The sequence below is a fragment of the Rhamphochromis sp. 'chilingali' genome (assembly GCF_963969265.1).
Source record: "Rhamphochromis sp. 'chilingali' genome assembly, chromosome: 1".
Taxonomy (NCBI): domain Eukaryota; kingdom Metazoa; phylum Chordata; class Actinopteri; order Cichliformes; family Cichlidae; genus Rhamphochromis; species Rhamphochromis sp. 'chilingali'.
Window position 1 is genome coordinate 55,805,874 of NC_137929.1, and position 71,663 is coordinate 55,877,536.

Here is a 71,663-nt window from a genome sequence, read left to right on the forward strand (position 1 = left end):
AAACTTTATGAACTGTCAGCAGCAGAATACACACATACAGCAGACAGCAGAGCAATCGTATAAAAAGAATTGTAGAAACAGAGATAAAAATATAAAAGGAAAGTCATATTAACAGTAATGTTAGTGGGATATTAACAGGTATTATAGCTGCACAGGTATGCAAATGTACGTTGTGGTGTACAAAAAGTGACGGTTTGCAGTGAGGTGTGTTTACTGTGGTTCAGTATTTGTGGATCTGACCATGTGGTTGAATTAAAGAGTCTGACATCAGCAGGAAGGAACGGCCTCCTGTTGAAACTGCTCCAAGGAGGTTGGAGTCATCGCCAGGTTTCTGTCACCAAAAATAAATGAAATAAAGTTCATGTGAGGTTAAAAGTTTAATTAAGACTAAAAGTTTTGACTGCAGCATTCTGAGGGTCCTGTATGGATGTTACTGAGGTTGTGGGAATGTTCCTTGATAACCGGGTAACAGTTAAAATATCTGAAACAAAAGTTTTTTTCACATGTTTCTGCTACACTGATATTTTACCTTTTTCTTAACGTGACCGAGTTGGTTAAATTTAGTGGTGGGATGAGAACTGAACAGTAAGTATGAAAGTTTCCTGAAAGAACAAAACTTTTACTTATTCTGATGCACAAAATCAACTGATTTTAGTGAGAGGCAGCAGTTCTGACAGCTTTTTGCACTGTGGCTGCTGAAAGTCGGGGTTTTGTTAGCAGTCGACTGTCCTCAGTTTGTTTTCTCGCTCCTTTGTTTATTTTGGTTCTTTCAGTTTACTTTCTTGTTTAAAGACATGACTCACTGTGTGCACTAGCATTCATATAGATAGGCTGCTGCTGCAAGCCCCACAGCAGGGTGGACTAAACCATTTTTTTTTATCTGTAAGGGGTGAAATGGCATCACACCTACTGTTATCACGGCTAGTTAGGAATCAAAGTTTAGTCACCTGACTGATTTATTCATGAAATTTAAATATGACACTAATTACTAAAAAAACAAAAAAAATGCAAACTAAAAAAAAAAATGTTTCAGGTTTGGATAGACCCCTCCCACCTCAGGGGCCCTGGGTAGTCCTACTCTTCCTCCACCGCTTCCGCGCCCCTGCTTGCGTTGACACGATCACGGAAGACGCACGGATATTTAAACAACATTAAATGTTAATGTTTTTAATAAAGTACAACTCAGATAATCTCACGTCCAGGATCTATCGTTAAGGAAGTTTAAAGTTTTTTTTTTAAAGCTGAAGAAGGAAAAGTCCGAACACGGAAATGAGAGCTGGCAGGTCTGCGTGTCTCTGCTGGAGTTTACTGTCTGTCTGCGTCCTGCTGGTCTCTGCAGGTGAGACTCAAGCTGTTTTAAAGCAACATGAAGTATGAGAGTTCACTTTATATTACTCTGAAAAGTCCGTAATACTGAGCCTATAATATCTGTGTCATTAGTGTCTGTTTAACCTGTGCTGTGGAAACTCAGCACGCAACCCGATTTATTTGCAGTTCTTCTGAAATACGCACGGCGGGGTGCTGCGCTCAGTTCCCAACAATTTCTTTTCACTAACACGACAAGGTCCGGAGAAATGATGTTGCTCTGCGCTGTCACTGAGGGAGGAGTTTAAGGTGTGCAGGAGGAGGTGGAGACTATATGGACTGCATGTTTCCAAGTGATTCATGTATTTTAAAAAACAGCTTTTACTATAACCTATAATTTCCTATAACCTGCATAAAACTAGACCCGTTTTGGATAATTAATTGCAAAAGTTATGCATTTTTACCACCACCAACAGTTTATTTTGTTCCCCTTTCTTGGAACATTATGTTATAGCCTACAACAGGATTTTACCACAGAGTAATGCTGTGCAATACTACATATTCTTGTATTCATCCAATATCAAGTAAATAGCAGTATAGCTTTTAAGTCATAAAGGCAGATTATGTTGGGGTGAGCAGTGTGTTGTGATTTATGGGCTCAGTCATCCTCAAATTGAAAATTCTGAACACATTTTCAATCTGATACCAATATCATCACTGTACTGATATTTGCATGGATCTGCCCACCTCTATAGGAAGGGTTCAGAGGCCGATGTGCTCCTAATACCTGTCCCAAGACCAGATAGCTCAATGCAGGTGAGCTGAGTTCTATCAGGGGTGGTACAGGGACATTTCCCGGTGGCCTTGGGATCATTTTTGCCAGCCATGGACTTCAGCTGTGCAGGAAAGCATTGACAGGGCTCTGACAATCCACACATGTGGTGTGGCTGTGTTAGGCTCACTTAAAGACTGTTTGCTGTTACCAATGCATTTGTAGTTATAGGGGACTGTAACACTGTCATGAGAACTCCCTCTGTTCCATTTATCCACAGTGTTCCCGCAGAGACGGAGACCTGCTGATCTTTGAAGGATTATGAAGAATCTCCAAACAGTTTAATAGTAAAACGGCACCGAAAACAAGAAAATAAACAATTTAGATTTAAAGATAGATCATAAAAGGACTTAAGGGGCTCATAAGATTATAAAGTTACCTGAGCTGCCGTGTGAAACACATGAAAATCCCACGCCGAGTGGTCTCTTAGCTCCTTACTCTGATTGGCTGCTATACTTTGATCCCATTAAACTCTCTGCTCTGAATTATTTCTTCTTTCAGACCGCAAAATCATCACAGCGGATAGTGGACAGACTGCCACTCTGCCGTGTCGAGGTCCAAACAGCGACATCATAGGTGTGGAGTGGAGCAGAGCTGACCTGAAGACACAATATGTCCTTTTGTACCGAGACGAGCAGCTCGATCCAACAAACCAGCATCCGAATTTTAAGGACCGGGTGGATCTGCAGGACAGACAGATGACGGATGGAGACGTGTCTCTGATTCTGAAGGATGTGAAAACTGAGGACACAGGAACATATGAGTGTCGTTTGTTAGATGGGAAGTCCATCAGCAGCATCTATCTGAGAGTTGTTGCTCCAGGTGAGTGAGTAGAGTTGAGTGTGTGTGTGATCAGAGGTGAAGCTGCTTCCTGGTTGTTGATGTTTGTTTGTAAAGATGTTGTTGATGAGACTTTGTAGAAAGCAGCTGGTCTGAGTGATGTGATCAGAGTGCAGTAGATAATGTCTGACAGCAGTTTGATTCTGTTCTGTTCTTCACTCATCACCTACCTGACAGCTGACACCTCACACCTGTTTCTCACCTGCAGGTCAGACAGGAGGACAGAGTGGAGATGGAGTGAACGAGGATGGATTTGTTGGACTGAGAGCTGGTCTGCCTCTTCCTGTGATGTTCATCATCGCTGGTGTATTTTTAATTTACCGAAAACATAAAAAACGCAGGCGTCACGGTTTGTACTATCATGTGTGAACTGAAACTCTTTGTTGCACTACATGAAGCAGGAAAATGGTGGAGCGGTTTACAGTGGAGATGTGGCCATTACTTTTATTTATTTTTTGCACAGAAGGACAACAGAGCAATGCTAAACTGCAGTATCCTGCTAACAGAACTTTGGCTCTTTGCAACCATTTGCACAGACAGCATGCTAACGCTAAGTAAGCCAATAACACAGAGTGTTGCTGAAAGTGGGTGTATGCTGACCCCAGCCCAGCAGCCAGAGTCTGAACTTGAACAGGTAACAAAGGCAGAGATGATCAGTCAGACTTGAAATTGGTGTTTCTACCTGTCCGTGTTTCTATAGTAGAGCAGCTGTGGTGATCACTTTGAAGTCATCTTTGCTTTGTGTTGAAACCTGAATAATAAAAGAAAGATCATACGTGTGTCCTCATTAGGACAGGGATTTTTGTTGATGTGTGGGACTCGGTGTAATGACACCAAAGCTGGTTATAAGACACAAACACAAGAATCAAACTGAGCTGTTAGAGTTCATGACAGAAACTGAGTAATTTGTCATCACATGAAGTGTTTTAGGTTCACAGATTATATCAAGTAATTAATAGACATGGAACTATTTTTTTCTTCTCTCCATTAAGTGTTTTCTCTTAAAGGTGAAGCTAGTTTTCCTCTCTATGAATTATAATGTAAAATGTCCTGTTTTTACAGTTTTGTAAACAAAGCTTTATATTTTATACGCTAATGCTAACAAAAACTGTTTCATTTGTGAATGTGAAGATATCCTGTAAGTTGTCAGATTAATGTAGCTATTACAGTAAAATGACTCTTTGCACAGATAAAGCTTTACCTCCATGTGTGAGTGATCGAAGCAGATGCTGTATAGACATATTTGTATTCACTGAAATTCACAAGAACGTCTCGTGTGAAGTTCACATTTAAAAACAGGGTCTAAACGGTAAAGATGATTTGGTAGACAGAGGTGGATGGATTGATGGATATTTTTTATACATCCAAATAAGAAAAAATGATTATAATTAAGGATTAAACTATATCACTGTACATTCGTGCTACTGGAAGGATTCATTAAATAGGATAACATCAAGTGAAACGCTACATGTATAAAGGCTACCTTACACCACAAAGCCATGCTCTAAAAAGCTTTCACAGATTTAACACTGTGAAGCTGGGAATAAAGTTTCTATTTTTAGAGTATGTTTGGCACCATGTTGTGCAAGTACCGCATGTGATGTTACTGGGTTGGTTGGCTAATAGACTTCTATTCGTTTATGTTAGCTAACTAGTGACAGATCAGATTACTTGGTGTAAAGTGAGAAGCAGTAAAAGGGTGTCACTTTTGTGAACCACCAGTGTACCTGACTCAAACTGGCTCTCCTCCTCACTCTTAAAACAGGTGGATTTTCATGCTTCAGTTCAGCTAGCCGATGTTGAAGAATCACTTGCTGCTAAAGAGACAGAGGTGTAAATTAACCTTTACACATGTAATGTTTCATGTCCACTTTAAATACAATGCAGGGATTTAGTGTAACACATGGGATACGTCCAAGTGAACACATTTACGTTAATTACTTACATAAAAGTCTTCTTAGCTTACAAAGTTTTTCTATCAGGCTGTAAAGATGTCGTTATGTAAACTTTAACAGATTGACAGGTGACAGGATATGATGTATGCTGCTGTAGTGAAACTGGAATGGGGTTTAAAACTTGTGATTTTAACACAGATAATTTATGCACTTTTTAATTTTATGATGTTTAAGACTTTGAAAAAGTATTTTCATGAAGTCAGAGCTCCTATCTTGAGAGCACAGGGTTAGCTTAATGTGACATCAGAGGCTGAGGAGGAGGAGAAGCTTCCACTTTATCTTTGTGGTAAAAGTTTCACTGTGTTTAAAGACATGAATAAAAACTGTGTTAAATCAATGTTTCTGTGCTGACTGTGTTGTTTTCTGGTAGAAGGAAGTTTCAGGAGGAAAAGGTTTTAAAACTCAGAGAAGCTGTGCTGAGCTTTCTGTTCCTTCCAGGCAGACGCAGATCAGGGTGTGATCAGTTAAGTAAAGACGGCTAATGCCCAGGAGTGCAGGGTGCTGTCCTCAGACATGCAGTTTTACTAACGCACAGACATGAAAAACGGAGAGAGTATAGAGCGCTCTTCCAGCAAAAGGTCAAAGGTCAGTAAATGCAACATAAAATCCAAAGCAAAGAATTACTCGGACATAGAAATGGTGATTAGTGATCAGACGTCTGAATCTGGGACTTTTACTGTGAAAGGGTTTTAAAAAACTGCTAATTAATAACCAGACAATACAGACCAAAGAGAATTGAGGGAAACATTTACAGGCTGGATTATAAAAAAATCAAACAATAATCAAACATCTTATTTGGTCTCTTATGACAGAAAAACGCTGAGCTCAGGCATTTAAAGAAGACATTAAGATTAGAGGCATGTTGCCTCACACACTGACCACATATTGGTCTTTTTGTAGAAAGTATTTGTTATTAGTATCATGTAGTCCATCCCAAGCTTCTCATTGACTCTTGAAACAAAAGGCAGTAAACTCTTGCTGTGTCCTCTATACTAGACTACAGGTGGACACAGCTGTAGTCTAAAGGGGAAAAGTCTTTCAGGTCACATCAGGGAAAGAGGCTATCCTAGATCATAGAATATTAAACAGATTCAAAGTCTAATCAGAATTCCTGATGGGTGTAAAGGAGTAGCTTCTTGAAGCAGCCAGCAGGTGGCAGCAGATCACCTCTTCAGTATCCTTAGAGAGCAATTTAGGATGTAAAATTGGATTCAGAATCCAGCATTTCTCCATGAGTCAGTGAAATAGAGACAAAGATGGTTAAAAACTACAACACAGAGCAGAGAAGTGAGTGCAGAAACAAAGAAAATAGAAGATTGTTTAACACAGACAGGCGACTAAGACAGAAACAGATGTGTAACTGCCCATATGGAAAAGAAATAGATAAAAAAAAATTATAAAAGACTTGCATAAGATGTGGCCTACTTCATACAGTGAATCATATAAGGCTTATATGATTTACTCATGAAAGTGGCCACTTTCTCATTACTTTCATATATTGTTTTAATAAGTATCCAAGTATACAAGTTTCATTTATATAATTTTTCAAGGGATCTTATATCTGTTTTCACTCTTGTATGCTTTTCATACAAGTTTCACACAAGACAGATACAAACAGATATCTCCAAGCTCATAACCATGCTGCACTCAGTGAGCCCATTCTGAGAAGTCGCGCCTCGTCCCATCGTTTCAATCCCAGCGGGCAGCGTTGTGGGGGTTTGAACAGCCGGTTCCGCTCTCTTAATTCTCCGATAAGCCAGGGCCAAGCCAGCTCCGATCAGCAAGAACCCTGTTATCATGGTCCTGAATAGGTAGATATCTTCAGCGTCCTCAATCGACAGTCCCGCCAGGCACATGATCCTCCATGTCTGCCACCCGTCCATCGTGTATCCGGCAGGGAAAGTCCAGGCACTTGGGGTCTCCCGAGCCCAGACTTCTCGTTGAGAAAAGGGTGTCAATAGCATTCAGAGACCAGTTGATCAAATCCATAATTCTCTTTAGGTTTTAGAAACAGACTGTGAGAGAGTGTTCCAGGGAAAGTAATGCAGACAAGACAAGGACACAAGAGGCCAAGCAGGGAAGATAAGGGAGAGGAGAGGAGAAAAGTGTGTGACCGCCTTCGCCGAGAGCCAAATGAGAAATATAAGATTTATATATACCTTTTCCATATGGGTGTGTCATCTGTCCATAACTCTGGTTTTCAGAGCTAGCCTAAAGCTGCTCTCAGAAACACGGAAAACACACAGTGACAAAGGCTTAACTCAGGGTGAACACACCCAGAAATGATTAACAGCATAATCAAGGAACAAAAAGTCGGAGCTTAAATTAGACTCACAGTTTTTTAAACATGCTTTATCTGTGTCTGTAGCTCAGACTGACATTTGAACCAGAAGAATGACACATTAGAACATTTACTCAGCTCGCCATCAGTCTTTGTTCAAACAGCAGGGACCAAACTAGGTGCAGAAACGCATTAATGAGGTGTGTCTGGAGGAAATGTACAGATATTTATTTTACCTCTCCAAAAGTTGATTCTGTTCATCTGTACGTAGCGTTTTGTGGGAGAAACGTTTCGTCACTCATCCAAGTGACTTCTTCAGTCTCAGCTGACTGCAGGTTTCCCCAAATCAGTGGGTTTTGGTCAGTGGTTGTTGATCAATGGTCATGAGAATTTGCACAGTAAAGATTAAGGAACTGACCTCCCAGCTCATTGTCCCTTCAGTGGGCTGGTTTCAGTCATTATGCAAATGTACTGTTTATAAGATTTGGGGAAACCTGCCGTCAGCTGAGACTGAAGAAGTCACTTGGATGAGTGATGAAATGTTTGTCCCACAAAACGCTACGTCCAGATGAACAGAATCAACTTTTGGGGATTTACTTGCCAGGATGATTGAGCATGCATCAAGTTATTTGTCTGTGAAGGTTCTCAGTCATCCAGGTCATCGTAGTCAAAGGAGCTTGCAAAGAAAAGCGTCTGGACTAAGTTCTAAGGTCAAACCTTGTCTCAGGCGATTAGAGGATCATCAGGGGGTCCTTTTGTCCCTCTGTGGGGGGTCACTCCCACTAGGTTTATATCTGGGACTCTCCACCATTTGACCTTAGAACTGAAGAAGCTTCTCGGATGAGAGGTGAAACGTCTTCAAGTAACTTAAAGAAGTCCAGACGCTTTTCTTTGAAAGCTCCTTTGATATCAAGTTATTTATTTTACATTTATCATTTAATTATTCATATAAATAAATATGGAAACCAGCAAAACTGATTATTGACATGGTTCACTATTTATTTAATTCTCTGGAGTACAGGTGTGCAGAACATTTTTATGTATCTTCTTTGGATGTCATCACAGGAGAATTCAGCTCAGGCCTGTGCATGGAGGCAGCAGTACATTTCTGCCTGCCGGTGGTCTTTATGCTTTACGTGCTCTCTGTCTCACTGGATTAACACCTGGCTCACTGTTTGCTGAGAAAGGCCGGACAGTAAATAATCAGGAGATGCAATGGTGGGTCAACTTTGAATAAAGATAATTATCTGAGTCTGCTAGAAAATGTTTTCTCTACAACTTTATTAGAACTACTTTAGCTTTTACCAACTTTTCTTACTGCAGGTTTTTATGTTATTGCCAGAAAAACTGGATGAGCTCTGGAAAGATTTCCGTGAAATCTTTTTCAGGTTTCAGGTTTCCATAGTGTGGTTTAAGGTGGTTTGAGAATGAGCAGAATAACCTGACATGCATGTGTCTGGGCTGTCGGAGTACCTGACAGAATCCATGATCCACACTGGTCGTCCAACAATCCTGCTATCAGGGAACATTTCCACAACAAGTTCTAGTGATGCTCTCAAAGAAGGAAGTTCCAACTAATGTTTCTGTAAAATGTTATTTCATAAAATGTCCCCACAGTGGACACGACAACAGTGAAAAGAAATCTCCATTATGGGACATTATATCAATCAGTGAATCAATCAGTCAGGCCTTTATTTGTCACATGCAATGTTACACAAACCTGCGTTGAAAATACATACATTGCACAAACATCACATTGGGAAGACAGGTCGGAAGCAGAAATAAATGTAATGGTTTGTACAATAATTAGTGACAGAGCTGCAGTGATGCACACAGACAGTACATGATGACCTCCTCCTCTGAGCAGGAATATTTACTGGTTATCTACAGAAAAAAATTTGAGAGATGAACATCTGAGTCCATTTATTCAGATAATCTCCACATCAGAGATGGAGAGGACAAAGTTACTGAGACTCACAGAGACACAACAGAGCTCTGATTCAGAAGTGATACTCTGTAGTGACATCGGTGATGACATCATAATGATCATCCAGTCCCTGATCAGGCTGAGAGGGCAGGATTGAGACACGAATGTTATTTCCTGCAAAAATGTAAGAAGTGTTTCAGCTGTTAATTTATAGAGAATTCTGCATATTGATTAATCAGAGAACGATTCAAAGTGTTACCTTTAGTTCTCTGTCGACATAAAGACACGACAAGGAGAGTGGAGACAAAGTATGGACAGAACACCACCAGGTGGATAACTACAAGCTCAGGTGAAAATAAGTCAGGATGCAGAGTTGATGGAGTGGGAGGTGGTGTAGAGGTGGGTGGTGGTGTGGTAGTAGGTTTTTCTGCAGACAGAATCCCACCTGTTCAGGTGAATATGTGGATGGAATAAGAGGTGAAATCAGAGTGAAGCTCCTCACCTGTGACAGTGATCCAGCTGGATGGAGACTCTCCATGACCGCTGATGTCACACTTGTAGAGGCCTTCATCAGACCTGGAAACATGCTGGATGGTCATGTGACCTGTAGGCTGCTTCCTGATGAGGGAGCCATCTTTATAGAAAGCAGCTGGGAGGTTGGAGGGAGTGGTCTTTGTTTTACAGAGCAGAGTGACGTCATCTCCCTCCATCACAGGGAGGACAGGACTCTGCAGGATCACTGATCCACCTCAACACAGAGACAAACTACAGCATTTCATCCATTTACACACAGCTTCATCAACACTAACTCCACACACTCAGCTTACCAGTGACTGTCAGGTTAACCATGTTACTGATGGGACCCTCTCTGGACTCACACCAGTAAACTCCACTGTCCCACGTGAAGATGTAGCTGATGTTACATGAAGAACCAGCACCTTCTCCCCACCCATCTCCACACTGAGTCCTCTGTTGTTTGCTGTTGTTTCTCCTCAGAGTCCATCCAGCAGAGCTGTCGTCCTCCTCACAGCTCAGAGACACAAAGTTGCCTGTAAAGAACTGAGAGCTGCTGGGACTCACAGTCAGACGAGCTGAAAACATATAGAACTACAGTGTCAGTGCAGTCTTATACAACCACTTAAGTCCTCATACCAGATGTCATTGTATGGTCAATAAATCAGTTGTTTCTTGCATTAGACTAATTGCCAACAAGCAATTTTTGGTGTGTTTGATCTAAATAAGACATGACAACATTTAGACTGAACAAGAGTAACTCTGACATGTTCTTAATAAATGTGTCCCACAGTCTCCTGAGAGAGTGAGTCAGGTTTACAGTGTGACAGAAGAAGGTTACTGACCTTGGTTTGTGGTGCAGCTCAGCAGTGAGATCAGAACTAAAGAGAAATTAAACTCAGGTTAGTTCAGAGTTTCACATTCAACAAGACAGCAGAGGCATGAAAAACACAGAGTGAGCTTACAGAGCAGACACAGCAGAGACGTTTCCTCCATCCTGCTGCTCAATGACATCACACCAGCTCTGAGATCAGCTCATGGTTACACTGAGTAAAACCCTCCTCTTCCTCTTTCTCTGTCTCTGGGTCTTAGACTTGTGGTTAGAAAAAACCTTGTGTGAAAAAGCTTTGTGTGTTTATTTCTCTGCTTCCTTGAAACCAAAGTTTTACACGTTTCAACTGAATATTGAATAAGAATTAAAAGCAACAAAATCTACAACTGACATTTGACCCTGAATGCAACACCAGTACCTGTATGATGTCTTCGCTGACTGTCCGACCTCTTTTAATGGATGTTTTCTCAGCTCTTTGAAATAATTATATTGACTGCATTAAAGTAATTATTGATTTAATTAATAATATCGCAGATTGAGCCAAACAAACTGTGTCTTCCTGTAGTTGACTGCACGTTAACTGTGCAAACTTCAGTTGTTTTGTGCTTCTCTCTGTTCCAACCACTGACTTGTGGTCCGAAAGACTAAATAACTTGAATGGCTGCACAACATCAGACTACACGTCACGCCCTGGTTAATGTTTGTGAAGGTCTGAGGAGACGTGCTGCATACAGCGAGCTGTGTTCATGTACCTGCAGTGACAACACAAGATCACAAATCTTGTGTTTCTCCTCAGAATCTGCCAGTTAAGTTAATACATTATTATTCCTACATTCAGTCATCACTCTATATTTAATCATCAAAACATTTATGTTACGTACAATATAGTTTTTCAGTTATCAGCACAAAGGTCAGACAACATTAAATGTGCTTTGCTGCAGCGCTCACGTGATCTCAGCTCATCAAGAAGGAAACCCAAAATCACAGAACAGAGCATCAGGATTATGATTCTAGTTTGTGTTCATATGAAGGATTTTTCAGTGTGTCATTTGATGACAGTTACAACACAACACATCTCTGTGTGTAATTAGTTCTACAGTAAATAAGTAAAGTAATCCTTTATACTAACACTGCTACTCATACAGTCTTTGTTGAAGGTTCATCATAAAGTTAGTGATCTGTCAAGCTTTGGTTGGTCTTTTAAAGCTGTACAAACAAACAAATATGTGCAGAATTAACTGAAAGAAGATGATCCTTATCATACTGATATTTCATAACTGTCAGATTAGAGATGCATGAAGTATCTGAGCAATAAATTTGAACACATTCTGGTCCTGCTTCCTCATTGGCTGCAGTAATAATGACTTCAGACTGTCACATGATGACGTTACTGACTTCGGTTTGTGTTGCAGCTCAGCAGTGAGATCAGAACTAAAGAGAAATGAGTGTCAGATTAGTTTAGAGTTTGTGGTGTTTAATGAAGTGGTCAGAGAGCAGAGCCAGGAACATCTCCGTGAGCTGATTGTAAGGAAATAATGAAGCAAAGCCAGAGCAGGAAGTAGGGACATTGTTGAATTCAAAGATATGAAGAAGATTCATGTTACAGACAAACATCAATGAAATCGAACTACAGACATGACTGGGGCAGAAAATCAGCCCTGGCTTATTTTAGCCAGGGCTGATTTTATGTCCCGTTTCACAAGCCTCGGGCTTGTGAAATGGGACAGTCTAGCCTCCGCTGGGCTGCCCAGGTTGCCTAGCAACCATAATACTAACAGCTGGAAACGTTTCATACAGCTTTGTTTGACAGACAAGAAGGAGAGAATCTTTTGTTCATTTGTTTGTTTGTTTGTTTCTACATGAGCGTTGATCATTCTCTGTAAGATTAAGCTCAGCTATTGAACGGCGTATATTTCAAAGTAAAGGCTTTAAAACCAAGTTAGTACAAACGTCACTAATGTCACATAACTTTGCCGATATGTGGCCAACAGTAATGTTTAATGTTCCTCGTTATTAAACATTTGCACATAAAGAAGTAACATAATATTCAGTACTTACTTTTAAAAGTGTACTCTTCGGGCGCCCCTCATCCGCCATTTTTTTTCCGGCAAAATTATCCACACCCACCGCCGCGCTATGCATTCTGGGATATGTTGGGCAATGAAGTCTACACCGCCACATCCTTAAAATTCAGGGAAATGAAGGATGCATTTCAGGGCCGCATTTCGAGCAGCCTTCGAAGTGGCACAGCCTTCGTCGCGTCGCTGTGACGTAATCGGGCTTAAAATGCGGCCTTTAAGGCTGCAGACCCTGAATTGGGATACAGCCTATTGCTGTACAATGCCATCTGCCATCTTAGTTGAATTGGTCACATGACTGCATCATATGACTAAAATGTGTCATCATTTTCGAAAGCCTCGGTTTTTCCAGTCCGCACTGCAACGTGAAAACGCTATTTTCAAATTTATCTGCGTTTTCAAAAAGCTCACATTTCCTTGACCAAAAACATCGTCTCAGTGTGGACGGACGAAGGCCAAAATGGAGAGAAAAAGATGCATTTTCAAACAAAGTCGGATTAGTGTGGACGTAGACTTATTGGGACTGCTTTCCCTCCTCCTCCACTTCTTCTCACAGTTACAGCCTCCTGTGACTGTGATGAGTCGTTACTGGTTGTTGCTGGTATGACTGTTGACAGTGCAGCAGCAGCCCTGACAACTAATATGTGATAAGAGTCTTTCTTCCTCTTTCTGCACTGTTACATGTCAGAGCATCAGTGTGCTTTTCTCTGAGGATACAAGTGTTAAACCCACAAACGTGACCCAACTAAACACTGGGTGAAAAGCTGACACAAACGCTGAAAAAATAACACTTTAATGTGTGAAGTCCTTCACCTGAATCTCAAAACATTAGAAATGGCTTTGTAACCATAATAAATGTGTCTCAGTCTCCTAGAACTAAAGATCATGTTTCCTCCGACCTGCTGCTTCCTGATAATCAGACCAACACTGAGATAAGTTCACAGTCACATCTAGTAAAACCTTCCTCCTCCAGCCTGTGACTGTGGCTTTCTCTCCCTCAAGCATTATGAGCAACTTTCATTAATTGACTGAAAAAAGTGGAAAAATAAAGTGTTAAAGATTCAAACTGAAACAGTAACGATTAACAACAACTGATATCAGGACCTGAAGGCAACATGAGCATCTGTGTGATGCTTTCATTGACCCTCCGACCTCCTGTAAGGAGGGTTTGAAGCTCTTTTTACACAAAGAAAATAAAATTCAACTATTTAATATATTATTGATAGTACATTCAATGATTTTTTTCAGACCTTTTGCAGATTGTTAGATACCAGCTGTGTCTTTCTGTAGCTGAATGTAGGTCAACTGTGAGGTCTGAGTTGGAGGTGAGCTTTAGCTTCTCTCTGTTTCAACCACTGACTTGTGGTCAGAAAGATAGTAAATAAATGTTTGGCTGCACAACATCAGACTGAAAGAAACACTAAAGATGTGAATCAGAGTACTTTATTGATCCTTGTAGGGGAAATGTTGTGGGTTACAGAGCTTCAGTACAAACAGTAACAAAAACAGACAATACAAGAAGTAAAAAATAGCACAATATATACAATATATACAATATATATATATATATATATATTGTATATATATATATATATATATATATATATATATATATATATAGAGAGAGAGAGAGAGAGAGAGAGAGCATGTGCAAAAAGGGTGTAGCTATCGCAGTGTTTACAGTGTGTTAGATGGAGGAGTTGTACAGGGAGATGGCCACAGGCAGGAATGATTTCCTGTGTCGTTCAGTGGTGCTTTTCGGTAATCTCAGTCTCTCACTGAACGAGCTCCTGTGACTGACCAGCATGTCATGGAGTGGGTGGGAGGTGTTATCCAACATTGTCTTTATCTTGGACAACATCCTCCTATCCGACACCACCTTGAGGGAGTCCAGCTCCATCCCCACAACATTGCTGGCCTTACGGATCAGTTTATTAAGTCTGTTGGCATCTGCGACCCTCAGCCTGCTCCCCCAGCATGCAACAGCATAGAGGATCGCACTGGCCACAACAGACTCATAGAAAATCCTCAGCATTTTCTGGCAGATGTTGAAGGACCTCAGTCGCCTCAAAAAATAGAGACGACTCTGGCCCTTCCTGTAAAGTGCTGTGGTGTTTTTAGCCCAGTCCAGTTTATTGTCAATGTGTACTCCAAGGTATTTATAGTCCTCCACAATGTCAACACTGACCCCCTGGATTGAAACAGGGGTCAAGTGTTTCCTGGTCTTCCTGAAGTCCACGATCAGTTCCTTGGTCTTTGCCACGTTGAGCTGCAGATGATTCTGCTCACACCACGTGACAAAGGAGTCGACCACAGCCCGGTACTCTGTCTCATCATCCCTGCTGATGCATCCAACCACCGCAGAGTCATCAGAAAACTTCTGAAGATGGAGGTCTCTGTGCAGTGGCTGAAGTCTGTGGTGTAGAGGGTGAAGAGGAAGGGGGACAGTTCTTTGTGGTGCTCCTGTGTTGCTGATTAACTTGTCAGACACACACTGTGGGAGACGTACATATTCAGAATCAGAATCAGAATCAGAAGACTTCATTTATCCCCAAGGGGCAATTAACAAACAACAGAGCAGCATAATGTTGAAGGACAAATAATAAATATACAGTATATACACTTTTAAAATGACACAGCTTTAAAAGTAAAGTGACTGAAAGGTGAATAAATAACTGTAAGTGACTAAAAGTGAATAAAGTGTCGGTAGTATAAGAAGACTGTAGTTTATATTGTGGTCTTCCTGTCAGGTAATCAACAATCCAGGACACCAGAGAAGCATCCACCTGCATCGCTGTTAGCTTATCACCCAGGAGGGTCGGCCTGATGGTGTTGAAAGCACTGGAAGTCAAAAAAAATATGACCCTCACAGTGCTCGCGGCTGGTCCAGGTGGGTGTAGACACGATTGAGCAGATAGATGATGGCGTCCTCTGTTCTGAGACGCAGAGAAGCTGAGCTGAGCTGCTATCAGATCACTTCTGCTCTCACACTAACAGAGTTTTTGTAAATCCTCTACGTGTTTACTCTCCATGTCGTCAGAACTCTAATCTCACTAAAATCCAACTGAATGTGTTGCACAGAAACCACATCACACAAGCTGAGCTGTGTTGATGTAACTGCAGTGAAAACACAGAGTCAGTATTTATCTCCACATAATGTTCAAAAGAAACAGTGTTAAATGGGTCTCTAAATATCTGAAATAAAATGTTCATTAATCAGTGATTTGATAACAAATTATTTGTTATCAAATCAAATGTGATTTACATGTGGTGGTCCTGAAACATTGACCTTGACCTACTTAGAAATGTCTGACAGCCATGAACAGTAAAAATTAGGATTTCAGTCCTGCTTCGATTTGATTTGTACTTTCACTCATATTTCTATGGATGTAGCATGTTGCAGCTAATGCGTGCTCCACCCTGTTGCACACATTTGGTCACTTATGACAACAACAACAACAACAAGAAACACTGCTGTGAAATAATTGAAGCTACAAACTAAATGATCCAAAATCAGTCGATCTTTCATACTGTCTGTGGGTCTTATGAGCCAGGCTGTGACAATGTGCGGGCTCACCTGGGATTCAGACCCAGGACCTCTCATTTCATATGAGGCTATGACAAAAAGAGTTGGGACAAAGAGGGCAGGGGGCCATCACAGCACAAACCACATGAGCTGTACGTACAGATACTAAAGAGTGACACGGACAACTGGAGCAGTTTGAAATGTTGCACAGGATGTGGCTTTAATAACAAAAAAGCACCAACAAGAAAGAGTCAATTTCAAGGCTCACTGAAAAATTCACAGTTTGTGTTGATCCAGGAAGAGGTGAAAAGACAAAAACTGCATTAGTCCCGTCTGAGTCATGTGATCATGTGTTTACAGTCAGGCACCAAAACGCTATGACAGCATCTGTGTGTGACGGGTAGATTTTATTCCGGTCAGAACCATCAGGACACCAGCTACTCCAGTGAGGTGATCAGGTAGGATGTGGAAACATGAAATACCAAAATAAAACAGGAAGTAGCGTGACTTTGTCTTTTTCTCTGATATTTGACCTGAAAATGTCTTTCATGTAAAAATAAGCTGAAAACGTCTTTCAGTGACAGAGAGCTGCAGTGATGCACACACACAGTACATGATGATCTCCTCCTGTGAGCAGGAATATTTACTGTTTATCTACATAAAAATATCCAGAGATGATCATCAGAGTCCATTTATCCAAATAATCTCAACATCAGAGATGAAAAGGACAAAGTTAGTGAGACTCACAGAGACACAACAGAGCTCTGATTCAGAAGTGATACTCTGTGGTGACATCAGTGATTACATCATCATGCTCATTATCCAATCCCTGGTCAGGAAGAGTGGGCTTGGTTGAATCACTGATGCCAATTCCTGAAAAAAACAAAACAAATGTAGAATATCTATCGGCTGTTTATTCATGAAGAGACAGGATTTAATCATCAGCACATTCATTGATCAGTGAATGATTCAGTGTTACCTCTGGCTCTGCATTGATATAAAGACATCATGATGAGAGTGGAGATGATATATGGAGAGAAAACCACCAGGTGGAGGACTATTCTGAATACAAGCTGTAGAGAGGAGTCAGCGGTCAGATCTGGAGCGGTGGGAATAGTTGTAGTGGTGGGTGGAGGTGTGGTTGTAGGTTTGTCTGCAGAGAGAATCCCACCTGTTCAGGTGAATATGTGGATGAAATAAGAGGTGAAATCAGAGTGAAGCTCCTCACCTGTGACAGTGATCCAGCTGGATGGAGACTCTCCATGACCGCTGATGTCACACTTGTAGAGGCCTTCATCAGACCTGGAAACATGCTGGATGGTCATGTGACCTGTAGGCTGCTTCCTGATGAGGGAGCCATCTTTATAGAAAGCAGCTGGGAGGTTGGAGGGAGTGGTCTTTGTTTTGCAGAGCAGAGTGACGTCATCTCCCTCCATCACAGGGAGGACAGGACTCTGCAGGATCACTGATCCACCTCAACACAGAGACAAACTACAGCATTTCATCCATTTACACACAGCTTCATCAACACTAACTCCACACACTCAGCTTACCAGTGACTGTCAGCTTAACCATGTTACTGATGGGACCCTCTCTGGACTCACACCAGTAAACCCCACTATCCTGTGGATCAGTGTAGCTGATGTTACAGGAAGAAATTATTGAACCAGACCATTTTCCCCACCCATCTCCACACTGAGTCCTCTGTCGTTTGCTTGTGTTTCTCCTCAGAGTCCATCCAGCAGAGCTGTCGTCCTCCTCACAGCTCAGAGACACAAAGTCTCCTTCAAAGAACTGAGAGCTGCTGGGACTCACAGTCAGACGAGCTGTGAGGAAGAAGAGGAGACACATACATTACATTGTTATCAGACATATTTTACACTGACTGAATTCACATTGTGAGTTGTTTTCTGCTGACTTTCAGTGATGGGAAATTATCACTTTCATTCTTGTACCTCACATTTATATGACATCTAATCATTTAGACTGATATAATAACATGATTAGATACACCGACAATGACTGAGGAGGAGTCTGTCTGCAGTTAGCTGCACCATGTTCTTAATAAATGTGTCCCACAGTCTCCTGAGAGAGTGAGTCAGGTTTACAGAGTGACAGAAGAAGGTTACTGACCTTGGTTTGTGGTGCAGCTCAGCAGTGAGATCAGAACTAAAGAGAAATTAAACTCAGGTTAGTTCAGAGTTTCACATTCAACAAGACAGCAGACGCATGAAAAACACAGAGTGAGCTTACAGAGCAGACACAGCAGAGACGTTTCCTCCATCCTGCTGCTCAATGACATCACACCAGCTCTGAGATCAGTTCATGGTTACACTGAGTAAAACCCTCCTCTTCCTCTTTCTCTGTCTCTGGGTCTTAGACTTGTGGTTAGAAAAAAACCTTGTGTGAAAAAGCTTTGTGTGTTTATTTCTCTGCTTCCTTGAAACCAAAGTTTTACACGTTTCAACTGAATATTGAATAAGAATTAAAAGCAACAATATCTACAACTGACATTTGACCCTGAATGCAACACCAGTACCTGAGTCACTGAGTATCTCACCTCCTTGGAGGGAAAGTTACGCAGCTCTTTCTTGACAATTACATTTTAAATATATCGACTATGCTAATGTAATGTGTCTTCCTGTAGTTGACTGCACGTTAACTGTGCAAACTTTAGTTGGTTTTGTGCTTCTCTCTGTTCCAACCACTGACTTGTGGTCAAAAAGAGTAAACACATTGAGTGGCTGCAAAACATCAGACTACACATCATGCTCTAGTTAACATTTAGAAAGGTGTAAAGCAGACATGTGTTGGATACAGATAGTTGTGTTCATGTACCTACAGTGAAAACACAGAGTCAAACATTATCTACCAATAATGTTTATAGGAGACGCTGTGACATGAACGAAAAGGGCTAAAAATTCACTGATTTGTTGACATTCAAAGGACAATGCCTAAAAATCACAGAGGTAACAGAAAACATGGACACTACCTGACGTAAACTTACAGATATCAGATGTAAAGCACAGATGGAGAGGATCATCATCAGCATACTGTCAGTGTCTATATCTGAAAATAAAGATTTTTAACAACTCAGTGATTTGTTGACTTTCTGCCTAAAAACAAAAAATAGAGACAGTAAAAAACACGGACATTTACTTACTTTGAGTCACATGTTTGTGAAATCCTCTACACATTTAGCAATCCAAGTACAGACATGGATTTTAGTGCACACACAAAATGACATTTACAGACACACATGCATTTGCTGCAACAATATCCACATAGAATCCTCTTTCACATGAGTTGGACAATGAAAGGAAAGTTCCATGTGCAAATTACAGAGAAAGCTGTAAGATGTCAGCATTAGCAAATCGTACATTTTAACATTAGCTTTTTAAAATTGTATTTTAATCCTCAATGTTCTCAGAGGTTTGTGCTCAGTCAGGAAGATAAGAAGCGATTAATGAATCCACTCTCAGTCACATGATGTTATTTTTACCATCTACTGGACACTATTTAAAGTAACATGTCAGTATCTGTGAGGGAAAGTGCATGATGCATATCCTCATCTGAGCAGGATGATCTCATCTGAGCAACCAGATTGTCCATTGATTTCAATCACAAAACAGGAAAAACTATAATAAAACAGTCCTTATCAATAACTCTTTTATGTGTTCCTCAAATATCACTGCAGGTTTCATTTGGAGATAAACTGGATGCTACTGTCAATAATTAGTTACAGAGTTGCTGTCGTACACATACAGTAATGATGATAGAAATCTTCCTCTATGAAAGAATATTTGGTTTTTAATTTAGATAAAATGATCCAAAGATGAACATCAGACTCAATTTATTCTAATAATCTCCACAACAGAGATGGAGAGGACAAAGTTAGTGAGACGCCAACATCATCATGCGTATCATTCAATCCCTGCTCAGAGTGAGCAGATAGGATCAAGGTATAAAGATTGTTTAGTAACGAGTCCATTAGCTGAGCTATGCCAGAAAGCAGTTAGTGAACACCAGAGTGGTGTAAATCATGTCCTCTCTGTCATCCTCTACACGAGTCCTCAGGGTCCATTTCTTGTTCAAAACACTCTGCTGTACATTATGATTCAAATAAAGACTCCAAGGTAGAGCCAATTAACAAATAGTGAATATTTACTAAGGGTTACGTTGCAAAGATCCAACTAACTCCAAAGGTTAAATAAAAAAAAGAATCAGCAAACCAAAGTCCAGGTAGTTTCAGGAAACACCAGGAGTCTAATCAGCTCATCAGAAAAGAGGACAAAACAGGAAATACCAAAATAAAACAGAATGTACCAAAACATGTTCCTTTAACACCTGATCTAAAAACATCTGCAGGTTTCATTTAGAAATAAGTTGGATTATTTGTACAAAACAGTAGTTACAGAGCTGCAGTGGTAAACACACAAACAAACCAGGAGATTTAAGCTAGAATACAAAACAAAATATGACAAGAATTAAAGCATGACTTAAATTTCAAGTTAAAAAGTACTGGAGCAAAGACCCAGGCCTGAGAACAGTCCATGGACCTGAGAAGGAAGGAGAGGGACTGAGGAAATATCCAGAGGAAACATTATCTATATAGCAGATGTTTGGTGTTTTTTCTCCAACATCAGATCTGAAAGCATCTGCAAGTTTGAATTTTTAGAAATAATCTGAATGCTTTGAAGAATCCCTTAGTTACAGAGCTCCAGTAAGACACACAGTATATGATGAAAATCCGCCTCTTAGGATCAATCTATTTGATCTTCCCCTGCCAGTGGCAGACGCCCTCAGACATCGCTGCGTTGGTGGTTCTGTGTGTCCGGGGGTGGGCGTCCAGGTACACACCGGCTCACTCCTGGTGGCTGCTTGTCGGGGCCTGGAGCCTGGGGCTCGCTCGGGCCTCTTCGGGGGTCGGGTGTCCTCGGCCTCTCAGCCTGGGGCTCGGTCACTCTGGCACAGCTGACTGCAACCCAGCTTTGCCAGACGGGCACGTCACTGCAACCCCCCCTGGCTTCTGCACTGCTGAGTGAGCCCTCAGCTGGGACTCTCCTCAGCTCTTACTGGGACGGTGGCGCGGCTGCCCCTCTGTTGGTCTTCCTTGGTCTCTTGTGTTCTGAGGGCCTCTGGATGTCTGGAGTTTTGATCTCCTCCATACCTGCTTCATGCCCTGGAGGACGGGGCTGTGGCCCCCCCACACTCCCTAGCAGATCATTACATGAAGGAACCTTTTAAATACAAGCGCGTCCATGCTCACAGGTGTACACACGGGTGATCACACCCACAAACTACACCCTTTTTGGCTCCTACCTCAAAGCACACTGTGTTCTGTTGATCTTATGTGCTGCACAATAATGTTTAATATTTAGTATTTACTGTTATATTCACATAGATCATCACGATGATGTTGTTTATTATATTGTTCTCTTTTTTGCTTGTTTTCTCTTTTTTCTCTCTCAACAGGTGATCCAGGTGATTGATATATGTATTTTTTGTCTGTTTTGTTGGTTTATGTTTTTTGCCCTCTATGACAGTTCCTCTTTCCTGCTGTTTTCCTTTCTCCCTTTTCCTTTCCCAGTCAAGTCTGTCCTGTATTTAGCAAGTGAAAATAGAATAAAATAAACAATAAAAGGTGAATTCAATAGACCATTACGGCAAGGCTGGGATGGTCCATTTGGTAAAGTAAATCCGTTGGGCATCTTTCTTTGCCTTTAGACAATAATTCTGATGGCAAAAGAGCCAAACGGGACAGGCAAAAAAAAAAAAAAGAAAAAAAAAAGATCAATTTATTTGTTTAGCTAGATGAAAATATCCCGAGATGAACATCAGAGTCCATTTATTCAGATGACACAACAGAAGTTTGTTTCAGAAACGATGCTCTGTGGTGACATCAGTAATTACATCCTCATGTTCATCATCGAATCCCTGCTCAGGATGAGTGGGCAGGTTCAAGATGCAAAGTTTGTTCCCTGCACATACAAAATATGAAAATGTATCAGATGTGAACCAATGAAGAGTTCAGATGAAAAGAATATAATCATCAGCATATTAAGGGATTGATTCAGTGTTACCTTTGGTTCTGTGTCGATATAAAGACATCATGAGGAGAGTGGAGATAAAGTATGGGCAAAACACCAGCAGGTGGAGGACCACTCTGAATGCAAGCTGGAGGGAGCTGCAGTCAGTGGGTAGTGCTGAGGTGGTGGATGAAGGTGTGGTTGTATGTTTGCCTGCAGAGAGAATCCCACCTGTTCAGGTGAATATGTGGATGAAATCAGAGCTGAAATCAGAGTGAAGCTCCTCACCTGTGACAGTGATCCAGCTGGATGGAGACTCTCCATGGCCGCTGATGTCACACTTGTAGAGGCCTTCATCAGACCTGGAAACATGCTGGATGGTCATGTGACCTGTAGGCTGCTTCCTGATGAGGGAGCCATCTTTATAGAAAGCAGCTGGGAGGTTGGAGGGAGTGGTCTTTGTTTTACAGAGCAGAGTGACGTCATCTCCCTCCATCACAGGGAGGACAGGACTCTGCAGGATCACTGATCCACCTCAACACAGAGACAAACTACAGCATTTCATCCATTTACACACAGCTTCATCAACACTAACTCCACACACTCAGCTTACCAGTGACTGTCAGGTTAACCATGTTACTGATGGGACCCTCTCTGGACTCACACCAGTAAACTCCACTGTCCAATGGGAACACAGTGATGTTACATGAAGAACCAGCACCTTCTCCCCACACATCTCCACACTGAGTCCTCTGTTGTTTGCTTGTGTTTCTCCTCAGAGTCCATCCAGCAGAGCTGTCGTCCTCCTCACAGCTCAGAGACACAAAGTCTGTTTCAAAGAACTGAGAGCTGCTGGGACTCACAGTCAGACGAGCTGTGGGAGAATTTAGTGTATTTTAACTAAAATTAATTGACCTGCTGACTTTTCCAGTTCATTAATGGGATGACAGGAAGACTTTACCATAAGCATACATTAAGGTATTTACGTTGCATTTGTATCTAATTAGTAATTTAATGAATTATTATTCTTAAGAACACTACTGCAAACAACCAACACCATCTAGATAACAATCACAGGAATATTTCAGGGTTTTTTTAAGCATCACATTTATTTAACTTCACCTCAGCTTATTAAAAGTCACAACAAAAATCACAGCGTGATCTCCAAGTCTGCATAAGTCTACACTAACATGTCATCATCTATGTTTTTTCATCATGATTTTATGCTGACAGTTGCAACACAACATATCTCTGTGTGTAATTAGTTACTTTTTAAAGGCAGTAAATGGGCTTTTTAAATAATGAACTGTTAGTCTCACAGCCTTCGTGAAATGTTCATAAAATTAATGATCTGTCAGGTTAGTTCATCTTTTTTATCTGTAAAAATGGATGAATAAATACAGAAATGAGAAAAAAATGTGACTCTCATTGTATTAATATTTCATAACTGTCAGATTACAGATGCATGAAGTAGTCGAGGACTAAATTCAAACACATTGTGGTCCTGATTCATCATTGGCTGCAGTAACAACTAACAATGTTAATGACTTTAAACTGCGTGACAGCGCCATATGATGAACTTACTGACCTTGGTTTGTGGTCCAGCTCAGCAGTGAGATCACAACTAAAGAGAAATTAAACTCAGGTTAGTTCAGAGTTTGTGGTGTTTAATGAAGTGATCAGAGAGCAGCGCAGACACAACATCTCTGTGAGCTGATTGTAAGGAAAGACTGAAGCAGAATCAGAGCAGGAAGGAGGAAGATTGTTGGATTCAAACACGTGAAGAAGATTCATATTACAGACAAACGTCACTGAAAACAAACTACAGAGTGTTTTATGAGCTTTTTAAAGATTTCATCATCTGAATCTTCCAGAAATACACAGAGTGAACTTACAGAGCAGCCACAACAGAGATGTTTCCTCCATTTAAATCCTCAAACTTCTGTTAGATGAAGTTGATCCTTTTCTTCAGGGCGATGGAGGAGTTTTCTTTGAAGCTGTCAGAGACGAGGACGATGTTAAACACAAAGTTTGATCTTCTTGTTAGTGACAGCAGGTCAGCTGAGACTTGTTGCTGCTTTTCTGTTCTGATGTCAGAGAGACATAAACTGTGTGGCTGCGACTGCACCTTACATCACCAACAACACACTGACTTTAGTTCAGCTCAAGCATCATAAACTGGTTTCAGTGCAACTAAAACCTGCACGAGCCTAAAACAAGAAGCAATGAACCAATTATCACATCTACTTTAACATGTGCAGTCTGAGTCCTAACGTAACAATAATGTTCACATGATCTCAGATCTATAAATGGTGTCTGCTCCCTGACATCAATCCTAAGAAGTAACTGAGATCAGCAGCAGTTTGACAGCCAGTAAACGCGTCTCTCTGCTTCTTCTTCTTCATTATGTCACAGGGTCAGTGTGCGTTTCTCCACCAGGAAGCAATTTTATATGAGAGTTAACCCCACAAACACAAACATGTGGTCCTAATAAACACTGACAGAAAATCAGCTTTATTCTTATTGAGTGCTCCAGCTGGCTCAAACACTGAAGAACTACACAGTAGAACATGAGCCGATGTTTATACCTGAAGTGTAAATGACACATTTCTTTTCTATAAATTCAGTTTTAACTGCAATTGGGTGTTGAATAAAAATATTCTATTGCACAGATATATTTCCTTTTGTGTGGATGTTTAATTTAGAAAAACAGGTGACATCATCTAGACTGTCAGAAAATCAGGTTTGGTGATGCAACAGGAAAAGGATTTTTTCTTTTTTAAATAAATGTGTCCCACAGTCTCCTGGAAGAGTGAGTCAGGTTTACAGTGTGACAGAAGAAGGTTACTGACCTTGGTTTGTGGTGCAGCTCAGCAGTGAGATCAGAACTAAAGAGAAATTAAACTCAGGTTAGTTCAGAGTTCTGAAACGTTTCCTCGTGCTGCTCGCTGATATCAGACAAAGACTGAGTTCAGGTCACTCTCATATAGAGTAAAACCCTCCTCTTCCTCCTCACCTGTGACTCGGTGCCAGTGTTGTGGTTTCCTCTCTGAACTTCATGCAAAAGTTAAATTATTTGGTGGAAATAAAGCAGAAATACAAAATTTTAAATGAAAAAAATTGAACCAGAACATGAAGTAAAGATCAACAGCAACAAAATCTACAACTGCACCTGAAGGCAACATTAGCAGTTGTGTGATGCCTTCACTGACTCTCTGACCTTTACTTGTGAAATAAATGCATCAAGCACTGTTTGAAATACATTTTCACAATTAAATTAAAATAAATTCTTAAGTGTTTTATTGACAATAATGATTTTATCAGTCATGTTGCAGATTGTTACAAACCTGCTGTGTCTTCCTGTGGCTGACTGTAGTTTAGCTGCGAGGTTTTTGAGATGGAGGTGAGCTTTAGCTTCTCTCTGTTTCAACCTCTGACTTGTGGTCAGAAAGGCAGTGAGTTCACTGTTTGGCTGCTCAACATCAGACTGCACGTCACAAACTGATGGCTTTTAAAGAACATCCTACCTATCAGCACTAAAGCACAGTGCTGATAGAAAACATGGACCTACTTTAACTCTGTTACTGAGTCTTAGAAATGTCTGACAGTCATGAATGATAAATATGATTTCAATTCTGCTGTTTTCTAGACTCCAATTAATTTTTTATTGAATGTATTTCAGTTTGATTAATTTCTCATTTTTGTTATTATCATGACCATATAATGCCCAAGTAGCATCCTCTGTAGATGAAGAAGCTAACATAATACTTTTCACTATTTTGCAGGTATCTCTATCTGTATCTAGCAACAAATTGCATGATCCAACACCAACTAATCTTTCATACTGACTGTGAGTCTTATGAGCCAGGCTGTGACAGTGTAAGGCTTGTGTGGGATTCAGACCTGGGACCTCTCACAACCTGTCATACGAGGCTATGACAAAAACAGATGGAGAAAAAGTGCAGGGGGTATCACAGCTAAAACCAAATGAGCTGTAGGTACACGAACGAGAGGAACAGTTTAAAGAGTTTCACAAGATATCATTTTAATAGCAAAAGCACCAATAAGAAAGAGACAATTTGAACACTTTTACACTCTGTCAGTATCTGTGAGTGAGCAGCAGCAACAACCTGGCCGTTGGAATTCAGTCAGAAACGTCAACAATAGGACGCCAGGTAGTTCAAACTGATGATCGCGAAGGAGGCAGAGCAAGCAGAGTTGGCAAAAGTTCAGACATTAAGTACAAATACAAACACTACTGTAAAAAAATACTCCAGTAAAAGTTGAAGTAATGATTCAAGTTCCTTACTCAAATATAAGTAGAAAAGTGCAGGCTCTGAAATGTACTCAAAGTAAGAAAGTAGAAATTAGCTCTATTTTCAGTCACCTACATTGTAGAGGGTGACTTTGCCTGTAAACAGTAAAATGTGCACAGTCAGAGGTTAAAGTGGGTTCAGTAGGTGGAGAAACTCTAAAATTGATTGTAGTGACTGAGTGTAGGACATACAATCATAAGTCAATATAATTTCTATTGAGAGCTCCAGTAGATTTTCTTGGGAACATTTGCTGCTTATCTACATAAAAATATCCAGAGATGAACATCAGAGTCCTTTTATTCATACAAGATTCACAACAGAGGTGGAGAGGACAACATTAGTGAGACCTAAAGAGAAGCACCAAAGCTCTGATTCAGAAGTGATACTCTGTGGTGACATCAGAGATGACATCATAATGCTCATCGTCCAGTCGCTGCTCAGGCTGAGTGGGCAGGATCGGGACACGGAAGATTTTTCCTGTAAAAATGTATGAAGTGTTTCAGCCATTAATTTATAGAGATTTCAGCATATTGATTAATTAATGAATGATTCAGTGTTACCTTTAGCTCTCTTTCGATACAAAGACACCATGAGGAGAGTGGAGATGACGTATGGACAGAACACCACCAGGTGGAAGAGCAGTCTAATCACAAAGTGGAGTAAGGACGAGTCAGGGGGGAGAGGTGTGGTTATATGTTTTTCTGCAGAGAGAATATATGGTTATTTCAACCACATGTGAATATATAATGAAAAAAGAGGTAACATAAAAGTGAAGCTCCTCACCTGTGACAGTGATCCAGCTGGATGGAGACTCTCCATGACCGCTGATGTCACACTTGTAGAGGCCTTCATCAGACCTGGAAACATGCTGGATGGTCATGTGACCCGTAGTCTCATTCTCAATGAAGACACCATCTTTATAGAAAGCAGCTGGGAGGTTGGAGGGAGTGGTCTCTGTTTTACAGAGCAGAGTGACGTCATCTCCCTCCATCACAGGGAGGACAGGACTCTGCAGGATCACTGATCCACCTCAACACAGAGACAAACTACAGCATTTCATCCATTTACACACAGCTTCATCAACACTTTAATGCCTGGCTTCTGATGGCCTTGTCTCGTCTCGTGTAACTTTAACCCTCAGAGAGTCTTTCAGTCTTCACTCTAAAACCTAAAGAAGATGGATTTGATCATCTGGTAACTGGGTTCATTAGTGCCCGATCCCAAAACGTAACATATTACGCTATGTGACAACACATCTCTATGCTACACGTTCAGAAACAGGAGGAAACATGAGAACTGTTTGGACTGAATCAACACATGTATATTTATTTTACTTTCTCTTCATGAATAGTTTTGGAAAACTCTATCAAACACGATTAAGGTTGTTGTTAAAGTTAGGGATAAGTTTATGGTTGGAATAATAATAATAATGTATACTTCATTGAGCCCCGTGGGGGGGCTATGATCGAAGCGATGGGAAGGGTGCAGCATCATGCCGCAGGACCGTATGCTGCGGTCTACACCGGCGAACTCTCACCCCATTTACCCACCCCTTTAGCTTCCTGATGATGTGATGTGTTTACGTGTCATGTTGTGAAGATTCATGTGCTTTTTGTGCTGAGGGGTTTTTGTTTTCTGTTCTCATACTGATCTTCTACCAGGAGCTCAGTCTGAGTAGAGTTCTCTTTTCTCTCCTCCACTGCCCTCTTGTGTCCTACATTTCATTTGTTTTCTTTCCACTACCTGTTCTGACCTGTCTCGCCAATGTGATTTTTGTGTAATATATGTATGGTTGGAAGAGGTCCAATCTTGCTGCAGGCAACTGCAGGTGACAAATAAAAGCTTTGTTATCATCATAATCATCATCAACACTAACTCCACACACTCAGCTTACCAGTGACTGTGAGGTTAATCATGTTGCTGACGGCACCCTCTCTGGACTCACACCAGTAAACTCCAGTGTCCCATTCAGGAAAAACTTTCATGCTACAGAAATATCCTGGTCCTTCTCCCCACACATCTCCACACTGAGTCCTGGTTTCTTTGCTTGTGTTTCTCCTCAGAGTCCATCCAGCAGAGCTGTCGTCCTCCTCACAGCTCAGAGACACAAAGTCTGTTTCAAAGAACTGAGAGCTGCTGGGACTCACAGTCAGACGAGCTGTGAGGAACAGGAGATGATATATAATATATTATAGCCATTTTTCAATAATTCTGACACTATGGTGAACAGCTCCTTCGAATCGATGGTTTCTGTGGAAGCATATACACTTGGACAAATAAAGAGGATAATATCTGATTCATTGTTATTTTTGCTGTGAAGAGCAATATACGCTTGTCATTTACTTAAACACTGAGATCAAAAGTGTTCATAAAAATTGCTTTAATCAAACATTTACTGACATATAGAGGGAAAGAAAGAGACTCTTGGATGAGCTCCAAAGAGTTACAGGAGAGAGAGATCGGCTCTGTGCTGTGATTGTATTAAATTATACCAGAAAATCAGACAGAACAATTTCCAGCTCTAACTTTCATCTGTTTTCGTTTTTCCTTTTCCCACTGACAGAAAATATCTCAAAAACCGAGAAAGTCATGCAGATTTATTTAACCAAAACGTCAAACTCAGACTAAATGAAAAATAATGCATATGTCATCTATCCATAGCAGCATGCATATCAAATAAAGTTTTAGGAAAGTTTCTTCATTCTTTGCTGAAAAAGTTCTGTTTCTTCCGATTAAAAAAAAATAGGTATTTATCAGTTTGAAATGGACTTACAGTTATTACAGTTTCCCAGAATTAGCCAGTGATAGCTTTTGTAAAATATGTCCTTTCTTGTCGAAGGAAAACTATTTTTTTTTTTTTTAATATTATTTTCAAAATTAAACATGAGAAAGTTGATCGGCCCATTGCTTAAGTGTTTGGATTCTGGCGCCTAGGTCCATGCACAAAGCCACAGGAGCTTCTAGCTTTGTTTGACTGTGTGTACAACAAACCCGATGACATTAACTACCAGAAAGTTGAAAGGCCAAACAAAAACACACTTTGACACCAAAGACTGGGCAGGCAAATGATTCAGCACCAAAACAGCTAAAAACGTTTGTGGTTATTAAAATAAAAATGCTCATCTTTTCTAAGGACCTTGCAAAGAAAAGCATCTGGACTTCTTTAAGTTGCTTGAAGACACTTCACCTCTTATCTGAGAAGCTTCTTCAGTTCTAAGGTCAAAGGGTGGACAGTACCAGATTTAAGCTCTGTGGGTGTGTCCCACAAGAGGGTCATGGACCCCCTCATCATCCTCTACCTATTCACACGAGCCAAGGTGTGAAAACAGTTGTAGGCCACAATCTGAATCTGTCATGATGTAAAAAAGCTTCTTGGATGAGAGGTGAAACATACAGACGCTTTTCTTTCCAAGCTCCTCAGACTACGATGACCTGGATGACTGAGAACCAGTCATCCAGACATGCCCATCTTTTCTCACTATATTCATACATTTGTTTATTGTGCATTGTACTGGATTACTAAGCAACTGAAACAGCCTCACATATGTTAACACAGGGGAAAATAGTATTTGCTGAAGTACACTGTTTTTGTCAGCTTGTTTTCTTTAACAGTCTCAATGTTTCTTTCCTTGTTGTACAGGGATTTCTCCGTTTGTACAGACATCGGTTTCAGGTTGTTTCGAAAGATCAGTATAATTTTAGCTAGTTGGTTTCAGTATTTCTCAAAGCCTCGCTATCTTTTACAACCCTTAACCTCGTACAAATAGATAATTTCTGCTGACCTTTGGTTTGTTTCATCTGCAACATTTTTAGCATTCCTAGTCTAATTCTGATAATTTTGATAAATTCAAAAATTGTAGGAAAAAAAGTAGCCAGAAAAGCACAGGACAAATCGACTGTGCTAAACTGGCCAATTACAATAGTCGTGAGCTGCATTGACCCGACTTGAAGTCACAGTATTCTGGAGGTGTCCATCGGGCTAGTTGGAAAGTTAGGACATTGAGGTTAAAATAGACTTTCCGGTTACTTCATAGGTTGCAACACAGATTTCCCACAGGAGTCTAAACAAGACCTTAGGAAAAAAACTAACAAATGGACAACTGTACCCTCATACACACAATAATAACATGGACTAAACCACCACTCAAAACCACTAGCACTTTATATAGCCTCTGTAGGAATTATCTACATATTTTACTGATCTAAACTGCACTACTGTAAATGCTGTAGACACAATCATTCTGTACAATAGGATAATTATAATTCTACAACTGTTTACAACTGTTTATAACTTGCATAGCTCATACCTCTGTATAGTTTTCATATTTATATCCTGTTTATACCCTGTACATAGCTTGTACACTCACTACAGCCTGTACATACTTATAGTACAGCAGATCTGTACGCTCTACTGTACAATATAAAGCGCCTTGAGGCGACTGTTGTTGTGATTTGGCGCTATATAAATAGAATAGAATTGAACCGTGACACTCCACATTGTTCTCCTCCATAAAAACGACATCTGCATCTGCTGGGTCCAAAGTGGTCAGTTACTGTCATGGGGTTGAGTGTGAGGAGTGAGAAGGCAGGCTAAGTTTAACTGAAAGCAAGCCGTTTATTTCGGCTGATGGTAGGAAGTGCAAAAGGTAAAATATAAAGTTCAAACTTGTGAAGCAAAAAATATTAACTTATTGAAACCGAAAGCATTACAATTAAAAACTGGAACCTGTGCTAAGGTTGGACATATTATAACTGGGAGAACAGACACTTTGACAAAGAGTATACGTGAAGAAAAGGAAACTTGAGAGAATGAGACAACTAAACAATTGAAGTAAATCAAAGCATACAAGACAAAGGAAGGAACTGAAAGAGGAACAAAACTAATGCAACTATGAACTCAAATAACAACTTACACACTAACAGGAAAAATGCATGTGTGTGTAACTAGTAAAAACAAATTCAACAAAAAAGAGGTCTGTCTGCAGTTAGCTGCACCATGTTCTTAATTAATGTGTCCCACAGTGTCCCGAGAGAGTGAGTCAGGTTTACAATGTGACAGAAGAAGGTTACTGACCTTGGTTTGTGGTGCAGCTCAGCAGTGAGATCAGAGCTAAAGAGAAATCTCAGGTTAATTCAGAGTTTCACATTCAACAAGACAGCAGAGGCATGAAAAACACAGAGTGAGCTTACAGAGCAGACACAGCAGAGACGTTTCCTCCATCCTGCTCTTCAATGGTATCAGACCAACACTGACATCAGCTCATAGTTCACTTCAACTACAACCCTCTTCCTCTTTCTTTGTCTGTCAGTTTTGTAACTTCATCCCCACTGTATATCATGAGAGGAGTTTCTTTGTTTGACCAAAATAAACCAGGACATAAAATAAAGACAACAAACTAACAGCAGAAACTGAAGGCAACATAACTACACATCTATCTCACTCATCTACAATAAGTGAGATAGATGTGGTTTGGACAAGGCAACGTCTCCCTGCGTCAACCACTGATTTTTGGTCAGAAAGAGAGGAAATAAACTGTGTGCCTACTTCTTTCTGCCTTCACATTTTGAAAATCCTTGTTCCTTTAGTCTTGATTCTACATGTTTTTACATGTCTGAAAAGCACATCAGACACAAAGAGCTGTGTTAATATAACTGCAGTGAAAACACAGGCAGAATCGGCCTTCATCTCCTTATGATATTCAGAGGAAAAAAGTGTGTAGGTCTCTTTATATATGAAATGCAAATGAGCATAAATCAGTGATTTGAAGACTTATAAAGGACATCCTGCCAAAGGATCATACAGAGCTGATAGAAAACATGGATGTTGATCTCCTTTAACTCTGTTAATGAGTTGTAGAAATGTCAGTGGGACAAGTGCTGTAGGGAGCAGTTCAGAAGGGGAATGGTCTGAAGGTGAAAACAGTTCAGAAGGTCGACCAGCAGATGACCTTGTTGGAGTCGTCTGCTGGTTTGTTAGATCTCTGTGGAGGTCTAGTGACCATTGTCCTCAAAGGGAGGATGCGTTTAGGTCTGGAATCACCCTGGTAGAGGAATGTTCAGGGAGCTGCAGTGTCCAGTTTCCTCTTTGAAAGAGGAGGGGAGCACAAGGAAGTAGCTGGTAAGAAACACAGCAAAGGAGGTGAAGGGACATGAAGTGTAACAACAACAAAATCCTTTAGCCAAGTAAGAATAGAATAGAATTAGAATAGAATTCAACTTTATTGTCATTGCACATGCACAGGTACAGGGCAACGAAATGCAGTTTGCATCCATCCAGAAGTGCTTTAGTGATATAGATATATTACAATATATATTAGCAATAATATAGATATGTGAGTATATTACAGAAATGGGTCTATTATGGTATGTTATAATGTACACGGTATGAAGTAAGGTAAGGAGTCCATTAGTCCTGGGTTCATTTCTTGGGCAAGTGCTCTGACATACAATGTAAATCAAGAATCAGATACAGACTCGAAGGCAGACTAAATTAACAAAAGTTAATCTTTATTGAGGATGAAGTTGGAATGATTCAACTAACACCAAAAGTTACATTTTCAAAAAGCAGGGAACCAAAGTCCAGGTAGTTTCAGGGGAAAAGGTTCAGATGGAGTCACCGCCTGGTAGTTATAATTCCAGTCACACATCAGGAGTGTAATATCCTCATCAGAAAGGAGATGAAAACAAGAATTACCAAAATAAAACAGGATGTAGAATAGCATCTTCCTCTAAAACCTAATCTGAAAACAGTTGTAGGTTTCATTTAGAAATGAGTTGAATGCTTCGTACAATAGAGTAGTTACAGAGTTGCAGTGGTAAACAAACAAACAAGGAGAGTTAAGGTAGAATACAAAACAGAACATGAGAAGAATTAAAAAAAGAAGATACCAAGCACAAGACAGAATAATATAAATAAATTAAATTTCAAGTTAAAACATGCTGGGGAAAAGACTCCGGCCCATGAACAGTCCAGCTATTTAATCATGCAGGACAGGGACATAAAACATGAACATTATCTATGTAACAGTTTTTAGGTTTTCCTCCAATATCAGATCTGAAAACATCTGCAGGTTTGATTCAGAAATAACCTGAATACTTGGTGAAAAATACCTTAGGTACAGAGCTGCAGTAACATACACAGTACATCATGGAAATCCTCCTCTTAGGATGAATATTTGTTGTTTGTCTGCATGAAAATATCCAGAGATGAACGTCAGAGTCCATTTACTGCAATGACGTCAGAGGTGAAGAGGACAAAGTTAGTGAGGACCACAGAGACACAACAGAAGTTTGTTTCAGAAGCGATGCTCTGTGGTGACATCAGTAATTACATCCTCATGTTTATCCTCTAATCCCTGCTCAGGATGAGTGGGAGGGATTGAGACGGAAAGTTTGTTCCCTGCACAAACAAAAAATATGAAAAAGTATCAGATGTGAGACAATGAAGATTTCAGAACAAAAGGAGTTCATCATCAGCACACTAAGTGAGGAAATGATTCAGTTTTACCTTTAGCTCTGTGTCGATATAAAGACACCATGAAGAGAGTGGAAATGAAATATGGACAGAACACCACCAGGTGGAGGACCACTCTGATAGCAAGGTGGAGGGTGGAGGAGTGAGAGGCCAGTGTTGTGGAAGAGGGAAGAGCAGAGGTGATGGGCTTCACTGTGGCTGTAGGTTTTTCTGCAGAGAGAATCAGGTTCAGGTGAATATGTGGATGAAATAGGAGGTAACATAAGAGTGAAGCTCCTCACCTGTCACAGTGATCCAGCTGGATGGAGACTCTCCATGACCGCTGATGTCACACTTGTAGAGGCCTTCATCAGACCTGGAAACATGCTGGAGGGTCATGTGACCTGTAGTCTCATTCCCAGTGAAGACGCCATCTTTATAGAAAGCAGCTGGGAGGTTGGAGGGAGTGGTCTTTGTTTTACAGAGCAGAGTGACGTCATCTCCCTCCATCACAGGGAGGACAGGACTCTGCAGGATCACTGATCCACCTCAACACAGAGACAAACTACAGCATTTCATCCATTTACACACAGCTTCATCAACACTAACTCCACACACTCAGCTTACCAGCGACTGTCAGGTTAACCATGTTACTGATGGGACCCTCTCTGGACTCACACCAGTAAACTCCACTCTCCCATTTGTACATGTAGCTGATGTTACAGAAAGAACCAGCTGATTTCCCCCAGTCAGCCCCACACTGAGTCCTCTGTTGTTTGCTTGTGTTTCTCCTCAGAGTCCATCCAGCAGAGCTGTCGTCCTCCTCACAGCTCAGAGACACAAAGTCTCCTTCAAAGAACTGAGAGCTGCTGGGACTCACAGTCAGACGAGCTGTGAGTAATAGAGTAGTAGAGGATATATAGACCAGGGCCCATATTACATTTCATATCTTAACTTCTAGTCCCATATTCCTTGTTTTCATTCACTATCAATTGTTACTGGATGATAATAAATCAGATATTATTTCTTACATAAGAGTCTTTGTTAAGGTGCAGATGTATTTGAGTGTAAGACATCTGTTTAATTGTAATTCAACATGAAATTATGTAGACTGACAGGAGTAAGATAACATTGATTTGACTGAAGTTTGGCACCATGTTCATAATTAATGTGTCCCAAGAGAGTGAGTCAGGTTTACAATGTGACAGAAGAAGGTTACTGACCTTGGTTTGTGGTGCAGCTCAGCAGTGAGATCAGAACTAAAGAGAAATTAAACTCAGGTTAGTTCAGAGTTTCACATTCAACAAGACAGCAGACGCATGAAAAACACAGAGTGAGCTTACAGAGCAGACACAGCAGAGACGTTTCCTCCATCCTGCTGCTCAATGGTATCAGACCAACACCGACATCAGCTCACAGTCACTTCAAGCAAAACCCTCCTCTTTCTCGTTGACTGGCTGTTAGTGTTGTGGTTTCCTCCAGAAATGCACTAAATTGAACATCAGCACCTGTGTAATGCCTTCGCTGCCAGTCCGAACAAACCACAGGGATGTGTTATAGCTCTAGCTGACACATAGAGTAAAATTACTGACTATGTTACTGAAAGGATTGATTTTATCAATTGTGTTACAGATTGAAAGAAACAAGTTTTGTCTTCCTGTAGCTGACAGCAGGAAGTGACCTGGAGGTGGTTTTGTTCCTGTTGACTTCTCTCTGTTCCAACCACTAACATGTGGTCAGAAACTGTGTGGATGCACGACATCAAACTGCATCAGGCTGTGGTTAAAGATTTTAAAGGTATTTGGCAGAGGTGAGCTGACGTTTGATCACTTCTATCAGCTAACAGACTTTTTTTAAACCCTTTAACCATACATGTCGTTACACCTCTTATCTCACTGAAATCCAGCTGAACACGTTCCAGTTCACATTTCTCTTGGTTGTGTGTTTGGGATCATTGTCTTGTTTAAATGTTGGCCCTCATTTCATCTTCGTCAGGCTGGTAGCAACACTATACCAACTTCACTGCTGGTTTGGTGTTTTCTGGATGATATGCAGTGCTTTTTGACCAAACGTGGTGTGTATTATGGCATCCAAAGAGTTCAGTTTTGGTTTTATCTTGCCAGACTATGTAATTCCAGTATTTCAAAGGTTTCTCTAAATGTTGTCCAGTGAACTTGAAATGTGCTTCAACAGGCTTTTGTTTCAGCAATGGAGTGTTGCATGGTGAGCATGCATATGGGCCATGGCGGATGAGTGCATTGCTTATTGTTTTCTTTGAAACAATCATCATGAGATGTGTGTTGTGTGAAAACTTGCTAAAAAGTTACCTTTTTATAGACGATCAGTTGGGAAAGAATCAGCTGATATCAATTTCCACCAAATGGCAAATTACTAATTACTGATAGATTTCAACTGGTGTCATAACTTTCCACGCCTTTTTCCACCTGCTTTTCTTCACGTGCTCAAAAAGTTTTCCCTGTGTTATTTCTAATTATTACACTTCATTTATGGACAATGGACATCTATGGTTTTCTTTGCACGTGTGGATTGGTTTGGAAATGCGTATATATATATATAGCTCGAGACGTTGTGGAGGGTGAAGGTAAAGGTGGTCCCAGTGGTAGTTGGAGCAGTTTTCCTTTAACACAAGAGGACTTAAAGACTCAATTAAGCGCAAAGCTGTTTTTCTGTTGTGCAAGGGGCAACAGGCAAATTGTTTTTTTCTTGATATCATCTCTTATTTTCAACAAAGTTGGGGGGGGGGATCCAATTCCTATTAGTATGTGATTTTGAAATTTTTAAACTGGCCATAAAACTCTCCAAATTTCATCAACAAGTTTTGTTAAATTGGAAATTAATGTTTAAACATAACTTTAGTCCCCACAACATTCCATTGTGGAATAATAGGGTGATATTGAATCAGGGGAAATCTATGTTTGTGGAAGAATGGATGACAAAACAAATTTGGTCTGTGACACATATAATGGATGAAAATGGAAATATACTTGAATTAAACAGGTTTATTGAGAAATATGGCATGAGTTGCTTGCTTGAGCTCTCTAAAAAGGTTTCACAGAATATCCCAGTAGTCCTTATCAATATGATAAAGAACAGTTTTTCAAATATATCGACTCCAAATTTACATAAAATTAAATTAGATGGTCTTGACTTGGTTAATGAAAAATGCAATAATCAGTTTTTGAGGAGGTATTTGGTTAACACCTTTCTCCAGGAAAAAACACTCACTCATCTTTAAAGATTATAACAAATCTGAGATCTCGTTGATCAGAACCAAATATTTAAAATGTCCATTCCCCCCCAAATTTAAAGAAGTCCATTTTATAACTACCACAAATATTTACCCCTCCAATGAATTTATGAGAGAAAGATTTAAATTAAGGAACCTTTTAAAAAAACAAGCGCGTCCATGCTCACAGGTGTACACACGGGTGATCACACCCACAAACTACACCCTTTTTGGCTCCTACCTCAAAGCACACTGTGTTCTGTTGATCTTATGTGCTGCACAATAATGTTTAATATTTAGTATTTACTGTCATATTCCCATATATCATTGTGATGTTGTTTATTCTATTACTCTTGTTCTCTTCTGCTTGTTTTCTTTTTTTTTCTTTCTCAACAGGTGATCCAGGTGATCGATATGAGGATTTTTTTTTCTTTTTCTGCTCATTCTGTTGGTTTTTCTTTTTTGCCCTTCTCCCCCGTCCCTCTTCTCAGCTGTTTCTCTTTCCCTCTTTCTTTCTCCCCTTCTTTCCCCCAGTCAAGTCTGTCCCGTATTCAGCAAGTGAAAATAAAATAAACAATAAAAGGTGAATCAAATGGACCATTACGGCAAGGCTGGGATGGTCAATTTGGTAAAGTAAATCCGTTGGGCATCTTTCTTTGCCTTTAGACAACAATTCTGATGGCAAAAGAGCCAAACGGTAGTGATGTGTCCTGTGTGTCGAAGCGTCGAATCGTGTGTCGGGTAATCTCGGGGGCGTTTTTGTGAAGCGCGTATCGAGGCTCGCTTTGATTACGTATGCAGTGACGTTCGAGGCCTCGCGGGCAGTCCGTACCACGTGACTGATTCAGGGACTGGTTCACCGGTTCGCGCCAGATTCGAAATTAAATGGGCAGCAAAATACAGCTGATTCCCCATCACACTGTGTTGTGGAATTGGATTACGTACGTGTTACATAGTTACTTGAGCATTTCTTCTTCGATGGAACCAGCAAGGAAGAGATGTTTTTTTTTTTAATTTTGTCTCTCCTAATAAAGTATGCACATAAAGTATCCTAATATTAATATTAAGTATCCTAATAAAGTATCCGTCGACGGGTCCGGGCTTCGTGTTTACGCCTTTTTTGCGCTGATTCTGAAGCTGCAGGTTTTATTTCTCTTCAAACAATATTGACCGAACCAGCAGCAAAAGAAGATCCAAACTACGCTTCACATAAACATCGTCATGAATTTCCTCTGACTTTTGCTGTTTTGCTTTCACCAGGATAAAATCACACTTCATGCACAGCTTTCTCTCTCTCTCTCTCTCTCTCTCTCTCTCTCTCTCTCACACACACACACACACACACACACACACACACACACACACACACACACACACACACACACAATACTTCAAGAACAGTTTCCCGTCTAAAAATCTGTTTTCTGCATTATTCGCTTGTTTGTTATGCATAAGACCTCCGTTGTTTACAGCGCTGTCAGCCGCTGTTTTTTCCCATTTAAATACTTCCGAAAAGAAAACCTAATTTCTGCCGTTCAATAGGCTACTAAAATAATTTAAACTTTTTAACATTATGCAAAATTGCAAAACGCTAAGGTGTGTCTCTAATAAAACCTCTATTTGCTCTGCTTCAGTTCAGCAGCATCAGGTAATGTTCATTTGTTGATTGATGGTTTTCTTTTGGTTTTGATCTACTGCAGAATATTTTTATAGAATCGTTTTTCTGTTTTAGCCTCAGCTATGTTGACACAAAGGCATCTGCTGTGATGCTTACACATTAGATAAAGTCTCGAAAGTGTCAGCTTTCTTTTTATAGTTATACAAATATGCAAATGTACTGATCTATGATCTGAATTATACTATTGACAGACTGTCTGAGGCTAACAGTTTCATACCAAAACGCTGTCCTGATAGTTTCCACTTTCTCTTTTGTATCACACATACTGAGACAATATTCGGGATAAATAACCAAGAAAACAATTTATTTATTCAGTTTAGAGGTTTACACATCATTATAATCACAGAGCCCGCTTCACTTGAATTGTCCACTTGATGGCGCAGTAGAGCAAATGAATCATCACAATGCTTCGATCCATGAGTCGACCAATTGGGTGGAAAGCTTCAGTTGATCATGAGGCTTCATCTCACCATCACTACCAAACGGGACAGGCAAAAAAAAAAAGAAAAAAAAAAAAAGAGAAAGATTTAAATTTGTGTCAGACAACTGCTATATTTGTAAAACAACGTTGGAAACAACAGAGCACATGTTTTATGGGTGTGTGACAGTCCGGAATTTATGGAAATCTCTCCATGTCCTAATATTATCCCAGTATGGAGATGTTGATTTTCGGTCTTTTCAAAATGTTCAAATTGGAGTAATCCTTAAGGACAAAAATAGTGAGTTTTTAATTAACGATCTCATTATTATAACAAAACATTACATTCATATATATATATATGTCGCTTGTCTGTTTGAGATTGTCATTGTTCTAAATAAAGCTTATAGAGAAAAAAATTTCTTGAGCTTTGTTTACTTCCTGTTTGAACAGGTATTTCCTGTATGTTTTAATGTTTTTATTTATTTTTATTTTGTTAAGTAGTTATTGTAGGCTGCTAACAAGTGGAAACATGTTTAGTTTATAGTACAATAATTAAATAAAATATAAAAGTCAGTTAGTCTATCTAGTTGCAGCCGCTGGTTCACCGTTCACCTGGAAGATTCCAGAACATTCTGGAAAAATAAGGAAGCTACGTAAGCTCCCGTCACGGGATCACTGTGTTCATTTAAGAGTAGCGTTTACACCGTGGACGTCGGCGCCCGCCAGCTCGTGAGTAACGGAAACGATTAAACTGTCCTTAATCGAGCGACAACTCATCTCCGCTACATACCGGATGATTTCCCGTCTAAATAATCTGGATTTTGTAAACGCCTAATTATAAAATTGATCTACGTTACGATCTACGACGTATCGGTTCAGGTTCCTGTCGCGGTGTAAAAACAGTAAGTGAACGGAAACTTTTACTCCAAGTTTAAGTTGACTGTGTTCGATTAATGTTATTCTGACGATCGGTTTTCCCCTACTGTCTGCAGTTTTCAGTTAAACAACAATGGCTGCGTGCTCGCTGACTACCTGGATTTCGCTATTCGTTGTCGTTGTCGTCGTCGTTCCCTCGGCTGTCGTGTCCGGTGAGATTTCGCTGTGGCGTTAAAATAAGCATCATTAATCGAAATCAATGAGTCCCGTAAAAATCTGTTCATTTCTGCTCTGAAAACATCGGTGTCTTGTGTTGGTTAAAAGTAGCCCACAAATCAAATTTGTGCCGGTACGTCAATACGGCGCTCTGGTAGCAGCGATTTATTAAATGATGCGTCATTGCGGCCGCCATATTGTATACAGGCAAAGGTAGTTAATGAGGTTAGGACGATTTTTATTCATGTACTAACTTGGTGAATGATAACCCAAACTCGTTACAGGTGGTGATAGTGTATGATACAGAACATGGTTGCACCGGTCTCTGCCTGAAGCCCATTTATAAAATATATTTTGCTCATTTCAACAAACAGTTCTTTCTCCTTAAAGTTAATTTCTGTTCTCCGGTTGTTAAGTGATTACGTGTGAACCCTGCTTTGGGGAATACTCTGAGTTTATTAAGGCTGTTGTGTTTGTAACATGTTTTAATGCTGTGGTGTCTTGTTCTGTTTAATCTCAACAACCCACTATTTAAAAGGAAGGAAAAAAAAAAAAGTTAGTGATCTAGTGATCACTGTTGGCATCTCTCGCTTTTTATTACCACTATTCATCGGCAGCACGTTGTAAAGCTCAGTTTTTAAAACCTTACCATGTATCTACGGCCCAGCCCACGTAGCAGTAAATTAATGACTATTCTTGTATGTGGATGGATTATCGTTTGAAGCTTCTGAATGTCCTCTGACAAAGTCAAGTCACTCCCCAGCCATCCCAAACAGAGCAAGGACCTGATTTACCTGCACACTAAAGTACACAAAGCACAACATGTGGCCATTTATATTGTTTAAAACAGATGCTATACGTAGGTATTTTGTAATACATTTTTAATTAATTTTAAGTTGTTCATTCTACTTTATTTTTTGTATTGAGTTTTTTTTTTTCTTTTTTAAACAGTGATGTGGAGGGTATTTTAAAGTTCAGACTGGTACAGTTACAATAGAAAGGCATCACTTATTGGCAGCGGTCGCATAGCTGTTCTAACTGTCAAATACATTCGATTCCTCATCAAGTAGGTAGTGATTGGTGATTAATTAGTTTATGAGCTGTGTTCTACATATCCAATGGCCTGGGGTGAGTAACAGAGGTTTGGGTTAGTAACTTGTTTACAGCTGACTCATTCATCTGTGAAGAAATGGACACTCACTTGTGGGCCTTTTCACATTAAAGTCCTAACAAAGAGTCTTCATTAACCCCCCTTGTGGATACTTTTAAAAGCAAAGAAAGATGGAAGGCAGAGCTCACCATGACCACAAAGGACAGGATTAGAAATGAGTACATCATAGTGAAGAGGGACATATAGAGCACATATTTTTGAAACCTGGCAGTGAGGGAAATGGCTACACAAAAAACACATCTATGGTCCCCGAGTCTGACAAAAAGCTACTGATAGAGGAGCAGGTATACCATCGCCTCGACATCCTCCTTGTGACATTCTTGTTGCATACAAATGATGTCATGGGACTTTCAGCCGCATGGCTATAGTGATCCCATGCACATTAGGTGGTATTTGAATATAATAGAAAACAACTCAAGTTGCACTGATCTGAGTAGGTACTACTAATGGAAAAGAGCTGTCAGGGGTGAGCCACATTTACTACCACTCTGTTAAGAGTTTGTATGCTCTACATGTATGGAAATCTCACAGCAGAGGGCAGCAAATGATCTGTTTCACACTGCACCTTAGTCATCCATCTGCTCAAATACTTCCATAAAGATTTGGGAACACATAGTTCCAAAATAATGTTGTTAAAGTTACTTTTGCAACAGGTTGTTTACTGTGAATAAAGCATATACTTGTTTAAACAAAGCAAATAGATAGTCAGATGGTGTTATGATGAAAAGTGTCAATGTGATTGTTTCTTTTTTTTTTTCCCCCCCTTATCTCAGAACTATCAGCCGCTCTTGACTGGTCTGCATGGTTGTGCTCTAAATCGCAGGTGTCGAACCAGGCCTCAAGGGCCGCTGTCCTGTTTGTTTTCCAACTAACCTGCCATTGTAGCTTCTTATTGGCAAAGCACACCTGATCCAGGTAATCAACGGCAGGTAGGGCAGGGATATCTCAAAAACAAGCAGGATGCTGGCTTTCAAGGACTGGGGATAGACACCCCTGCTCTAAGATGATATTAAAGAAAAAATATATTTAAAAAAAATTCAGACAGCTTTCAAAAGTTCTTTATCGGTTTCAATTGTGCCTCTTTTAACCTTGATTTTTAAGTTGCATTACCTGTTTGTGCATGTACTAATTTGACAGCAGTGACCTACTGTGGGAATTTCTACATTTCTCTGTGTAAAATGGTTATAAATGTCCTTAAGCAGAGTGACCTGGGCAGCTAATTCTTGGAGCAAGAAAAGGCACTTCACACCACAATAAGCTGTAGTATGCCTGATTTTTATTTATTTTTTCCCCTTTACTTTTTTTAAATATTTAATTAAAAAGGACAAGAAAAAGATAAACTGCCCACATGCTGTGCATTAGTCAGTCTAAATAAACTTACAAAAGTAATGTTAACATTCTGGATGTTAATGCACACAAAGACATGTTCTGTCTTTTTCTGCAAACTCGTCACTTTCTAGCCAGCTGTAGGAGCTTTTCTTCTCATATTTGTGATCTGATAGAAAAGGTAAATTTAACAGATTTAAATAAAGTAATTCAGTTGGTTTTCTTGTGGGCCCACAGAGCAGACATTCAAGTGACAGTGGTTTCTGTTTGTTATTTTCATACCCTTTTTTACCCTGAAGTCTTTTTTTTTTAAATATCTGAATTTTATTTTTAGTTCACTATAGTAACCCTGCACTTTACATAAAGAAGACTTCATCCATCCATAAACCTACTATGGCTACATGACAGGTGTCTGATCTAAGTCAACTTCAACAGTAGAAGTGAGCCTATGGAGCAAAATTGAAGCTAAAGGTTTTCTTAATTTAATAGGAAACTGAAATTCTAAGTTTTGATATCTTGGTGCATGCTCAATAATCCAGGTATTTTGATGAGTTTCAGACTTCAGATCAGATGTTCAGATCCCGATTTTGTATTTTGGGAATGAATCATGGGGCAGAGTGCGGACTAATGATTGACAGTTGACAATTTGTTACAAATTAAAAATAAACATTTTAGTTAAAGGTGGCCACCGCTCCGTCACAGTTTACTGCAGACACCAGCCAACAGGTAGGAAACACTGTTTCTGATTGTCCTGATGGACTATATCGCTGGGTGAATGTTTGTAACATTAGCTTAATGATTAACTTAGTACTCAGTCATTAGTCAAAGCCCCACTGCTCTTCATTGATACAGGCCCACAAGGCAATACTAAAAATAAAAAGGGTGTAAAGCTGGAAAAAAATGTAAAAAAAAAAAAAAAAATCCAAGAAAGATTTGTATGGAAAAACATTTTTTTATAAATGTATTCAAAACAAAATAATTCATTTGAGTTTTTTAAAAAATATATCAAAACTAAGAATTTCAGTTTCAAATCACGTAAAACTTTTAAACCCTCATTTAGCTCCATACAAGTTCATATAAAAGAGGAGAAAAAATCCAAACAAATGAACTTGTTTTGCCTGCCAGGGTGACCTAGAGCCAGGGTTGGCAAATTTGCTATCAAGAGTAATTTCTAAGCAGTGTTTGACCAAATCTGTTTAAGATCATAACTCATATTTGTAACATAGTTTTCACAGCCTGTTGAGCCTGTTCATATTCTGAAATGGTTAATCATAATCGCATCATGTGACTTTGCAGCAGGTTTTTGTGATTAGTTGATACTTTAAATTTGCCTTTTTATTGTGATTTTTCCTTTTTGTCATTTATGAAATTAGAGAATTTTCTTTTGAAGCCAACAAAACAGTGATTGAATTAAATAGAAAAAAATATTACTGTGGATATTTATTTAAGCTTACTTTGATAGACCATTTTGATTACTACCTGTGTTTGTGCAAAAGAGTCAAAAGTAGCTGCATTGTATTAAAAAAGGGGTGGGAGGGGTGGTGGTGAGGAGCTCAGGCAAATGAAAGGTACTCTACGAAAGCAATGTTTTGGACATGTCCCATTGGGTTGAGGCCCCCAGCAGCCCAGGATACACTGGAGAAGATCGCATCTTTTGGCTGCTTTGGGGATACCTCAGTGTCCCCCCTGAAGAGATTGAGGAGGTGGCTCTGCAGAGAGAGGTCTGGGCTAATCTGCGTAGACTGCTGCTGTGATCTGAATTAGAATTAGTAGCCAAAGATGGATGGGTGGGCAGTCTAAACATATTTGCTTAAAAAAGGGCCAATTCATTCAGTCATTTTGACTGAATTGCAGAAGCAGATGAAGCATACAGTAATCAGTGTTGGTGGTGAAAGCAAATAAATCTGAATAGATATTGTTACACTCTTCTTATATGGATCTGGACTCCATAGAAACACGAAAAACTAGACATTTGTGTTTACATTCATGTTAACCACAAGTACTGAGGTTCAGCGACATTCACCACCAGGTGATTAAAATTCAGGTGTTAGACTCCTTACAGGTAGAGGGTGTAACTAAAATGTTGGAAAAAAAAATACACACACACACACAAAAGAAATCAGTAGGCACTGCAGAAGCACAAGTGGGAAATTGCAATGTTCACTAAATATGAAAATATGTAATTAATTACCTTTCTTTTTTAAAACTAAATTTCCAAAAAAGCAACTCTTTTCATGTTATACTACTGTTTTTGGGATGCAGGAGTGATTTAGACTTACCAGGCTGTGAAAACGTGAGACTGAAATGTTTTATGGCTCCATTAAGATAAATTTTGGCCAAAACTTGCTCAAAACATTTCTTGACATTAAATGTTGCATACCCGTGGTCTGAATGCTAACTGCATTATTTAAAACACCTGCTACTTTATTGATAACCAAAGGCACGACTGGAATACACAAAACGCTACATGTATAAAGGTAATTAGCTAATTTACATCATGGAGCCCTGCTCACAAAAACTGGCATGGATTAAATTCAGTTTTATTTATATAGCACCAAATCATAACAGTAGTTGCCTCAAGGTGCTTTATATTGTAAGGTAGACCCTACACCAATACATACAGAGAAAAATCCAACAATCATAAGACCGCCAATGAGCAAGCACTATGCTTTGGAAAAAAGGAAAGTTCTAAGTCTAATCTTGAAAGTAGAGATAGTGTCTGTCTCCCGAATCCAAACTGGAAGCTGGTTCCACAGAAGAGGGCCCTGAAAACTGAAGGCTCTCCCTCCCATTCTACTTTTAAATACTCTAGGAACAACAAGTAGGCCTGCAGAGCGAGAGCGAAGTGGGCCTGATTATTTAAGACCTTTATATGTGAGGAGCAGGATTTTGAATTCAATTCTGGATTTGAAGGGAAGCCAAAACAGGAGAAATATGCTCTCTCTTTCTAGTCCCTGTCAGTACTCTTGCTGCAGCATTTTGGATCAGTTGAAGGCTTTTCAGAGAGTCCTGATAATAATGAATTACCGTCGTCCAGCCTGGAAGTAATAAATGCATGAACTAGTTTTTCAGCATCACTCTGAGACAGGATATTTCTAATTTTAGAGATGTTGTGCAAATGGAAGAAAGCAGTCTTACATATTTGTTTAATATGTGCATTGAAGGACATGTCCTGGTCAAAAATGACTCCAAGGTTCCTCACAGCGTTACTGGAGGCCAAGGTAATGCCATCCAGAGTAAGAATCTGGTTAGATACCATATGTCTAAGATTTTCAGGGCCGAGTACAATAACCTCAGTTTTATCTGAATTAAGGAGCAGAATGTTAGCGGCCATCCAGGTCTTTATGTCTTTAAGACATTCCTGCAGTTTAACTAATTGGTGTGTTCAGTGATGGGAATAATGGCGTTACTTTTTTCAGTAACGAGTAATCTAACTAATTACTATTCCTATCGTTACAACGCCATTATAGTTACTAACAAGAAAATGCAGTCTGTTACTATTTTTCAACAAACAGACGGGTGAAGCTGTGTTCAGTTTACCACATCTTATATCAGCTGCAGGAAGTAGCTGTAAGTAATCTGGACGCTACAGCTTTAAGCAGCTGCGCGCTCCCGCGGACGGTAATCACATCACTGTCTAGCACAACACCTGGAGCTCAGGGGCAAAACAATCGCATGAGAGCTGCTGTTTGACTGAGGAAGAATAAAGTAGTCGTGGTAAGTCAGTCACATGACCACTTAAAGACAAAGCAACAAGGTGAGATATACCAGTTTTTAAATTGATAGGCCAATTAAAACCAGAGTCATGATAAACAATATTTTTCCTCAATAGTTTCACCACATTAGCGCTAGCAAGCACTCTCTGCTTATGAGCTAAAAACCAAACAAAACTAGGGGAAGTTTTAGGAGTGACAGCGAGAGAGAGAGTGAGTTTTGAGATGTGAGAGATTTGTGACGTTTAGCGTGTTTGGAGTGTGTAGTTAATGTGTCGTCTTGTGTAGTTCACGTGTAGTGTTGTGGATAGTTTTGTGTTGTGTATCAGAACAATGAGGCGACTGCTGTCTCCAGGTAGAAACAGGCGTGATACACCTGCTGCTCAGACCTGCAGGTATCAGGCTGTGATGTTCTCCTTCATAGTGGACAGAAATTATATTTTTGGAGTGGCACAAATAATTTGTGAGGCATCTTATTGAAGGCAGAACAGCTGATTGTTCTGTAAATAGTTTGAAATGGTTATTTAAAAAAAATGGTAAAAGGTAAATGGATTCAAATAACTTTGTTGTTTGCAAAACTTGTGCATACGATTTTAAAATTGACAATTAATATTTGCATCTAAAGTTATGAAATATGATTCAGTAAAATGTTTGTGGTTGTTACAGTAAAAAAATATAACTTTTTCTACTCTGATTTTATGGTTTTTGTCTGATTTTGGATCAATTGTGTTAATACAGTATGTCAAAATGAAAACATAACTGTAAATTCAGACATGTGAGGTTGTGCTGAAAATGATGATACCAAAGAAGGCAAAGTAAATAATTTTTAAAGGTGAAATGTGGAGGGAAAATCAAAAGTAGTGAAAAATGGCCAATTATACCCTGGACCCCAGAGGGTTAAACAGTTTTTTTTAAGTAACGCAATAGTTACTTTTCAAGTAATTTCTTGATGCATTCTCAATCATCCAGGAAAGTAAATCACGAAATCATGAAAATGAATGCTATATCTTCTGATGAAAACTTAATTAACTTTAGTGTGTGAAGAGGACTCTCCATTTACATGAACAAATTAGACTCTCTTAGATATACAAACCACTGCAGCGCAGTACCTGTAATATACATGGATGAAACCCTGTCTGTGAAGCTGTGTTTTACATCCAAATGCCTCGAGGCCTTATGACATCCTCCACACTATGTACTTGAATATATTAAAGTGATGAGCACCTCTTTCATTGAATTTTGTGTGTTTTAATCAACTTTGTTACATCTGTGGTCTTTCCAGTCAAAAGTGACCACCATAGGAAATGAATTGGAATCTACCTTGACTTGTTTTTCCTACAGATGTGCTGATGGGGTGATATGTGTATAGTGGTTAGTGGGCTGTTATGTTGTAAACTGTTTAATTGCATAAAACAGTGCCGATTATGGCTGGGTATCGTCACTTATTTCTACAATCGATTCGATTCCGACTCAATTTGAATTGGGGGAATTTTGCCTCAGACAGAAATATTATAATTTTGATCATGCATCAGTACATTTCCATATTTCTATATCTCTAAAAAGAAAGCTGACACTTACGAGACTTTATAAAACGTGTAAGCATCACAGCAGCTTTGTAGGATAGTAGGATAGGACACAGAAAAACATAAAGGTGATTTTCCTGGCCTGGGATTTTATAAAAAAAAATGTTATGCAGTAGATCAAAAACAAAAGAAAACCATTAATCAACATTAATGAACACTAGAAAGTGCATTTTTTGCCGACGGATCAGACTCTCCTCCACACAATTCACATTCATAAAGTGCTCTACAAACCCAACATTACAACTAACAGCTGGATTTTCTTGTGTCAGTGCAGCTTGTCAAACTAGAAAGCACCACTTACTGTTAAGAGAGAGAAAGTATATCCTCGGTTTCTTAACTTAGACTTAAACTTACAGCCAGGAGCAGCACAAAAGTGACCCCCTGTTGACTGATTTTTTGTTTTAGTGTCCTTATTTTCCTCTGAGTTATTGGTTCTGTTACTAGTTAGCTAACATGAACTAATGTAAGTCTATTGAACACAACCAATCAACCAACTCAGTGATGTAACTTCAGTCAGATTAAATTCTGTACATTTGATTAAAAACTAATAGTATTAAAATATCATCAAGCAGCTTCCTAATTGTTGGACGTTTTTCTCAGTTTCTTTTTAGATTTTTTTGTTTTTTATTTCCCTGAAAATGAAAAACACATGTAAAATGATGTAAACTGCATTTTACAGGAACAGGTCGGGTGTTTAAATGCCTTCAGCAATATGGCGGCAGCAAATACGCGTCTTACTACCATGATGCTTTGTTTCTGTGCTTCAATCTGTTGTCGTCTACTTGGCATCCTCTTTCAAGAAGTCTGCATCTGGGAATTGTTTTAGATTTGATCAACAAACAATAGATTCAGTCTTTCTGGGAGAAGCTGTAGCACATCAGCCCAGTTTAATAGTTAAAGCTCAGTCAGAGGAGCTTTAACTTCTCTGACTGAGGAGTTAAAGCTCCTTAAATTTACCAGCATTTACCAGGGAAATGTTGGTAAATTAATAAACCATCAGCAGAGCTCGAAGTTCACACAGCTAGCCTCCTCCACACATAAATAACTGAGCTCATCTTCTTCCAGAGTGGATGGATGTCAGCTGAACATGCCAAATTGTTTGAAGGGTTGACTTCTGTCTGGTTCTTTATTGCCCTCTGTATATTTTTCGTGTGAAACACATGGGCCCTGCAGGGCTGTGGGGTTTTATGTACTGGCAAAAACACTGAAATGTGTAGGAAAAAGGTTCACGTTAGAAACCACAGAACTGAATTTATTTACAAATTTTATTTTTAAATAATTTATTTAAAACCACTTTTGTCCTGGTTGAACAGCACACACAGAGTCTCATATAATATTCTCTCCCTTTTTCAGCTCAACAGAGCTAACTGGTTTCTGATCCTTAGTGTAGTTTTACATTAACCTCTCTGCTCTGTGTTATTTCCTCTTTCAGGCCAGAAAAGCATCACAGCTCATTCTGGACAGGACGTCACTTTCCCGTGCCGAGCTCCAAACAACAAAGCCATCCATGTAAAGTGGAGCAGAACTGACCTGGGGGAAGAATATGTCCTTTTGTACCGGGATGATGTGTTTGTTCCAGGAAACCAGCATCAATCTTTTCAGAACCGGGTGGATCTGCAGGACAGACAGATGAAGAATGGAGACGTGTCTTTGATTCTAAAGAATGTTACGACTGCCGATGCTGGAACATACGAGTGTAAGGTGTTAGTCGGAAAAGAAATGAGGCTCAGCAACACCATCACACTGACTGTTGATCCTCCAGGTGAGTGAGTAGAGTTGAGTGTGTGTGTGATCAGAGGTGAAGCTGCTTCCTGCTTGTTGATGTTTGTTTGTAAAGATGTTGTTGATGAGACTTTGTAGAAAGCAGCTGGTCTGAGTGATGTGATCAGAGTGCAGTAGATAATGTCTGACAGCAGTTTGAAGAGGAAATGGATTCTGTTCTGTTCTTCACTCATCACCTACCTGACAGCTGACACCTCACACCTGTTTCTCACCTGCAGGTCAGACAGGAGGACACACAGAGGATGGAGGGAAGGAAGTTGAAGCGAAGAAGGCAGGAGGGAAGGAGGAAAAATTGTATTTACTAATAGCTGGACCGTCAGTTGCTGCTGTGCTTGTTGCTGTTGGCTTTTTTCTTATCTACAGAAAATGTAAAGCACAGCAGAAGCTGGGTTCATACGAGCCTCCAATTGAACTTCAGCCAGTTTGAAAGACCTCAGAACTTTTCCCATTTTAACTCACATGCTGATGATGCAGCTGACCAACAGATAATCTCAAACAACCAAACCAGAGTTTCCTGCAGCAGCATCCTCTTCTGTGAACACTATAAAACAACAGCAGCAGTACAGACGTCTGTCTGTGTGAGTCAGCTTTATGAATCACATAAGGAAAAAACTGGTCAAAAACTGTTGAATCTGCTCAGAGTTCATAGAGTCTGGTCCACATGTCTGTACTAATCATTCAGCTCCCTCCTTGAAGTCTTTTTTTGTGAGTGCAAAGGATCCTGAGAGCTGACTTGTCTGCAGCTTTCGACTTCTGATAAGCTCAAGAAATAGTAATAATTTTGAATTTGTTTTCCCGACTGCAACATTTACATCGGATGCCCTGATTTGGAGCAGGGACACAGAAAATCATGTTCAGGAGAGTTCAACCATGTTCAAGGGACGTTACCTTTCAGATGCATGATGGTTGGGTGGCAGCATTGGCGCATCGTGTGCCTGGAGGGACTGTCTATTGAGGACCTAGAAGATTTATACCTATTTGGAAGAATGATAACAGGGTTTTTGCCGATCGGAGCTGGCTTGGCCCTGGCATATCGAAGATTAAAGAAAGTGGTTACAGCTGTTCAAAACCCCACAAGGCAAGCCGCTATAGAGGGAAGGGCTCATGGGTCTACTGGACCAGCGCAGAGTCATGCTGCAGGACCGGATGCTGCTGTCTACATCACCAAACTCTCACCCCATTTACCCACCCCTGTTGCTGTTATCATTTCATGTTATGGTGTGAAGTCATGTGCTTTTTGTGGCGAGGAGTTTTTTTTGTTTCATGTTCTCATACTGATCTCCTACCAGGAGCTCAGTCTGAGTAGAGTTCTCTTTTTTTCTCCTCCACCCCCTATTGTGTTAAACATTTCATTGTTTTTCTCTACGTTACCTGTTCTGACCGGTTTCCCCAATGTGATGTTTGTGTAATATATGTATGATTGGAGGTCTAATTTTTCGCTGCAGGCAACTGCAAGTGACAAAAAATAAGGCTTCATCATTGCACATTGTAAAAACTGTGTAATTTATTCACATAAATGATATGGAAAGTATTCTAAATTTAAGTATGTCTTTGCACAGTTATGTTAATTTGTCTTAATAAATTAAATGGAAAATTAGTGATGGTGAGATGAAGCCTCGTGATGAACTAAAGCTTTCTATCAAACTGGTTGACTCATGGTTCGAAGCATTGTGATGGTCATTTGCTCTACTGCGCCATCAAGTGGACGATTCAAGTGAAACAGGCTAAATGATTATAATAACATTATGTGTAAACTGAATAAATAAATTGTTTTCATGGTTATTTATCCCGAATATTGTCTCAGTATGTCTGATACAAAAGAGAAAGTGGAAACTATCAGGACAGTTTTGGTATGATTGTGTAACTGTTACCGTTGCCAGGGCTGGGTATCGTCACTGATTTCTAGAATCGATTCGATTCCAATTCAATTCGATCCGGGGAAATTTTGCCTCACACAGTCAGAAATATTATAATTCAGATCATGGATCAGTACATTTTCATATTTTTATATCTATAAAAAGAAAGCTGACACTTGCGAGACTTTATAAAAGGTGTAAGCATCACTGCAGATGCCTTTGTGTCAAAGTAAAATAAAACAGAAAAATGTTTTTATAAAAATATTCTGCAGTAGATCAAAAAAACGAAAGAACGAACCATTAATCAACAAATGAACATTACCTGATGCTGCTGAATTGAAGCAGAGCAAATAGAGGTTTTATTAGAGACACACCTTAGCGTTTTGCAATTTTGCATAATGTTAAAAAGTTTAAATTATTTTAGTAGCCTATTGAACGGCAGAAATTAGGTTTTCTTTTCGGAAGTATTTAAAAAGGAAAAAACAGCGGCTGACAGCGCTGTAAACAACGGAGGTCTTATGCATAACTGTCACGGTTCGCTTGAGGACTCACACGCAGGACTCAGAGGCACAGTCAGTATTTATTACAGTTCCACAAGGTGTATATACAAACAGTGCAGGGGATAGTGCTATATACAAAGCGGTGACAGGGAAAGAGCTCCGGGGAAATCCAGGCAGGGAAAAGACACTTGCTCCTCTTCTGGCTCTCTCACCAAACACTCACACAAAAGGGAATCCACTCGGGGAATGCAGGGTCGGGTCCAGGGGATCTATGTACAGAAGGAAACAAACGTTAGACGTTTTGCACAGGGAAGCAAAAGAGAACTTGCTCAGAGTCGGGCTGCACTGACGCGAGTCACACACAACGATCCAGCGATGAGTAGAAGCCACTCCCTGGCTTAAATGCTGGCTGCGCTGATGAGGCCCAGGTGTTTCCTCTTCAGAGGGGCGTGGGCCAAGGGCGTGAACCCACCATGAGTTCCGCCCTGGCGAGAGAAATGCTCAAGTAACTATGTAACACGTACGTAATCCAATTCCACAACACAGTGTGATGGGAAATCAGCTGTGTTTTTCTGCCCATTTTATTTAGAATCTGGCGCGAACCAGTGAACCAGTCCCTGAATCAGTCACGTGGTACGGACTGCCCGCGAGATCTCGAACGTCACTGCATACGTAATCAAAGCAAGCCTCGATACGCGCTTCACAAAAACGCCCCCGAGATTACCCGACACACGATTCGACGCTTCGACACAGAGGACACATCACTATTTGTAACGTTCACTAAAGCTGTTTCTGTCCTGTGATGAGCTCTGAAACCTGACTGAAACTCTCCAATATGTTCATTTACTTATTTCAATGTCTCCCTACAAATGTTCCCAAAAGTTTCTTCAAACAGCTTAATAAACATATAACTTCTTTTATATCGCAAAAGAAAAATCCAAGAGTTATACTCACCTCTCTGCAGGCCCCATATTCAAGGAGAGAACTTAATTTACCAAACTTTAGGAACTTATCTTGCCTCCCAGTACCGATCAGTTTGGATCTGGCTACGTGCAGAGGGGAGTGAGGTTTGATGGGTTCCACATGAGGTGAACCCCATACTATTAAAATATGTTCCATTTTAGGTACAAAAAAATGTCTATCCAAGTTTACAAACAATTTGATAATAGTTAACACCTTCAGCACCTGGCAGGAATCTCACTCGCTTCTGAAATTAAATATCTCTTTTCTTAGAAGGACACCCTTATGGGGCAACCCTGATCTCTCTCATCACATTGCCGACCCAATATTGGGGAGATGGAAGGACAGAAATATTCGAACTGCTGCTGATTAATACAATAATGACACATTTATTGACTTTCAACAACTAAAGGAAAAATTCAAACTTCCCGGACAAAGTTCCTTCAAATTTCTACAAATAAGACAGTGGGTCAAAGAGAAATCCAAAGGGGCTTTTTTTTCCCCCGAGATACCAAAAGAAACTCCTCTTGAAACTTGTCGGGTCATCGTGGCTCAAGAGTTCTTATACAGACGTCCTGTATAAGAAGGGGCAGAGTCGACACTACCCACTGAGGAGACTGAGATCCTTTGGAGTCTGCAGGAGTCTGTTAAGGACATTCTGTGACACTGTGGTAGCATCTGCCTTTTTCTATCCAGTGACTTGCTGTGGGAGTGGATGCGTGGACAGGGACAGGAGCGATACTGATAAACTGGTGCAGAGGTCTAGCTCCATGCTAAGCTATCCTCTGTCTGTGGAGGCTGTTGGTGAGAGGAGGAAGTTAGTAAAGCTGACATCCATCATGAATAACCCACATCCCCCTCTGCATGAATCTGTGAGTGTGAGTGTGCTGAGCAGCTCCTTTAGTCAGAGACTGAAACACCCTCGCTGCAGGACGGAGCGCTTTTGCAGATCATTCATCTCGACAGCAGTTAGACTCTTTAACTCCTCAATCACGATGTTATGAGTCACTGGACTTTGTGGACATCCACGGTCATCTCTCCATGCATAATGCACCTATTATATGTATGGACGTGTTGCCTGAGCAGGTATATGTATATGTATACATATGTATATTAGTGTGTGCATGTACATGTATATACTTATAGATACTTATAGATATCTATTACTTACATAATAATAGTAGTTGAAGAAGAGAGGAAGAAGAAAGGTTAAATTTATTTCTTGCATTTCCACAAACTTCTGTCCATAATCATATTTATGCTATCGTTTCATATACTGTATTATCTTAATATTTTGTATTTGTTTGTATTTTATTTCTATTTTCTTCTGATATCTGTACCTGAGCTGAGGTAATGCACAAATTTTCCTGCTGTGGGGTCAATAAAGTCTTATCTTATCTTATAAAAACACAGAACTTGTTCAAAGCACTTGGTTCCCAGTATTTAGATACCTAAAGTTTCAATGAATATGTCCATCATCAGGCAAATTTGACCAAACTAGGAAATACTTATGCAAAAGTTCATGCTGGGGATCAATAAAATACTCTGATTATCTGTTCCTGTTTTACTTTGGTAGTCATTTATTGAGCTTTGTTTACTTTCTGTTTGTCTTACAGTTTTCATTTATACATTTTTAAGTAGTAATTGATTATAGGCTGCTATAGTGGAAACATGTTTAGTTCATAGTACAATTATTAAACAAAAGATAAAAGTCAGTTTGTCTGCCTAGTTGCGGCTGCTGGTTCACCGTTCACCTGGAAGATTCCAGAACATTCAGGTAAGGACGCTACGGGATCGCTACCTGAGGACAGCGGTAGGTCCTGCCTACAAGAAAATCACGAGCACGGCCAAGTGTGAGCGAATAAAAACTAAGGAAGACTTCGTTCAGTCATTGTGGCATTTATGGATTCGATGAAAGGTTTGTTCTTGGTTTACTGACAGTTTTAATTTGACTTGACGCATGGTGAAAACCTCTGTGTCACTTGTGGCGTTTTTACACCTTATGTCAACGTGACACCTGTTGTGTGACGTTTTTCTAGACGATTCTTTTAAAAAGACAGTAAAGTGACTGGAAACACACGAAAACAGATCGTTTTATGTTTTAGGTTTGATCTCTTCTTCTTTTTTTCTGTTCAGTTTTTAGAACAGCTGAGATGTCTGGTGCGACGTCTTCCGTCTGGCTCTGGTTGATTTTGGTGTTCGCCATCTTCATCAAGTCTTCCTCGGCTGGTGAGTTCAGCTGTTTCCTGATATATGAAATGATTGTGGACCCACTTGAGTGAAATATTTTTAGGTTAGTTCGGTAAATGTCAGTGTACGTGTGTTAAAGTAGTTCTTATTTAATAAGCGCAGTTGAAAACCACTTCCTTATTCCCTATTGCGTCGACGTCACCTCACTGTTATGTAATGCCTCAGCCTGAGCGCTTCAGTTTGAAGTGAGAGTTTGAAATATTTAATTTTATATTTATGAGCCAATTTTACTATAATTTAACACTGTCACTAAGCCTATGTTTGACTCTAATGATGAAATAACTTATTATATGTAGGACGGAGGTTTTTTCCTACTTAAAATAAGCCATTAGGGTGTGAGTACATAGCTAAAGCAAAGACAGTGACTCAGTGCTGTCTGTTCGTCTTATATAAGTAAAGCATGTTTAGACTTCAGCAAGTTCAATCTCACTGACAAAAACATGTTTAAAAAAAAAGAAAGCTCAAACTAGGCAGCAATCGGTGGTTTACAGTATATACATATTATTTTATGGATGGATATTAGCTCAACATGTTGAAATGTATTAAGTGACATTTGCTTGGGTCTTTATTTCCATTCCTAAAAGGTTTTCATGATTTTTGTTTTTAAAAATGTCACCAATAGACACTTACTAATGATTACAGGAGGTTTTAGGGGCCTGCAGGATGCTGGGCTTAATGTACATCACCTGAAACACTGAAGTTTGTAGTGAAAATGTGTTATATACCTCAATTACACCTGAAATTTACTTGTATTATGTATTTTATTTAATATAAACTGGGGTTATTATAAGTGTATCAAATGGACACTCTGGTCCCATTCAGCTGAGCTCAGGGGTTTCTGACTGTTGATCTTTGCGCTGTTTGGCTGGGGTAAATATCAACATTTCATTTGCTCCGTTTTTGTCTCCCTTTCAGGACAGATAAATATTACTGCTGTGCTCGGTGAAAATGCCATTTTGCCATGTCGAGTTTTGGATGGTAACAAAACCATCAATGGCCTAGAGTGGAGCAAACCTGAGCTGGAGACAGAATATGTCCTGTTGTACCGGGATGGACACTTGGACTTATTCAAGCAGCATCCATCCTTTAAGGACCGGGTGGATCTGCAGAACAGACAGATGAAGGATGGAAACGTGTCTTTGATTCTGAAGAATGTGATGACTGCTGATGCTGGAATATACGCAGTCCGTAAGATTCCAGAAACAAAGCGCAGGAAGAGAGCATATCTGGGCGGTGATCCCATCTGCAACATCACACTGAGTGTTGTTGATCCTCCAGGTGAGTGAGTAGAGTTGAGTGTGTGTGTGATCAGAGGTGAAGCTGCTTCCTGGTTGTTGATGTTTGTTTCTAAAGATGTTGTTGATGAGACTTTGTAGAAAGCAGCTGGTCTGAGTGATGTGATCAGAGTGCAGTAGATAATGTCTGACAGCAGTTTGAAGAGGAAATGGATTCTGTTCTGTTCTTCACTCATCACCTACCTGACAGCTGACACCTCACACCTGTTTCTCACCTGCAGGTCAGACAGGAGGAGACACAGAGGATGGAGGGAAGGAAGTTGAAGAGATGGAGTCGTTGGTGCCTAGAGGGATGACGTTTTTTGAGGTGTTGTTTAGAGAGATAGGGTTGTTTATGGAGTTCCTGGCTCTGGTGAGTAAAGGGATGGAGTTGTTTAGGGAGTTGCCGGCAGTGGTAGATGGACGGATGACGTTTTTTGAGGTGTTGTTTAGAGGGATAGGGTTGTTTAAGGAGTTCCTGGCTCTGGTGAATAAAGGGATGGAGTTGTTTAGGGAGTTGAGCAGCGAGATACGCCCCCCCACCCCCAGCAGTGAAATACCCTCCGGCATCTAACATCAGCGAACGCGGAAGGGAGCCGTGAAATACCCTCCGGCGTCTAACATCAGCGAACGCGGAAGGGAGCCGTGAAATACACTCCGGCATCTAACATTGGACTCGAGATTGTTCTGCCAATAGCCACCGCTGTGCTGCTTGTTGTTGCGATCACTGGCATATTAATCTACTACAAAACACAAAAACATCAGGATACAAACGAACCAGACGACTGGGACTCACCTGACAAGAGTTTGTTGTCCTGATTCACTGTTTTTTGTTTTCAGTAATTTCTTCCCAAGCTGGGAATTTTATTTTACATGTCTTTTTCTGACACATGCCACACTCATTAAGCTAGCCCACGTGTGATTAGCTGAGCTGTGTTTGGCATGTTGGATTCAAGGCATGTCCCCCTCCTTGAATTGCCACCTTATCGTGGTGGAGGGGTTTGTGAGCTCAGACGATCCTGGGAGCTGAGTTGTCTGGAGCGTTCAGCTCTTGGTAGGGTCTCCCATGACAAACAGGTCCCAGGTGATGAGCCAGACTAAGAGCAATTCAGTAACATTTAACCATGATCAAATTAGGCTTTCTGTAACGTTGTTTTTGTACATTTTGGTTGTATAGACAGGTTAAAATACAGCCATTTCTCTCAGTCGGTTACCTTTTATCTTTAATGTGATTGTATTATGTCTGAGTAAGGGTCTGTGTCCACAGGAAGCTGTTTTTCCTTTTAATAGCTCCTCTCTCAAACACTTATTGATGCCAGCTGCCTGTTAGCATAAGCTTATACTCCTTCACAGTTGACAGAGTCTGGAAACCAGGATAAAAATGGCTGATTTTTTTCATAGTTTGTCCAAAAACAGCTTCCTGTTGATAAAAACCTTTAATCTGCAACTCCACATGTTTGTAGTCCAGCAGTTTTCAAACATCGAGTCTCTGCTTGTGCAAAACAAACAAGTATCTGCTGATGCTGTGACCTGGGAATAAAATTTAATCTCCATCATTATTTTTTTTTTTTTAAGATTAATTGACAATGATTCAGTTCCTGAAATGAGACACAGGAGAAAATATTTGAGAACTGCTGATTTAGTGGATTGAGAAGCACAAAACTTAGAAGTTATTATACTGTATATGTTTACAACGTGGAAATTTTCTGTGTACAAAGCCTGAAATGTTTGCGAATGTATTAACGTGGTGTTTTGTATTGAAGTGATTCTGTTTGAGTTCAGATATCTGACATTAAAGTACTGTCATGGTTTGTTTGTTTTTGTCTTTTTTTGTTTGTGTATTTTTTCAACCACTTGGAAGCAGAAAAGCCGCTGAAAATTAAAGATTAGACTCAACTTCACTGAAGCACAAGGAGCTTCCTTCTACAAACAGATGCTGTAAACACTGGCACTGTGTCTATGATGTGGTTTACAGCTCCATTACAAAGTGACATTGTAACCTGTACAAATTTATAAAGACACAGGAATACTGTAATGTGTTACATGTTTTAAATGTGAACTTGCTCCAGCTTCATTTAAGAGCTGAGCTAAACAGACATAGATTCAATCTTTCCACACACAGTTTGGTCCACAGAGATGTTAGTCATGTCTTCTGATCAGATCTCGTCTTTCTCTGTGGTTTTACTTCCTGCTGTGTTTTCAGGGCTCTGAATGTGTGCTTAAACAATTTAGAAAGGTTCACTTATTGTTAGTGATGCAGCATTTTAAAGGCTGTTACTCAGAGGTCACAAGTAAATCTGCCAAACTGTCATGTCTGTATAAACCAATCAGATCTCATTCTGCACTCAGATCTGTGTTTGTAGCTCAGGCTGACATTTGAGTGAGGAAACATTCACCTGTGTTTCTAACATGTATTCAAGGCTCCATTAATATATTTTAGAGCAGCAGGAACTGAACTTGGTGCAGAAATGTCTGAATGACGTGTTGAGACGTCAAAGAAAAACATTCCTGAGTGCTGACACACCCAGTGATGTGGATCCCAACACAAGGTAGACAGGTTTTCAAAAATGATGATGTTCTTTAACTGATGTCATCTAACATTGTGTAACACTTATTTTTCTTTTTTAATAATAGAACCTCTTTTAACCTTGAATGTTCCCAAACACATTTAAGAATGTTGTGGGAACGTTTCTTGTTACTTGGGACACTTTACAGCTGCTGACGTCCAAGAAGATTAATAACGTTCGTGAAGATAACTGTGCTTTTATGGAGGCTGTTAAGTCAAATATTTAGTACAGGACGTAAATCCACACTCATGCATCTACAGGCTGAACAACAGCTGAATTCCACATCTGCACATTTCTTCTGTGTAAGAGCAGCTCTGTGTCAGACGGTCTCCAAACCCTCAGAAGAAACACTTTAGTATTTGTCTGCGTCAAAATGTAGATTACAGATCTTAATTAATGCTGTTACAGGTACAGTAAAAACAATATGAGAACAATCACAGTTATTATTTACTGAAGCGAAAAATTAATATTAACATGTCCCACCCTCTGAATATAAATATAACAGCCTCTTCAGAGGAAAATCACGCTCAGGGACAAACTGTTGAACAACACAGGTCGGGACGCTGACTCCATCCCAAACCATCAGGAATTGTAATGTGTTTGTGGTTTTCACTATATTGTGTTTTCTCTATGTGACTGAAATAATTAATTTTCCTGATAATACTTGCTGATGAGGACAGATGTTCAAATTTTAGTAGATAATCATTTAATTTGTTATTGTTATTTCCACTGAGAACAAATTCAGTTATAAGTATAAAAACTACGGTGCATTTTACATTATTGGATAGTAGAGAAGAGCCATTCTATGAATGCTGTTAAGTATTTGTATAAGTATATCACACCTGTGAGGAGTGTTTCAATATTTATATCTTTTATTAGATGTACATGTGGTTTTGTTATTTGCCTTTTGGTTGGAAGTACACTGAGAGAGGACTTTTTTTTATTAGTGATCTTAATAATATTTTTTTTCATATTAATGTAATTTTTAATTTAATTTAATGTTATTTCATTTTTTAAATAAATCTACTGGGCACTGTAATGATGTTAACAACATATAATTAGTGCATAAACATACATACCTAAAGGCTTTGACTTTGGCATCCTAAGTTCCAATAGTGACTATAATAAAATGTGATGTATTGCTGCTCTATGATATATTTTTAAACTATTTGTTTGTTTGTCAAAGCTGCTGGAAAGATATGTTAAGTCTTTGTATTTACATTTAAAAGTCATTATATGTGAAAATGTACTTTTCTTTATTTCTGTTCAAAGAATGATCTTACTAACTGTAGTAGTGAAGACAGCTTTAAAGAAAACCCTATTTCAGTAAGGCAGCTGCACTCATCTGCTTCTCAGAGTTACACCATTACAACAGCTTCCTTCCTCAAAAAAATGTGCTCCCAAATTCCCCCCTCTTGCCTCATACAGTAAAAGGTCTTGAATTATGAGGCCCCATCATATCCCTGAATCTGAGGTTTCATCATGTGCTCAGACTGGTGCACCATCAAAAACTCAAAAACTTTATTGAACAACAAGAAAATGCAGTGAAGTAAATTACAATACCCTCAAACTGTGCATAAGCTACATCCACACTCAGTGTGTGATCGGTGAGTTTAAGTCACCCAGTCTGTAGATGGCAGCATCAGTTCTATCTTCTCCAGCTTTCCTTACAACCATTGCTTTAGGTGACTTACATAACAGCAGCAGCCACACCCTAACACACACATTAACCCTGCAGTATGCATCAACAGATGCTCAAACAACAAGTGGCATAAACTTATGATATAACTGTGGCTAATACTTGACCTAAACATATAGGTTAAATGCTTAAAAATTTGCACTCACATTTACATCTGTGGGCAATTTAGAATCACCAACAAACCTAAACCCACCAACTGCATCCGGGAGAAAACGTGAAATGGACACACATGCAGAACTTGCAATGCAGATGGGAGAAGAATATATGTACAATAAAAAAGTAGTCAGAAGTGAGCAAATAATGCACGATTACATTTTAGGGACCTTACTTGCCAGAAACAATTAAGCTAGGCTGCTAATATGTGTTTATATTTAATGTTTTGATAATGTCTGTTTAAAGATTTGCCATTGACTATTTTCATGTTGGCTTGAAATAAAATATCTCCCTCTGCTGGTACTGCGGCTTACTGCAACTTCTGCATGCACACAGCCATAGTCTCAATACTGACATCATTACTCTAGTCCAGGGGTGCCCAATCCCGGTCCTCCAGAGCTACTATCCTGCAGCTTTTAGATGCATCCCTACTCCAACACAGCTGAATCAAATGGTTTGATCTCTTCAGCATGCCATCATGTTTGGCAAAGGCCTGATAACAAGCCATTCATTTGATTCAGGTGTGTGGGAACAAGGATGCATCTAAAAGCTGCAGGACGGTAGCTCTCGAGGACCGGGATTGGGCACCCCTGCTCTAGTCCAATCATCTTCTTTTTAACCTTTTTTTGAGCCAATCAGCTGCCACTCTGCACGGTTTAAATCTCAGTGCTCTTCTGTCATTTTCCTTTTTAGACTCTAATTCACTTAATCCACCTCCTCCACATCTCCACTTTGAGAGATACCTCAGTCAGAGCTCCATCTAAACCACAGTCTTCATCAGCCCTCTGTCATACACAAATTTAACATGAGGAATTGAGGACTAACAAAGATAATTAGTTTATTGATTTTAAACAAAATATGGTTACCGTGTGAGTAAACATCAGTCACATGTGGTTGATACACCAAAAACGTCAGAAAGCAAAAACGTCCTCCTTCACTTTTGGTGTCTGTGCTGGCAGATGTTCTCACACACTGTAAAAAACTTAATCATTACAAAAACACGGAGTAAAAGCAACCAATTGATTCACAGCTCGAAACATCAGAACACATTTAATTTTTTAAGTTAAGGTAGAGGTTCAGATGTGGTGCTCTTTGTTGATGCAGTGATGTTGTAATTACAGTCATCATCCAGTCCCTGCTCAGCCTGGTGGGGTGGGCCAAGAGAAGACAGGGTTTAAACAAAGAGAGGAATTTATCATCAGCATATTGATTGATCAGTGAATGATTCACAGAGTTACCTTTGGCTCTGTGTTGATATAAAGACACCAAGAGGAGAGTGGAGATCAAATATGGACAGATCACCAGCAGGTGGAGGACTAGTCTGAAATTAGGATGGCAGAGGGAGCAGCCAGGGTTTGGAGCTGTTGTGGTGGACAGGGATGTGGATGTGAGCAAAGTTGTTGTGGTGGGTGAAGCTGTCGGTGTAGGTTTATCTGAAGAGAAAATCGTAGTTGTTAGTGTGAATATGTGCATTAAATTAGAGGTGAAATCAGAGTGAAGCTCCTCACCTGTGACAGTGATCCAGCTGGATGGAGACTCTCCATGAGCGCTGATGTCACACTTGTAGAGGCCTTCATCAGACCTGGAAACATGCTGGATGGTCATGTGACCTGTAGGCTGCTTCCTGATGAGGGAGCCATCTTTATAGAAAGCAGCTGGGAGGTTGGAGGGAGTGGTCTTTGTTTTACAGAGCAGAGTGACGTCATCTCCCTCCATCACAGGGAGGACAGGACTCTGCAGGATCACTGATCCACCTCAACACAGAGACAAACTACAGCATTTCATCCATTTACACACAGCTTCATCAACACTAACTCCACACACTCAGCTTACCAGTGACTGTCAGGTTAACCATGTTACTGATGGGACCCTCTCTGGACTCACACCAGTAAACTCCACTGTCCCATGGGTAGATGTAGTTTATGTCACAGGACGAACCAGCTGATGTTCCCCAGTCAGCCCTACACTGAGTCCTCTGTTGTTTGCTTGTGTTTCTCCTCAGAGTCCATCCAGCAGAGCTGTCATCCTCCTCACAGCTCAGAGACACAAAGTCTCCGTTAAAGAACTGAGAGCTGCTGGGACTCACAGTCAGACGAGCTGTGAGGAAAGGGGGAGAATATATAATATTTGCATGTGATTGGCTTGGTTGAATCAATACACGAGAACCCGATCCTGTGGCCCATGATGGCGAAGCTGAAACACATTACAGAGCAGAGCCAAGTTCACAAATTTATTGAGATTTTAAATATCTCCTGTTCATCTCAGTAAATGAATGAGTGTCTAAACTTTCCTTTTTTAGGGAGATTCGAAATTTGGGCAAAAGAAGGCAATGTGGTGCAGACAAGGCGGGAAAAGTCATGTTTCTCAGGAAAACTGAATCTTGAAACAAACTGAATAACTGGAATGTTTATTCATTGTTTTTTTTTTTTATATTTGTTTTTTAAGAGTTAGTATTTACTGGTGTTACATTTTCATATCAAATACAAGTTACGTCCATCTGTACATCCAATTTATGCTGCTTATCTGGGCTTGGGTGGCTGGGGAAACACTCTGAGCTGAAATTTCCCAGGGACATCAACATGCTCCTGAGGCAGCCTAGAGGTGCCCTGCAACATACAGAGCCTTCAGGAACTCAGGGTGAATCTCATCAATCCCAGTCAAGGTTAGCAGCTTGCTACCAACACTGTAAACAATGTTTGTAGAATACCGCTTCCCTCTCCTGCATCATCTGACAATTGCCAGAGTCGCTTTGATGCTGACCAAAAGTCACGTTTCATTGTCCCACTGAACTCCCAAACCTAAGTTTTTACAAAACCGTACTCCGCTCGTCCTGCCAGCACCTGTTATCTCCTTCTGGAGTCCCACGGACTAATAAAGCCCAGTAAGACTCCTCCTGCATGACGGCTCCCTTCAGCTCCAGTGTCCATCATCTGGTTCTGGGATTACTGCAGAGACAGGTGCCATCAACCTTGCAGGATTCTCTGCAATAGAGGTGCAGAACATTGTCCAATCTGGCTCACTGCCCCCAGCCTCCATTACAAAGCAATCAAACCAATGCTGGAGGTGGGAGTTGAAATTTCGTGGAGTGAGGGCTCTGACAGATGTTCCCAGTGCACCCTCAGAACAAAAGAGTATCTGGATGATGAATTCTCCAACACCCCATCAAGGATACAAGTTAAGCCGCTTATTTAAATAAAATATAAATAATGGAGACAGTCAGCAGGAGTGAGATAAGACTGATCTGTTTTTATACATTTTCTTTCACCATGTTTTAATAGCCTCTTGCAGCCTCCTGAGAGAGTGAGTCAGGTTTACAGTGTGACAGAAGAAGGTTACTGACCTTGGTTTGTGGTGCAGCTCAGCAGTGAGATCAGAACTAAAGAGAAATTAAACTCAGGTTAGTTCAGAGTTTCACATTCAACAAGACAGCAGAGGCATGAAAAACACAGAGTGAGCTTACAGAGCAGACACAGCAGAGACGTTTCCTCCATCCTGCTGCTCAATGACATCACACCAACACTGACATCAGCTCATGGTTACACTGAGTAAAACCCTCCTCTTCCTCTTTCTCTGTCTCTGGGTCTTAGACTTGTGGTTAGAAAAAACCTTGTGTGAAAAAGCTTTGTGTGTTTATTTCTCTGCTTCCTTGAAACCAAAGTTTTACACGTTTCAACTGATTATTGAATAAGAATTAAAAGCAACAATATCTACGACTGACAGTTGACCTTGAATGCAACACCAGTACCTGTATGATGTCTTCGCTGACTGTCCGACCTCTTTTAATGGATGTTTTCTCAGCTCTTTGAAATAATTATATTGACTGCATTAAAGTAATTATTGATTTAATTAATAATATCGCAGATTGAGCCAAACAAACTGTGTCTTCCTGTAGTTGACTGCACGTTAACTGTGCAAACTTTAGTTGCTTTTGTGCTTCTCTCTGTTCCAACCACTGACTTGTGGTCCGAAAGACTAAATAACTTGAATGGCTGCACAACATCAGAATACACGTCACGCCCTGGTTAATGTTTGTGAAGGTCTGAAGGAGACATGTGCTGCATACAGCGAGCTGTGTTCATGTACCTGCAGTGACAACACAAGATCACAAATCTTGTGTTTCTCCTCAGAATCTGCCAGTTAAGTTAATACATTATTATTCCTACATTATTCATGAAAACATTTATGTTACTTGGGATACAATATAGTTTTTCAGTTATCAGCACAAAGGTCAGATAAACATTAAGTGTGCTTTGCTGCAGCGCTCACGTGATCTCAGCTCATCAAGAAGGAAACCCAAAATCACAGACCAGAGCATCAGGATTATGATTCTAGTTTGTGTTCATATGAAGGATTTTTCAGTGTGTTATTTGATGACAGTTACAACACAAAACATCTCTGTGTGTAATTAGTTCTACAGTAAATAAGTAAAGTAATCCATTATACTAACACTGCTACTCATACTGTCTTTGTTGAAGGTTCATCATAAAGTTAGTGATCTGTCAAGCTTTGGTTGGTCTTTTAAAGCTGTACAAACAAACAAATATGTGCAGAATTAACTGAAAGAAGATGATCCTTATCATACTGATATTTCATAACTGTCAGATTAGAGATGCATGAAGTATCTGAGCGATAAATTTGAACACATTCTGGTCCTGCTTCCTCATTGGCTGCAGTAGTAATGACTTCAGACTGTCACATGATGACGTTACTGACTTTGGTTTGTGTTGCAGCTCAGCAGTGAGATCAGAACTAAAGAGAAATGAGTGTCAGATTAGTTTAGAGTTTGTGGTGTTTAATGAAGTGGTCAGAGAGCAGAGCCAGGAACATCTCCGTGAGCTGATTGTAAGAAAATAATGAAGCAAAGCCAGAGCAGGAAGTAGGGACATTGTTGAATTCAAAGATATGAAGAAGATTCATGTTACAGACAAACATCAATGAAATCAAACTACAGACATGACTGGGGCATAAAATCAGCCCTGGCTTATTTTAGCCAGGGCTGACTTTATGTCTAGTCTCCGCTGGGCTGCCCAGGTTGCCTAGCAACCATAATACTAACAGCTGGAAATGTTTCATACAGCTTTGTTTGACAGACAAGAAGGAGAGAATCTTTTGTTCATTTGTTTGTTTGTTTGTTTCTACATGAGCGTTGATCATTCTCTGTAAGATTAAGCTCAGCTATTGAACGGTGTATATTTTAAAGTAAAGGCTTTAAAACCAAATAAGTACAAACGTCTCTAATGTCACATAACTTTGCCGATATGTGGCCAACAGTAATGTTTTAATGTTCTTCGTTATTAAACATTTGCACACAAATAAGTGACATAATATTCAGTACTTACTTTTAAATGTGTACTCTTCGGGCGCCCCTCATCTGCCATTTTTTTTCCGGCAAAATTATCCACACCCACCGCCGCGCTATGCATTCTGGGATATGTTGGGCAATGAAGTCTACACCGCCACATCCTTAAAATTCAGGGAAATGAAGGACGCATTTGAGGGCCGCATTTCGAGCAGCCTTTGAATTGGGACAGCCTTCGTCGCGTCGCTGTGACGTAATCGGGCTTAAAATGCGGCCTTTAAGGCTGCAGACCCTGAATTGGGATACAGCCTATTGCTGTACAATGCCATCTGCCATCTTAGTTGAATTGGTCACATGACTGCATCATATGACTAAAATGTGTCATCATTTTCGAAAGCCTCGGTTTTTCCAGTCCGCACTGCGACGTGAAAACGCTGTTTTCAAATTTATCTGCGTTTTCAAAAAGCTCACATTTCCTTGACCAAAAACGCCGTCTCAGTGTGGACGGACGAAGGCCAAAATGGAGAGAAAAAGATGCATTTTCAAACAAAATCGGATTAGTGTGGACGTAGACTTATTGGGACTGCTTTCCCTCCTCCTCCACTTCTTCTCACAGTCACAGCCTCCTGTGACTGTGATGAGTCGTTACTGGTTGTTGCTGGTATGACTGTTGACAGTGCAGCAGCAGCCCTGAAGGCTAATATGTGATAGGAGTCTTTCTTCCTCTTTCTGCACTGTTACATATGAGTGCATCAGTGTGCTTTTCTCTGAGGATACAAGTGTTAAACCCACAAACATGTGACCCAACTAAACACTGGGTGAAAAGCTGACACAAACGCTGAAAAAATAACACTTTAATGTGTGAAGTCCTTCACCTGAATCTCAAAACATTAGAAATGGCTTTGTAACCATAATAAATGTGTCTCAGTCTCCTAGAACTAAAGATCATGTTTCCTCCGACCTGCTGCTTCCTGATAATCAGACCAACACTGAGATAAGTTCACAGTCACATCTAGTAAAACCTTCCTCCTCCAGCCTGTGACTCACTGTGTTGTGGCTTTCTCTCCCTCAAGCATTACGAGAAACTTTTATTCTTTGACTGAAAAAAATTGGAAAAATAAAGTGTTAAAGATTCAAACTGAAACAGTAACGATTAACAACAACTGATATCAGGACCTGAAGGCAACATGAGCATCTGTGTGATGCTTTCATTGACCCTCCGACCTCCTGTAAGGAGGGTTTGAAGCTCTTTTTACACAAAGAAAATAAAATTCAACTATTTAATATATTATTGATAGTACATTCAATGATTTTTTTCAGACCTTTTGCAGATTGTTAGATACCAGCTGTGTCTTTCTGTAGCTGAATGTAGGTCAACTGTGAGGTCTGAGTTGGAGGTGAGCTTTAGCTTCTCTCTGTTTCAACCACTGACTTGTGGTCAGAAAGATAGTAAATAAATGTTTGGCTGCACAACATCAGACTGAAAGAAACACTAAAGATGTGAATCAGAATACTTTATTGATCCTTGTAGGGGAAATGTTGTGGGTTACAGAGCTTCAGTACAAACAGTAACAAAAACAGACAATACAAGAAGTAAAAAATAGCACAATATATACAATATATATATATATATATATATATATATATATATATATATATATATATATATATATATATAGAGAGAGAGAGAGAGAGAGAGAGAGAGAGAGAGAGAGACAGAGAGAGAGAGAGAGAGAGAGAGAGAGAGAGAGAGAGACAGAGAGAGAGAGAGAGAGAGAGAGAGAGAGACAGAGAGAGAGAGAGAGACAGAGAGAGAGAGAGCATGTGCAAAAAGGGTGTAACTATTGCAGTGTTTACAGTGTGTTAAGTGGATGCGTTGTACAGGGAGATGGCCACAGGCAGGAATGATTTCCTGTGTCGTTCAGTGGTGCTTTTCGGTAATCTCAGTCTCTCACTGAACGTGCTCCTGTGGCTGACCAACATGTCATGGAGTGGGTGGGAGGTGTTATCCAACATTGTCTTTATCTTGGACAGCATCCGCCTCTCCGACACCACCTTGAGGGAGTCCAGCTCCATCCCCACAACATTGCTGGCCTTACGGATCAGTTTATTAAGTCTGTTGGCATCTGCGACCCTCAGCCTGCTCCCCCAGCATGCAACAGCATAGAGGATCGCACTGGCCACAACAGACTTGTAGAAAATCCTGAGCATTTTCTGGCAGATGTTGAAGGACCTCAAAAAATAGAGACGACTCTGGCCCTTCCTGTAAAGTGCTGTGGTGTTTTTAGCCCAGTCCAGTTTATTGTCAATGTGTACTCCAAGGTATTTATAGTCCTCCACAATGTCAACACTGACCCCCTGGATTGAAACAGGGGTCAAGTGTTTCCTGGTCTTCCTGAAGTCCACGATCAGTTCCTTGGTCTTTGCCGCGTTGAGCTGCAGATGATTCTGCTCACACCACGTGACAAAGGAGTCGACCACAGCCCGGTACTCTGTCTCATCATCCCTGCTGATGCATCCAACCACCGCAGAGTCATCAGAAAACTTCTGAAGATGGCAGGTCTCTGTGCAGTGGCTGAAGTCTGTGGTGTAGAGGGTGAAGAGGAAGGGGGAGAGGACAGTCCCCTGTGGTGCCCCTATGCTGCTGATTACCTTGTCAGACACACACTGTGGAAGACGTACATATTCAGAATCAGAATCAGAAGACTTCATTTATCCCCAAGGGGCAATTAACAAACAACAGAGCAGTATAATGTTGAAGGACAAATAATAAATATACAGTATATACACTTTTAAAATGACACAGCTTTAAAAGTAAAGTGACTGAAAGGTGAATAAATAACTGTAAGTGACTAAAAGTGAATAAAGTGTCGGTAGTATAAGAAGACTGTAGTTTATATTGTGGTCTTCCTGTCAGGTAATCAACAATCCAGGACACCAGAGAAGCATCCACCTGCATCGCTGTTAGCTTATCACCCAGGAGGGTCGGCCTGATGGTGTTGAAAGCACTGGAAGTCAAAAAAAATATGACCCTCACAGTGCTCGCGGCTGGTCCAGGTGGGTGTAGACACGATTGAGCAGGTAGATGATGGCGTCCTCTGTTCTGAGACGCAGAGAAGCTGAGCTGAGCTGCTGTCAGATCACTTCTGCTCTCACACTAACAGAGTTTTTGAAAATCCTCTACGTGTTTACTCTCCATGTCGTCAGAACTCTAATCTCACTGAAATCCAACTGAATGTGTTGCACAGAAACCACATCAACACAAGCTGAGCTGTGTTGATGTAACTGCAGTGAAAACACAGAGTCAGTATTTATCTCCACATAATGTTCAAAAGAAACAGTGTTAAATGGGTCTCTAAATATCTGAAATAAAATGTTCATTAATCAGTGATTTGATAACAAATGATTTGTTATCAAATCAAATGTGATTTACATGTGGTGGTCCTGAAACATTGGCCCTGACCTACTTAGAAATGTCTGACAGCCATGAACAATAAAAATTAGGATTTCAGTCCTGCTTCGATTTGATTTGTACTTTCACTCATATTTCTATGGATGTAGCATGTTGCAGCTAATGCGTGCTCCACCCTGTTGCACACATTTGATCACTTATGACAACAACAACAACAAGAAACACTGCTGTGAAATAATTGAAGCTACAAACTAAATGATCCAAAATCAGTCGATCTTTCATACTGTCTGTGGGTCTTATGAGCCAGGCTGTGACAATGTGCGGGCTCACCTGGGATTCAGACCCAGGACCTCTCATTTCATATGAGGCTATGACAAAAAGAGTTGGGACAAAGAGGGCAGGGGGCCATCACAGCACAAACCACATGAGCTGTACGTACAGATACTAAAGAGTGACACGGACAACTGGAGCAGTGTGAAATGTTTCACAGGATGTGGCTTTAATAACAAAAAAGCACCAACAAGAAAGAGTCAATTTCAAGGCTCACTGAAAAATTCACAGTTTGTGTTGATCCAGGAAGAGGTGAAAAGACAAAAACTGCATTAGTCCAGTCTGAGTCATGTGATCATGTGTTTACAGTCAGGCACCAAAACGCTATGACAGCATCTGTGTGTGACGGGTAGATTTAATTCCGGTCAGAACCATCAGGACACCAGCTACTCCAGTGAGGTGATCAGGTAGGATGTGGAAACATGAAATACAAAAATTAAACAGGAAGTAGCATGACTTTGTCTTTTTCTCTGATATTTGACCTGAAAATGTCTTTCATGTAAAAATAAGCTGAAAACGTCACACACACACAGTACATGATGGTCTCCTCCTGTGAGCAGGAATATTTACTGTTTATCTACATAAAAATATCCAGAGATGATCATCAGAGTCAATTTATCCAAATAATCTCAACATCAGAGATGGAAAGGACAAAGTTAGTGAGACTCACAGAGACACAACAGAGCTCTGATTCAGAAGTGATACTCTGTGGTGATATCAGTGATTACATCATCACGCTCATTATCCAATCCCTGGTCAGGAAGAGTGGGCTTGGTTGAATCACTGATGCCATTTCCTGAAAAAAACAAAACAAATGTAGAATATCTATCGGCTGTTTATTCATGAAGAGACAGGATTTAATCATCAGCACATTCATTTATCAGTGAATGATTCAGTGTTACCTCTGGCTCTGCATTGATATAAAGACATCATGATGAGAGTGGAGATGATATATGGAGAGAAAACCACCAGGTGGAGGACTATTCTGAATGCAAGCTGTAGAGAGGAGTCAGCAGTCAGATCTGGAGCGGTGGGAATAATTGTAGTGGTGGGTGGAGCTGTGGTTGTATGTTTGCCTGCAGAGAGAATCCCACCTGTTCAGGTGAATATGTGGATGAAATAAGAGGTGAAATCAGAGTGAAGCTGCTCACCTGTGACAGTGACCCAGCTGGATGGAGACTCTCCATGACCGCTGATGTCACACTTGTAGAGGCCTTCATCAGACCTGGAAACATGCTGGATGGTCATGTGACCTGTAGGCTGCTTCCTGATGAGGGAGCCATCTTTATAGAAAGCAGCTGGGAGGTTGGAGGGAGTGGTCTTTGTTTTACAGAGCAGAGTGACGTCATCTCCCTCCATCACAGGGAGGACAGGACTCTGCAGGATCACTGATCCACCTCAACACAGAGACAAACTACAGCATTTCATCCATTTACACACAGCTTCATCAACACTAACTCCAC

The 71,663-nt window shown here is 40.2% G+C and overlaps 6 protein-coding genes and 1 pseudogene across 7 annotated transcripts; 1 reads left to right on the forward strand and 6 right to left on the reverse strand.

The window, feature by feature from the left end:
* The first annotated feature begins 1,093 nt into the window (after window positions 1-1,093).
* LOC308406840 (butyrophilin subfamily 1 member A1-like) lies at window positions 1,094-4,305 on the forward strand. Its single transcript, XM_080898101.1, has 3 exons — window positions 1,094-1,339; window positions 2,639-2,959; window positions 3,186-4,305. The coding sequence occupies exons 1-3, from the start codon at window positions 1,270-1,272 to the stop codon at window positions 3,344-3,346; spliced, it is 552 nt and encodes a 183-aa protein (XP_080754227.1). The 5' UTR covers window positions 1,094-1,269; the 3' UTR covers window positions 3,347-4,305.
* A 4,908-nt stretch (window positions 4,306-9,213) lies between these two features.
* LOC308408962 (Fc receptor-like protein 5) lies at window positions 9,214-10,654 on the reverse strand (the record flags this gene model as incomplete). Its single annotated transcript, XM_080901446.1, has 6 exons — window positions 10,619-10,654; window positions 10,499-10,534; window positions 9,968-10,231; window positions 9,643-9,888; window positions 9,400-9,585; window positions 9,214-9,314 (listed from the first exon to the last, which is right to left on the reverse strand). Exons 1-6 carry the CDS (start codon window positions 10,647-10,649, stop codon window positions 9,214-9,216), a joined length of 864 nt encoding a protein of 287 aa, XP_080757572.1. The 5' UTR covers window positions 10,650-10,654.
* A 6,204-nt stretch (window positions 10,655-16,858) lies between these two features.
* LOC308408972 (Fc receptor-like protein 5) lies at window positions 16,859-18,386 on the reverse strand (the record flags this gene model as incomplete). The annotated part of the gene is made up of 6 exons (XM_080901457.1): window positions 18,343-18,386; window positions 18,223-18,258; window positions 17,643-17,915; window positions 17,318-17,563; window positions 17,069-17,242; window positions 16,859-16,962 (listed from the first exon to the last, which is right to left on the reverse strand). The coding sequence occupies exons 1-6, from the start codon at window positions 18,371-18,373 to the stop codon at window positions 16,859-16,861; spliced, it is 864 nt and encodes a 287-aa protein (XP_080757583.1). The 5' UTR covers window positions 18,374-18,386.
* Window positions 18,387-21,966: 3,580 nt separating this feature from the next.
* On the reverse strand, window positions 21,967-25,303 carry LOC308408981 (Fc receptor-like protein 5; the record flags this gene model as incomplete). The annotated part of the gene is made up of 6 exons (XM_080901467.1): window positions 21,967-22,070; window positions 22,173-22,349; window positions 22,407-22,652; window positions 22,732-22,992; window positions 24,971-25,006; window positions 25,291-25,303. 6 exons carry the CDS (start codon window positions 25,301-25,303, stop codon window positions 21,967-21,969), a joined length of 837 nt encoding a protein of 278 aa, XP_080757593.1.
* A 1,504-nt stretch (window positions 25,304-26,807) lies between these two features.
* Window positions 26,808-31,655, reverse strand: LOC308408986 (high affinity immunoglobulin gamma Fc receptor I-like; annotated as a pseudogene). The gene is made up of 5 exons: window positions 31,625-31,655; window positions 31,509-31,544; window positions 28,329-28,592; window positions 26,995-27,463; window positions 26,808-26,911 (listed from the first exon to the last, which is right to left on the reverse strand). The product of its transcript is annotated as a high affinity immunoglobulin gamma Fc receptor I-like (transcript).
* A 2,074-nt stretch (window positions 31,656-33,729) lies between these two features.
* Window positions 33,730-35,269, reverse strand: LOC308408990 (Fc receptor-like protein 1; the record flags this gene model as incomplete). The annotated part of the gene is made up of 6 exons (XM_080901492.1): window positions 35,231-35,269; window positions 35,111-35,146; window positions 34,515-34,778; window positions 34,190-34,435; window positions 33,942-34,118; window positions 33,730-33,833 (listed from the first exon to the last, which is right to left on the reverse strand). Exons 1-6 carry the CDS (start codon window positions 35,259-35,261, stop codon window positions 33,730-33,732), a joined length of 858 nt encoding a protein of 285 aa, XP_080757618.1. The 5' UTR covers window positions 35,262-35,269.
* A 27,029-nt stretch (window positions 35,270-62,298) lies between these two features.
* On the reverse strand, window positions 62,299-64,650 carry LOC308408995 (Fc receptor-like protein 5; the record flags this gene model as incomplete). The annotated part of the gene is made up of 6 exons (XM_080901507.1): window positions 62,299-62,303; window positions 62,398-62,592; window positions 62,668-62,913; window positions 62,993-63,256; window positions 64,500-64,535; window positions 64,620-64,650. 6 exons carry the CDS (start codon window positions 64,648-64,650, stop codon window positions 62,299-62,301), a joined length of 777 nt encoding a protein of 258 aa, XP_080757633.1.
* Window positions 64,651-71,663: the final 7,013 nt, after the last annotated feature.

What these genes read in the sequence shown, in the direction of transcription:
- LOC308406840 (XM_080898101.1), top strand. Translation starts at nt 1,270, where the DNA reads ATGAGAGCTGGCAGGTCTGCGTGTCTCTGCTGGAGTTTACTGTCTGTC. An exon ending in CGTCCTGCTGGTCTCTGCAG is followed by an intron (nt 1,340 to 2,638) that starts GTGAGACTCAAG and finishes TTCTTCTTTCAG; the next exon opens with ACCGCAAAATCATCACAGCG. An exon ending in TCTGAGAGTTGTTGCTCCAG is followed by an intron (nt 2,960 to 3,185) that starts GTGAGTGAGTAG and finishes TCTCACCTGCAG; the next exon opens with GTCAGACAGGAGGACAGAGT.